The sequence below is a fragment of the Zingiber officinale genome, chromosome 4B, assembly GCF_018446385.1.
Source record: "Zingiber officinale cultivar Zhangliang chromosome 4B, Zo_v1.1, whole genome shotgun sequence".
NCBI lineage: Eukaryota > Viridiplantae > Streptophyta > Magnoliopsida > Zingiberales > Zingiberaceae > Zingiber > Zingiber officinale.
The window spans coordinates 125,718,882-125,790,970 of NC_055993.1; the positions used below are offsets into that span (position 1 = coordinate 125,718,882).

Below are 72,089 nucleotides of genomic sequence, written 5' to 3' on the forward strand. Positions count from 1 at the left end.
TCAAAATAAATAATAGAAAAAGAGGTGAAATTAATTAAATAATATAATTACATGAACTCTTTTCAACTCCATGGCGAAAAAAAGAGAGATAGGAGATAGAGAAGAGATAGAGATAGAGAGGGAGAGGGTGAAGAAATTAGGGCGAATCGTAACACTTTTAAGGATGAAAATGGACTACAAATAGAAGGTGATTATTTTAGTTTTCCTATAATTGACATGAAATTAACAAAAACTCGTTTAATTCCACTATATATGTGTAAATAATTTACACTTTTAGAAATTTAGGCAACTACATTCCGACTTAAATTTTTTTCATAAATGTAATCTTTTCTGAAATGTTATTGTAATAACTCAGGATAAAATATTGGATGTCGAAAATAGAATAATATCAAAGGAATATATATATATATATATATATATAAACACGTAATTAATAGGGTAAGGTAGTCTAAGTCCAAGACCCCTAGTCAATTTAACGATCGGCTATAAGTTTGATCCTGTGATTTATTTTTCTTTACATAATTTGAGGACGGATTGTGAGGGGTGTCTAAGATCAACTTAATCATCTTTTACTATAATCGGACAAAATATAAAAAATTTGAACTACTTTTAAAAAAAAACTTAAATGATTAATGATAGCAGTCAGGTTACTTCCTGAGCACCAGGGCTGAGTAGTCAGGTCAACTAGAGCAGGAATGATATCACTTGAGCAAGAAAGTTGGAATGCCTCATACTTAATCAGACTTCTTTTGATTACACTTCTCAATCTGACTTGAAGGAGGGTGATGATATCCAGATTACTTCCCAAGCATCGGGACTAAGTAGTTAGGGCTGTAACACCCATAGGGTCCTTAGCAAAATTCTAGAATATTCTATCATGAATAAAGAATAAAGAAAAATATATATGCTTTAGTTGAATTTTTGCTCCTAGCCAAACACTTAAATAAATAAAATAGGAATAAAAATACATAAGGTCTAGGACTTGAACTCTAGATCTCTCATTAGATACCTGAATAAGATAACCACTAAACTAAGAGAAATTATTGTAAGGAAAGAGAGGGAAACCATAATTAAATGTAAGAAGAAAAGGCTCTTCTCTTAGAAGGAGAAGTGAGAGTTGTCTTCTCCCTCTCTAATGAAGAGATGCTCTAGAATATTCCTTTCTTACTCACCAAGAAGGGATGTATCTAGACTTTTCTTAATGATGAAGAGAGTAAAAGAAAGGAGGAAGAAAAATATATTTTTCCTTCCTCCTCTCATGATGAATAAAAGGAAGAAATTAAAATGAGTTGGCATTTTTCTCATTCACTCTCTTACTCCTTCCTCCTTCACCGTGCCCCCTTCTTCACCCATTCTTCTTCTTGCCGAGACCAAGGAGCAAGGAAGCTTCCCCTCTCTAGGAAGGATCCACAACAAAAGGTTAAATCTCTAAGGAAAACAAGCACAAGGATGTGAGTATCCCCTCACTGCAGTACAAGTAGCTTCGGTTTTTAGAATGTTTTTCTCTTTCGAAACTCTAAAACTTTTCTTGAAAGAAGATGGTCAAGATAAATAATAGGTAGTTACTTAGGGTTAACAAGTGATAAGAGATGCTTCATGTTATAAAAAAAAAAAAAAAAGAAATTTAGAACTTGTTGCATGATTCGGCCAAGGATGGAAGAAAGGATCTAGAATAAGTTTTTCTTTGATCACATACTTAAATTTCTACTCTATGATATATGAATTTCATATGTTGTTAGTTTAGTCTTCATTCTTCATGTCGTGAAGAAAAAAAAAAAAAAAAAAAAGAGAAACCTAGCTATATGGTTCGGCCAAATTGATTATAAGGCCTTAGGTCAAGAATTTTAGTTAGAAACCATACTAGTTGTACCTTTTTGTGATGTATGAATTTTTACATGTTTATAACTAAGGTCTTTATGCTTCATATGGAATGAAATGGTGGTAAACCCTACTGATATGGTTGGCAAAAATTGAATAAATGGGTTAGGGTTTAAGTTTTTGAACTCAAATATGCTTAGAACATGAAGTACAATACCTTGTAGGCACTTAGATTAAATGGGCTTGTTATAAGTTTAAGTTTTATACTTCTTATGGAATAAAATGATATGGAACTCTACTGATATGATTCGGCCAAATGAAAATAAAAGAGTTAGGGTTAGAGTTTTGAACTCAAATAGGCTTATTCATGAAGTATGGTTCCTTGTAAGTACTTGTACAATATTCTATAGGTACTTAGATTAAATGTGCATGCTACATGTTTAAGTTTTATGCTTCCTAAGGGATAAAAAGACATGAAACCCTACTGATATGTTTCGGCCAAATGAAAATAAAAGGGTTAGGGTTAGAGTTTTGAACTCAAATAGGCTTATTCATGAAGTATGGTTCCTTGTAGGTACTTGTACTATGCTCTATAGGAACTTAGATTAAATGTGCATGTTACATGTTAAGACTTATGCTTCTTATGGAGTAGAATGATATGAAATCCTACTGATATGTTTCGGCCAAATTGAAATAAATGGGTTAGAGTTAGAGTTTTGAACTCAAACATGCTTATTCATGAAGTATATTGCCTTGTATGTGCTTAGATCAAGTTTACATGCTATGTGGATAAGTTTTATGCTTCATATGGAACCAAATGATATAAGAACCCTACTGATATGTTTTGTCCAAATTGAGATAAATGGGTTAAGGTTAGAGTTTTGAACTCAAACATGCTTATTCATGAAGTATATTACCTTGTATGTGCTTAGATTAAGTTTTACATGTTATGTGGGTAAGTTCTATGCTTAATATGGAATGAAATGAGGATGAAACCTACTGATATGGTTCGGCCAAGATGGATAAATTGGGTTAGGAAAGAGTTAAACCTAACCAAACATGCTTAGGCATTTTCATGATATGTAGTCTTTGATATATAAGTGAAGTAAGCTTTCATGCTTTATGATATGTTGCATTTCTATGTCTTATGATAAGATGTGCCATGCTTATGATATGACATGATAGACTTATGACATGATATGCCATGTTAATGATATGATATGCTAGACTCATGATATGATATGCCATGTTCATGATATGTATGTTAAGTTCATGAGATGATATGCCATGTTTGATGATATGAAAATGACATGTTATGCTTTATGTTATGATAAGAACATGTTATGTTTCATAATTCATGTATGAATGGCTTATGTAAGAAGAAAAGCCTAAAGAGTTGCTTTCCTTAAGCTGGGACCAAGAGCACTCTTCATGTTATGGAAAAGAGTTGCTTCCCTTAAGTTGGGATCAAGAGCACTCTTCATGCTATGGTAAAGAGATGCTTCCCTTAAGTTGGGATCAAGAGCTCTCTTAATGATATGACAAGAATTATGACATGTATGATATGATGAGATATGATATGCATGATATTTTACTTTGTATGGCTTGTACCAAGGGTGGGCTCCATAAGCGCCCCGCGGTCGACGGACTATGAACGGACCTCGTTAAGGGATGGGCTCCTCAGTACGCCCCTAGGTCGACGGACTATGAACGGACCTAGATCCCTAGTAGGTTCGGGGCTAGCTACCATGTCCTAGGGATTGCGCGCATTTATGTTTACATGTGGTACAAGCCAGGGCCCTTCTCATGATGATGATGATATGATATTCAAGTATGTATACTATATGTTTTGAAAGAAGCATGATGCATATGTGCATTCCATGATACATGTTTTAAAAATATACATATTGCATCTACATGCACATATTTATGAAATTATGTTTATGCACCCTTATGAACAGGTATGAGTTATGATACATGTTTACATGATATGATAGGCTTCATAATATGTGCTTAAAGAATGTGATATGAATCATGATATACCTTCACATGATAGACTTTGATATGTTATGCTCCTTATGTGATATGATATATTATGTTCTGCTTTCCCTCATGTGACGCTATGAGTTGTTATGGTTTTTTTTACATGATAAGATATGTTCTATGTTATGACTCTCCATGCTATGTTATGCTATGCTATGTTTTCTACATGTTATGTTATGTTATGTGTTTCTTCGGATTTATGGGTAGGCAAGGATCTCACTAAGCCTTTGGCTTATAGCTACACGTTTTCCTTGTACTGCATATAAAGGCAAGGAATGGATTGTTTAAGGGGAGCAGAGCAGGAAAGGCAAGGTAGATGTGTGTGGAAGTGCTGGTGGATAGATCTATTTAAGTTTCTTTGAATTATCTAAGTTATGCATGTGAACAATGTTGGACCTATGCTTATGCTAATGATTTCAGCTAGTATTTCATACACTTATGATATTTTACTCATGTTAGAATAATGATGATATGATGATAATGTTCAGTATGCTTTGATTCACATGCCATGATAAGTAAACTAAATGCATATGAATAAAAAAATTTAAATAAGTCTTCCGCTGCCATGAATCCATATGCATTAGTATAATTGATGTCTATGTTTCAGTGACGTCCGTCCCTCCGGGGTGGCCTTAGTTCTACCTGGAAGGGCGGGCGTTACAAGGGCAACTAAAGTAGGAAAGATAGCACATGGTTAGGAAAGTTGGAAAACCTAATACTTAGTTGACTTAATTCGATTATATTCCTCAATCTGACTTGAAGGAGAGACAATTAATGGCATTTGAGTTATTTCCCTAGCATCTAACCTCAATGCTAAGAATCAGCTTCCACCAAGCACCAGAACTTGCTTTCACTGAGCATCAAGAATAGCTTACACTTAGCACCAAAATTAGATTCCACCAAGCACCATAATTAGCTTCTACTGAGCATCGGAACTAGCTTTCATCGAGCATCGGAATTTGGTTCCACTAAGCACTGGAACTAGCTTTCATCAAGCACCAGAACTAGCTTCCATCGAGCCCGAAGTTTTGAAGCTTCTCCTTAGAAGTATGTAGCACCTTTTAAGTGGACGAAGGAGTAGTGGATGTTAGATTTGGTCCCCTAGATGTTTTTCTTTGAACACGCGGCATCTCAATGAATGAAGAAGCAAGTACACTACGGGAAAAAGTAGGATTACTAACCATTAGAAATGGCCGATAATACCTTTTTTCGTCGGTAATTGTTAGTATTAGCCCTACTACCAATTATGAGATGATTATAAAGGGCTCCTTTTGTATCATATTTTATTACTAATAAAGGCAAAGTTGATTATTATATTTACTTCAATTCAGTGTCGAATGAATAAGTATAATAATATCTTAGAGTAGGAGATTCTAATTTACAACATATCAATTGGTTGAATTGATAGTAAGATATTGTAGATATACATAGAACACTACTCTTAACTGTTGGTCCCTTTGGAGGCCGGTGATGTGCGTAGGTTATATACACTTTTATGCATGTCTTGACGCACATCTACTTGTATTTCATTGGCATAATCTATGTTTATTACACCCTATTTCATTGTAATGTCATACTTCCATTATAGTTTGTTCGGAGATCTTCTCTTTGCTTGTTTTGATTGATAGGACGTTATTTGGAGCAAAAATGGAGCTAAAACACACACAGGAGCAACTCCGGAAGAATTCATGCTTGGGTCGTGTATGTCACACAGCCGTGTGGCCATATTATGCCTTGGTCGTGCCAAATGGCACGGTCGTGCTCCAGCACCAAATGTAAAGAAGGCCACAGCCGTGTGTCCCACACGGCCGTGCTAAGCTTCCCGTGGCCAAGCAACACACGGTCGTGCCAAATGGCACAGTCGTGCCAAGTTTCCAGAGGAGAGAAAGGCCACGACCGTGTGAATCCACACGCCCGTGTGGCCTCGGCAGAGAAGAAAAAAGTCACGGCCGTGTGAGCCACATGGCCGTGTGACTCAACCAGAGAAGAAGACGTGTGAGGCCGTGTGACGAAGAATACGGGCCGTGTCATGCCAAAACAGAGCTGTGTTGAATTCTGGGCAGACTACAGACCGTTCGTAAAACGGCCATAACTTTGCGCTCGGTTGGAGTTTTTGGATGATCTTTATACCGAAACGTAGAAGACTTCAAGATCTACAACTTTGCTTCAGGTCCAACAGAGATGGAGACTTTTCTCCCCGTGCTAAATGGCACGGCCGTGCCTCCCAACCGTGGGTTCAACTGGACCTCCGCCAAGACTGCAGACCAAACTTTGAACCATCATAACTTTCGGCTCGGTTGGAGCCAGGGCTCGATCCAAGTATCAAATTGAAGATAATTTCAAGAGATACAACTTTGGTGCAGGGTGAATTATGAGAAAATCTGGTTTAATTGGTGAAAAATCCGGTTTACCGGACCCCTATTTTCCTAGTTTTCCTGGGCAGTTTGGAGGAGGTATATAAGAATCAAGATCCCCATTCTTTGACTCATCTTGGGAGATTTTGGATCTGGGACTTCGTCCCTCTCCTTGGAGGAAGGGTTCTCCCCTTAGGGGGAAACCCTAGTGCTCCATTCTCCTCCATCCCTTGGCGATCCATCCATCTCCGGAGCGAGGAAGCATCCCCAAGACATCGGAATCATCGGCAAGCATCTCTTCTTCCCCTTCTTTTCAAATCTAGGGTTGTAAGTATGCTTTTCTTTATGTTTTGGGGATGTTCTTCCTTTGCAATGGAGTAGATCTCTAGATCTAGGATGTAGGGAGTATTTGTGATGTGATGAATGATGTAAAACTATGTAGATTTTTGCCATGATTCTATTCAATGACTTGTTGATGCATTGTTCTTGTTTGATGTAATGTGATTGTATGCAAACTCTTGTGGATTTGTCAATTCCCTATTTCTATGATTTTGCTATATTTGTATCAATTAAATCTTGGATGTATTGTTGTGATTTGGACCTAATTCACATTCTTGATTGATTGTTTGAATGTCTTGTGGATCTTGTAGAGATTATCTCTCACTCGATTTTCCGAGGGAAACACGCGTAAGGTGCAAGTCCATGTAAGACCGTTTGAGGGATGAGCTTTAGGGGGGAAATAGGATAATTCAAGAGGGTAGGATAGATTTATGCATTAATCTTTATATCTTATGGGTTGAGAGGTAATGATTTCTATGTTGATTTTCCGAGGGATCTTCGTGACAGGAACATGCCCGTGTAAGGACAACATAGGCTCATATCTAATTGATCGCATTTAGGTATAGATTTCAGTCCTAAGTCGGTTGTCTATTGCAAGAGAGAACCGGCAACCTTCTACAAATGGTGGACAATTGAGAAATAAGATTTGGTAGATCATTTACATTGAATAACATCACAAAGAAACCGAAATCCTAGTATCTATACCCCTCCATTCACTATGCTCATTCTCTCCCTCTTTATATACTCTCTTTCTTTTCTCTTCTATTTCTTATCCTAACATTTGTAAACCACTTTTTGATTGTCTAGATAATTCGCCTTGCGAAGTTAACTAGTGCTTAATCAACAGTCCCTGTGGATACGATAATCTTTTATATTACTTGCGACATTTCCGTACACTTGCGGAGGTCAACAGCCGCAAGAGATGAGGGGTGAATTGCCCTGAAAAATTAAATCTAACCTTTCTCGGATTTTCAACTAATTAAGAAACACTTGTAATAATAAAAAGAAAAGACTAATTAAAGAAATCAGACACAAAGGGTTTACTTGGTTTGTAATCAGAGGATTGCTAATCCAAGGAAAGGATGTCACACTATCTAATGATCTCCTCTGTGCGGAAGAGCCTCTTACAGCGTTGACAGCACAAAAAGAAAGAATAAAATTGAAAGCACTAAATCACAAGTTGAGTAAATAATCTGTACAAATCAGTGTTATATTTATAGCACTGTTCGGGGCACCCCAAAGGGATCTGGGCACCCTGGGGGGGATAAAACTTTATCCCCCAACGTTCAGATCGAGTCAAACCTCGATCTGGTGAAAATCCACTTCCGGGCGCCTGGAATGGTTCCGGGCGCCCAGACGGTCCGGGCGCCCGGACGGTTCGGGCGCTCGGACCACTTAAGTCAACCCAGTTGACTTTTTGTGGTCCGATTCCACTGCTCCAGTTCAGCTCGTCTCGGTCCGGGTCTTCTGCTCCGGCTCCGCTAGCTTGGGTGATCTCGGCCATTCGGAATAGGGCTCACCCGAACCCAAGTTCCGGCCTTCTCCTCGAGCAGCCTTCCTTCCCGGTTTATCGTCCCTCAAACGTCGCGTACGTTCTTCTCGTCCACCGGTATACTCTTCCGCGGTCACCTCGTCCCTCGGACGCACCGAGCCTGTCGGCTCTCTCCCCGTGTCGTCCTTCTCATTAGCCGCGTCTTCCGCTTGACTTCCTGTGTTCCTAAGCTCTTGCACACTTAGACACAAGGGTTAGACAAAACAGGATCTAACCTAATTTGTTTGATCACATCAAAACTTCTTGGGGTTCCAACAATCTCCCCCTTTTTGATGTGAGCAACCCAAGTTAAGCTAGGGTAAACATATGCAATAAAAATAATTAATTTGCAAATAAGTCCAAAAGATTTTTCAATTTATAGAATGTATACCTCACCCTAGACTTACTTAACATTCTTTTCCCCCTTTGATCACATAAAAATGAGGTTTATTTTTAACAAGTCTAAGGTAAATTCTAAAAAAAAAATTTAAGTGTTAAAACTTTAAGTTAGAAAATTTCTAAGTAATCAAAAATTTTAAGTTTAAAAGAAAATTTTCATAAGTAAAAAAAATTCTAAGGAAAATTGCAATAGAGAAAATTTTTAAAGTTTATGAAAACATAATTTTTAAGTTTCAAATATTTCAAAAAAAAATTCTAAGAAAAAACTTAAAAATAATTTTTTATGCAATGAAAAACTTTCAAAATTTCTAAGTTAAAAACATAGGAATTTTTTTTCTAATTTCCAAAAATAATAATTTTCTATTTTTTTTTCAAACATGAATATTTTTGCAAATATTTTCTAAAACAAATTAAATAACTATTTTAAAACATTAAGTCATTTAAATTAATGCCTTTTCAGTTAGTCAATTAAACTTTTCATTTCGATACTTGGCTTCCAGGCAGTGGCGAAACACTAGGCCTTCTTGGTTATTGGAGCAACAACCACTTTCTAGACAAAGCCGCATAAAGAAATTACATGTTTAATTCTCTTGCTGAAAATGCCACATCTAATTTTAATTTTTAAGTTAAACAAGTTTTTGGAACCCAATAGAGATTCCTTCTTACAGGGTTAATCAAATATTTTCTAGGTATATAGGCTTTTGATATTTTTCTGATTTGATTTTGGTGAAACTTATAGTACCAGTTTAATCCTCTATAATTTTTAAAAGCAGAAATATTTGAACCGTTAGACTTTCTCAATCTTTCTATTTCTTCTTTTAATTTTTCATTTTCAAATTTTAATCTATCAAAATCTTCAATTAGACATGATTTTGCCAAAATTCTTTTTGTTTCTAAAATTTCATTTTTTAATTTGGTATTTTTATTTTCTAATTTATACATGGATTTTGTCATAGCCTTAATACTAAAGTAAAGCTGATCAGGAGGTAAGAGGCATACCTCAATTACCATATCAGACTTGAAGCATGATTCTCCCCCTGCTTCGCTGCATTCATCTGACATCCCTCCCCCTTCATCGATGCTGGGATCTGATGTACTTATCCCTTCATAGCTTTCCATCAGTGCTATCCCAGTATATTCTTGAATCTCGGACTCAGATGATGAACTATCGTCCCAAGTTGCTTTTAGATTCTTGTGCTTCTTGGGAATCTTGACTTTGTCCTTCTTTAGTTCTGGGCAGTCTTCTTTTAAGTGTCCTTCCTTCTGACACTGGTAGCAACGCATCATTCTTCTATTTCTTGGATTCTTTTTGTTCTGCATTTCTTTAAATTTATTAGATCTAAAAATCTTTTTAAAATTTCTTACCATATATGCTTCCTGATCCTCTTCTAAATCTGACTCGGGTTCATCCTTCTTGGTTGTGTTTAGTGCGATCATCTGGCTTGATTCCTTTGTTGTCCCTGCACACCTGGTTTCATGTAATTCTAGAGTAGAGAACAATTCTTCTAAAGTACTTACTTTCAGGTCTTTTGAAATATATTAGGCATCGACGATTGATGTCCATTCTGGAGTTTTGGGAAACGCATTGAGTGCGTAGCGTATGATGTCCTGGTTTATTACTATTTCATTGAGATTCTCGAGACCAATAATCAATTCCTTCACCTTCGCGTGTAGATCGGCTACCTTCTCACCTTTTTCCAGACGGATATTCGTCAGTCTGTTCCGAAGGATATCTCTTCTTGCTACCTTGGCTTCGGATGTTCCTTCGTGGAGTTCCAAGAACTTCTCCCAGAGTTCTTTAGCCGACGAGTAGCTTCCGATGCGATTGACTTTTTGAGGAGGCAACACGCTCAACAGGTGATATTCCGCACGGTTGTTCGCTATGAAATCACTCTGCTCCTTCTTTGTCCACTGGCTCTCTTCTTTTTCTTCTCCATTCTGATTCGTCGGAGCTACAAAGTCATACTTTATAATTAACCAAATTTCGAAATCAGTTTTCAGGAATACCTCCATACGACGCTTCCAGTGTGCGAAGTCCCCCTCAAATTTTGGTGGAACAATGCTTGGTCCGGCCATCTCGTTGCTTCGATCGGCGATTAGTCCTCCTGAAGCGCCTGGCTCTGATACCACTTGTTGGTCCCTTTGGAGGCCGGCAAGAGGGGAGGGGTGAATTGCCCTGAAAAATAAAACACCCTTTCTCGAATTTTTAACTAGATAACAAAACTTGTAATTAAAATAGAAGAGGCTAAATAAACATAATCTAAAACAGACGCAGAGGATTTACTTGGTTTGCAATCAGAGGATTGCTAATCCAAGGAAAAGATGGCGCACAATCTGATGATCTCCTCTGGGTGGAGTTGCCTCTTACAGCGTTGACAGCATAAAAGAATAGTAGAGCACAGAGAGAATGGATTACAAGTTTATTATTAAGACTATGCAAATCAGTGCTATATTTATAGCACTGTTCGGGGCACCCTGAAGGGTCCGAGCGCCCTAGGGGGGATAAAATTTTATCCCCCAACGTTCAGATCGAGTCAAACCTCGATCTGGTCAAAATCCACTTCCGGGCACCCGGACGGTCCGGGCGCCTGGAATGGATCCGAGCGCCCGGACCACTTAAGTCAACCTAGTTGACTTTTTGTGGTTCGGTTCCACTGCTCCGGTTCAGCTCGTCTCAGTCCGGGTTTTCTGTTCAGGCTCCGCTAGTTTGGGTGATCTGGGCCATCCGGAATAGGGCTCACCCGAACCCAAGTTTTGGCCTTCTCCTTGACAAGCCTTCCTTCCCGGTTTCTCGTCCCTCGAACGCCGCGTACGTTCTTCTCGTCCACTGGTGTACTCTTCCGTGGTCACCTCATCCCTCGGACGCACCGAGCCCGTCGACTCTCTCCCTGTGCCGTCCTTCTCGTTAGTCATGTCTTCCGCTCGACTTCCTGTGTTCCTAAGCTCCTGCACACTTATACATAAGGGTTAGACAAAACAGGACCTAACTTAACTTGTTTGATCACATCAAAACACCTTGGGGTTCCAATAATAACTTTTGTAATACTTGCGTGATTATAGTGATTACCCAAAGTAAACGCTCAACGAGTATGACCTTGGAGTAGGAGTCGCCCCAGACTCCAAACCAAGTAAAAACACTTGGTGTCCTTCAGTGTTGTGTTTTAATTTCCGCTGCATTTACTCGATAGTTTTTCGAATACGAAAAGTGAAAGCCACGAGCGCTATTCACCCCCCCCCCCCTCTAGCGCGTCTCGATTAAACAATTGGTATCAGAGCTACGCCTTTCATTTTTTTCCCTCCAAAACTATTTTTAAAAAATTCAATTTCATCTTTTCACCGTTGGTCGGTATTAACGAAATATCACATTTTCAAAAATGTGTAATAATATTTTTTTAATATATTTTTTATTTTTTAAATATTTTTTTTTAAAAAAATTAGTGAATTGTTAGTTTTCTCTTAATCCCGCACTGTTAATCCAAGATCAAGTCTTGGAACAAAGTTTCTTGTTTCTGTGTGTGCAAGATTGTCTTTCTAAAATGGCCCATCAAGAAGGCTACAACACAGCTCGCCCGCCTCTCTTCTCCGGTGAAGACTTCGGCTACTGGAAGCGCCGAATGGAGTCATACCTACAAACCTAATTCGAGATGTGGATGATCATCAAGACTGGGATCACTCTTCCACTCGACGACTCGGGAAAATCGGTACCATGCGAGAACTGGGATGCAGGTCAAATAAAGATGGTCAAGGCCAATGCCAAAGTGATGTATACTCTTCAATGTGGTCTAACAAAGGAGGAGCTGAACCGAGTCGGCCCATTCTCAACCGTGAAAGAGCTATGAGAGAAGTTGATTGAGCTACACGAAGGTACTTCCGATATGCAAGTAAGTAAGCATGATTTAATAGATGAATTATTTGAGTTATATGAGCAGACTAATACTACTCCGGTCGAGCAAGGTATTGCGTTGGCTGCAGGTACAAGCAAGACAAAGGAGGCTAGAAAAAGTAAGGTGTTGAAGGCAACATGGCCCGAGTCATCAGACGAATCTGAATCCGACGAAGAAGAACAAGCAAGCTTCCTCGCTCTACCAGTACAAGCAAACATTGTCGAAACTGAGTTGAGTTTGAGTCCGAAATCGAGAGCGAATCAGAAACCGAATCCGAGCGAAGCCACGGATCCGTATCCGTTTCTGAAGTACCCAAACCTACTGTAAGTTCTTTAATTTCTGGTATTAACATAAATAATCTAGAAAATTTAGTTCCTTATTTATTAAATAAATTGGCTAAATCCAACGTCCGGGTCAAATCACTCCAAAAGGAGGTAACAACTCTTAAGGAAGCGACTAACTCGAATCCTTTGACTGAGCCAGTTCACATTGGAAGTTCAACTCAAGTCCAACAACTTAAGGAAGAAAATTCCAATTTGAAAACTCATGTTAAAGAACTTAAGGACACGTTGGAACGATTCACGTTGGGTTCCAAGAATCTTAATCTGATTCTTGGAAAACAAAGAGTCATTTACAATAGATCTGGACTTGGATTTAAGCGTAAACAAGAATTATATTTGTCAATTATGAATAGATCAAACAGAAGCAAAGTCCAAGCATGGGTCCCCAAGTCAAACTTGGTTAATCAAGTTGGACTTGGATTATATTGGGTCCCCAAGGATCAGATACATTACCTTGATAGACCATATCGAGGCTATGATCCAAGGGAAGCCAATAGAAAAACCATCGTTATAAATAAATAGAATTGGTTGATGATTTCTTTGTTTCTTTTGCTTTTTATTAAATGCTTAGATTAGGATAGATTAAGGACTCAGGCATAATTTACACTGATTGGTTAGTCCTAGAAGTTTCAAAAAGAAAATTAAATATGTAATTTCTTTGAAAGGCTTTGTCTATAAGTGGTGGATGATCTCATACCCAAGAAGGCCTAGTGCCTCGCCACAGCCTGGAAGCTAATCTTTGAAATGTGTATTTAATTGACTAATTGGAAAACCTAAATCCAACTCAAATGTAAATTAATCCTTATACATAATCTAAATTAAAGTTAACAATCTCACAACAACATACAAGGTTCTTTGATTGACAACTTAGAATCGGGTGAGATAGACCTAGGATGAATTTAGTCGAATTTATTTAACCTAATTTAATTTAATCTAATTAATCAACCTTAATTCAATTTAATCTATTTAATAAATTTAACTTAATTAATTTTAATCTTAATTTCAAAATTATAACTCATTTTAAAATCATAATTAATTATTTTAAAAATCATAATTATTTTAAAAATCATAATTAATTTTAAAATCTTACTTAATTTTTATAATTAATTTTAAAATCATAATTAAATTTAAAATTACTTAATTCTATAAATATTTTCAAATTATTTTTTAAAATGATCATTACTTTCAAATCATTATAATTATCATAATTAATTTCAAAAAGTTAATTATCTTTAATTAATTTAAAATCTCAATCATAGTAAAAATTCAAAAATATTAATTATTATAATTATTTTTTAAAAATTATTAATTCTTAGACTTTCAAAAATCAAAATTAATTTTCAACTCATGCTTAAGATCATCATTTCAAAAAAAATTTAATATATTTTCAAAATCTTCAAAAATTTAAATGTTTACTCATTTTTTAAAAATTCAAACTCATTGAAAATTTAGACTTATATTTTAAATCTCAATATTTTTATTAAATATTTATAAAATTAAAATAAAGTTAACTCCGTCTCATACTCACTCATAAGCTGAACATACTTGATAACACAGAATGTATGAGATGAAAAATTAAGAAAATATAAAATAACTATTTTTTAATTACATGCTTGGACTCTAGAATCCTCAAAATTATTAAGGCATTAATCAAGGGGGAGTGAAGGGAGTCAAGCTAAGTTTAAAAAAAAAAAATCAAAATTTCAATTTATTTTTTAAAAAATGAAAAATGAATTATCTACAAAAACTAAGTATTTGCTCAAGTATTTTTACAAGAAAATGTTTTTTAAGTTAAGTTTTTAACTTTAAATCTAAGATTCTATCAAAATATTTTTTAAGCTAAAGTTTTTATCAAAATCTGTTTTAAGTTGAGTACTTTTAAGTAAGTCCTTCTTCAAAACCTTTACGTTTGAAGCTAAGTATTAAAATTCTCAAAGTCTTTTTAAAGCAAGTCTTTTTAAGGCTAAATACTTGACAAAACAATTATCTTCAAAAGTTTAGCTAAGACTTTGATAAAAGTGTTTTCAAAGCAAAAATTTAACTAAGTTTTTTTTTTTTAAACCTAAGTGTTTATTAAACTCCCTTTTAGCTAAGTTTTTAACTAAGTAATTTTCAAAACTAAACATTAAATTTAATTAAAATGTTTTCTAAACTTAGCTATTTAGTAAGGTGTTTTATCAACACAACCATTTTAAAGCTGAAAATTGAGTTAAGTTTGTTTTTCAAAAAAGATATAAAAGTTTCAAAACTTATGTTTATCTAAGTTTTTGTTGAAAAAATTAAATATTTTTCAAATAATTTCTAAATTAGCTAAGAATTTTCAAAGCTAAATTTAGTTAAGTGCTACTCATTCAGGGGGAGCTTAGAATTACATAGAATATTTTCCTAATTTTTTTTATCTCTACTCTTTCTTTTTGATTTATGTCGAAGGGGGAGAGAAAAGTCAAAATTAAGCAAATTAAGAATTTAAACAAAATGAAAGGGGAGCATAGCATAAGTTTCATTACATTCTAGCATAAGTTTCATTACATTCATGCTCATGTTTAAAATTTCTTTATTTATTGTTTGTTATATTTTTACTTAACTTTGAACTATGTTGCCAAAATAAAAAAGGGGGAGATTATTGGTGCGGGAAGCATCCGATGATCGAACCTATGTTTTGATTATGTCAAAGGGTTCAAACTTAAGTTGTCTTGTTATCTAAAATGTGTGAATGAGTTTGCAGGAAAGTCTTAAATTTACTTAGGTAAAAATCCTAGCTGCGGTTAGGTAGGTGAAACCCCTAGGGGGTGGTAACCCTAGGTCCTAGGAGGTGGTAATCCTAGGTGAAGAAAAATCCTAGCTGCGGTTAGGCAAAGGGAAAACCCTAGGGAGCGGTAACCCTAGGTCCTAGGGGGTAGTAACCCTAGGTAGAAAGGCTTGCCAGATTGAGGTCTCTTTGGGTAAAAGTCCTAGAGTTGAATACTCTAGGTGAAAAGTCCTTGTGTCGTGAACCAAGTGAAAGACTGGATGGGTCGTGGAGCGGACATCCAGCGGAAAAACTTGAAGACTCAGGCGCTGAGCAAAAGTTCAGTCGGTCTGGAGGACCGGTCTGGCAACAGGTATACTCTCCTGAGTGGAGTATGTGAGGACGCATTCCCCGAAGAGGGAACAGTAGGCGTCAGTTCGACCTAGGATTTTCGGTTGAAAATCTGAAGTCAAAACCGGACAGTCCGATGACTATCAAATATCTTTGTTTACCTTATTATTATGTGCTAACTTTGTGTTGCAGGGTATTTTTGGGACTAACATATCTTGCAGGGACAAAGGAGCAATCTTTGCCTCGGATGAACAGTACCCAAGGCGCTCTCCATGGAGCTTGGAGGCGCCTCGGGTGCAAAGGCTGAGGGGTGCACGCAGCAAAGCTGAAGGCACCCTCATGGAGTGTTGAGGCACCTCAGATGGCATTGAAGGCACCCTCCAGGAGATTGGAGGCGCCCTCAAGTGGATGAGCGATGAAGAAGTCATGCCTTATCCACGAGCGGATGCCCCGGTGATTGCAGGCGCTCTCAAGGGGCTTGAAGGTGCCCTCAACAATCTTTATAAGGCAGTCTCGACCAGCAGTTTGTATTAATCACATTTTGAGCCATCTTTCAGTTGCGCTCTGCCAACGAGACGATCCGGCTGAGCTACAACAAGACCCCGACGACCCGAAGCTGTGAAGTTTCATTTCTTTGTTGTCGGTATAGTTTTTCTATTACTATTATTGCAATAACTTTTGTAATACTTGTGTGATTATAGTGATTGCCCAAAGTAAACGCTCAACGAGCGTGGGCCTTGGAGTAGGAGTCGCCCCAGGCTCCGAACTAAGTAAAAACACTTGGTATCCTTCTGTGTTGTGTTTTAATTTCTGCTGCATTTACTCGATAGTTTTTCGAATACGAAAAGTGAAAGCCACGAGCGCTATTCACCCCCCTTCTAGCGCGTCTCGATCCAACACTTCATTCCCATAAACCCATTCAGTGGTGTTGTCATTGGCTGGAGCTTATTCTTGCCCATCTGAAGATGATGGTACACCTTTTTGAAAATGATGTTGACCCAGTGCCTGTGTCAATAAAAGTTCGATGAATAATACAGTTAGCGATCACAACTTTAATAATGAGGGAATCATCATTGGGTATCTCCACCCCTTCCAAGCCTTTAGGACCAAAACTAATCTCGGGTTCTTGTGTTTTCTCCTTTCTGCACCCGACTGCGTGAAATTTCAGTCTTCATGCATGTGATTTTTTGGCTCGGTTGGAAGCATCGTCGGTCGAGCCACCTGCTATCAAACCAATGTCCCCTTGGGCGGCATTGCCATGATTTTCCTCCTCCCGAGTCAGTTGGTGTGGCACATGTTCGAAAAATGCCCGTGTAGGTCTTTGGTTTTCCCTTTGTTGAGGCGATTGATGGTTTTGATCGGCTAGCGCATTATTTTGACCTGGGGGTTCATTCAGTCAATGATAACATTGGAGGTTGGGAGATGAAGATCACCAGCAGAATTCTTGATGCGTCGGTCGGCGCAGACCCTGGTTAAAGTGGTAGCGATATTTTGTGTCATGAGTCCTCAAGTGGTGGTAGGTATAAAACATTGGACTCCATGATCAAGATTCGGGGACTCGCAGCCGATCGACTTGCACATGATGGATTGTGTACGACCTTGACTCGTGCTGCTGTTGCGAAGGCCTCGGTCGAGGCCCTTTTTGAGCCAAATTGTTGTTGGCCGATCGACGCTCAGGAGCGGTGCCTTGCTCAAGAACTACTTTTTTCTGAGTGAACTGAGCTTTTTCAACATTGATATATTTGGTGGCTCGTCCGAGCAAATAGTCGAATTCCCTCGAAGGCTTCCTGATAAGGGATCAAAAAAAGTCATTATCTATAAGTCCCTAGGAGAAGGCACTTACGAAAATTTTTGGGGTGGCCAAGGGGACATCCATGGTGACTTGATTAAATTACTTAATGTAGGCCCTTAACGTTTCCTTGGGCTCCTGCTTGAGTGAGAATAGATTTACCATCGTCTTGTGGTAACGACGACTACTAACAAAATGATGAAAGAAGACTACTAGCAAAATGATGAAAGAAGACCGTTTGGAAGTCATTGAAACTACAGATGGACTCAGCAAGTAGTCATTTGAACTAGTGTTGTCAAAATCAAGAGTTTAGGTAAAATCGAGAGTTTATGTAAAATCGTTAGAGTAGTCATAAAATCGGATCGTAAATCGAATCATAAAATCTTAAGATTTTACATCATACTTTAAATCAATTTTAAAAGAACCCTGATATATTCTTTTTAATTGATCATTAAATATTTTAATCCAAATTATAACATAAATCTACATATAGAACATTTTAATTCATATAATTATAAACTACTCATAATTTTAAACTTTTAAGCAACCAGATACTTAACATGAAAATACAACATAAACATAAATTCAAGTCTAAAGCTTAAGTCTAAAGATAAATAAAACACAAGATAATAAATTAATATAAATCATTCATAGACAAGTAAAAATATAAAATTGTCCCAAAATGATAGCGTTTTGTCCAAAATGATTCTCTTTTATCAACGACACAAAATCGATAAAATTATCTCAAAAATCATGTTTTTACGAGTTTAAATGCAGTTTTATTATTTTGATCTGATTTTACAATTTTAATTTGATTTTACTTTAATACATGATTTTATCACGATTTCACTCGATTTTCATAAGTAAACTCATGATTTTGTATGAGTTTACGAGTCAACTCGCGAATTTGATAGCATTAGGTTGAACCATCTTTGTGCTGAATCCACCAAAGTAGTGAGGAACACTCAATATTTAACTCTATCTGTGTATTGGTGGAGTATAACAACGTTTTCAAATTTAGTAAATGGTCCTCAGGGTCGATTGCTCTTGCGTACTCTCCTATTGACAAGGATTGATAATGTTTCAGGAGTTTGTTCTTCAAAATCTATTTGGAGAACGACGTGCTGGCCCACTCGGGCGAGTCACTTGTCATGGTAGCCTTTCTCTTACGGATATCCCAGGCGGGGGCATTCTTGAAAGATGATCTCTGTGTCCTCTCTGCTCGACCCATGTCCTCTAGGGGTGTTCAAAATAATGCCCTATGATATCCAATTAGTGAAGGTGGCACCGGTGGCAGGCTGATCGACAGAACGAGTATTTGAGGAAAGGCTGCTAGAGGGGACTGGGTAAGTTGGAACTTGATCGGTCGTCCACTCGGGTTTCGTGTCTAGCATGCTAGCTGATTGCGGATATAGCAGGTCGTTTGGCAAATGACATTCGGTTGCTTCTTATGTTTGTTGCACCATTTTAGCTGCATGAGCTTCTATCAGCATCTGCAGTTCTTCTTGTGTCAAGGTTACTATGCTGAGTCATCCATTTTCGTCCATCTTCACGTTCCAGGCCAGTCAAAGTTCTCATAGACGACGCCAAATATGATCCCGTCCCAAAACTAGGAAGATATATGGTTGGCTGGAAACTCGGCTTTGTTGTTGACCAAACGAAGACTTCAAGTTGTCCTGCGTGCTACAAAGAGCATTAGCTGTAGGGCCAAGGAAGGGGTCCCAGCGTTGGCCCTCCGACGCTTAAGTCAGTAATCGATTTTTAGAGAGAAATCGTGAAAGAAACTATAGCAATGAGCGTGTAAAAATATATAGCATTGCATACCTCTGCCTATGGATGAAGACCCCCTTTTGTACTATCACTGTTGTGTCTATGCACGAATTACAAAGCACTTTCAAAAAAGGGCAAGTCGCAAAGTGACCCTGACAGCTTTTCTAAAATGAGCCCGTAAATCTCTGTGATTTGACAGACTGAAAGCTTCAAAAGTGCGATTTGCCTACAGAATATCTTCTGTTCTCCATGGCACAAAGGGCCAAAAAAGAGTAATAATTTATTAGTCTACGAGGCCCACAAGAGATTACTTTGACCAACCAATCAAATTATTGGTATAGTCCGACCGACCATGACTCCAGAGAAGTATCCGGTCAATGATTATGAGCGCAGTCGGTGACTCAACGTTCACTTGGCTTCTTTGTTTGAACTGTACGCAACTAGATGTCTAGTATGTCCGATCAGACCATATGTCCGATCGGTTGGAGCACTTAGTTTGGCTAATTGACACTTGGCTTTATACTTCATTAATGATTATGAGATCAGGTTTCGAGGCCAGACCAACTGGAGGGCTTGATCGGGCGAGACCCTGGCTTAACACTTTGTTCGTGCACAAAATCGGAACTCATGGTCCGTTTGTCTTGGAGGTTCGGTCGGACCTTCTCTTGTTCTAAATGATGTTAACCACTCTTTGATTTTGACTTTGACTCTCATGTCAACCGACCTACCAGATTTTAACCCATCCCAAAGGGCCCTACCTTAAACACTGTATCACTTACCAAATATATTTAACTAGTAAAAATTAAATATTACCTATCAAATCTAACTTTGGTTGGTAAAAAATTATAACTATCAGCCAAATCTAACTTTGGCTAGTAGAAAATTACACATTATCGGTCAAATAAATTTTGCTAGTATAAAAATTAAATATTATCGATCAAATCTAATTTTTGGTGAGTAAAAAATTAAATATTACTCATTAAATCTAACTTTGTTCGCTAAAAAATTACACAGTACCGATCAAAATTAAACTTTGATAATAAATTAAAATAATCTGCCAAAAAAATTTTGGCAGGTAATTAAAATTATTTACCGGCTAAAATTCATTTTGGCCGATAAATGTTTTGCTTACTGACCTTGATCAATTTGGAATAGCAATTTTCGTAAGTAAATCAAATTTTCCCCGTAGTGGTAATGAGTAATGACTATCAGATTTGGTCTCTTGGTTATCTTTTTCCAAATACAAGAGGATAAATGAATACAGAGATAGTTACCGATTGTCAGAAGAAATGAGGGAGTATGAGACATCTAAGGGAAATATTTTTCTGACAACTATATAAATACTAAAGAAGATAAATCATACAATGATGTTCTTATGCTTGCAAGTAGAGACAATTCCGCGTACTTATCTTTTGCCATCAAATAAAGACAACTCTTCTTCACTAAATTCTTCTTCTTCCTCCTTTTCTTCTAGCTTTCATATTCTCTGCAAACCTTAGATCTCTTCCACTATCAATGACTTAGCATCCGAATGGTCGTATTAATAGAGTTGGTCAAATCCTAACTCGTGTTATCTCTGAAGTGAACGGATCTCGTGAGTCAAGAAGGCGATATAGCTTTACGAAGAGAAGCCCGAAAACTAGCAAAAGATATCGTCAATTAAGATTATATGATTTCAATTGAGTTGGACATTATAGTTGGGTGCATTTCAATAAATCAATATATTAGGCACAATAATATAATTGCTTCAAGAGCTTTAGACCGTTGGATCCAACTCATTATAAGATTTGTACACACGCTTTTAACATTGTCTTTGAATATTTTTGACATTTTTTATTCTCATAGAGATTGACAAATTGATATTATCTTTCCGAACATATTATAGAGTTTGACATTAAAAATAAAGATATTTAAAATATAGTAAACACACATTAAAAATAAAGGAACTATTGTTGTGGAGGATGATTTCAGTTGGGCACTCTGCAGTTGGTGCGTATCTCTCCGTTGCCCCCGGTCAGTACGCCGATGCTGCCCATCCTCACCATCGCAGCCGCAAACCTGCTGGTGAAGACGCCCGAGTTGTGCGCGAACAGCTTCACCTGCGCCGCCACCGCCGGCTTCGACACCAGCGTCTGGTCCGATGCGAATAGCCCCCTTCTACTCAGGATGCCCTGGTAGTAGCTGTTGTCGAACCCTAGCTCGCTCGGCGGGTCCATCGGCACCTCGTTGTCGCTCCTCGCCGTCGGGCACTTCCGCCGCAGTTGCGCCGCGTACGCCGCGTCCAGCGTCGGGTCGGCTCCCGAGCTCGCGTTGAAGTTGCGGAGCCGGTGGGAGAAGGAGGAGCAGTGGGCGACGCCGATGGTGTGCGCTCCTAATCAATCGAACACACACACACACACATCAAATCATCAACAATTAACTAGACCTTCAATGGATTCTTCCAAACAAATCGAACGGCGATCGATTTATACCTGAAAGGGTGATCATCTCGGCTTGGGTCAACCCTTTCCCGGCGAAGAGTTTAGTGAGATGACCGAGTCGGAGATTGGGAGTAGGGAGCTCCGACGTGCTCTCGCTTGCCCTCGAAATCCTCCCGTCTCTTCTTCCAGCAGGAACATCGTAGAAACCTCCTCCATACTGCAATCGCACATTGATTACATTAATCCTTTACTATCCAAAATATATATACATTTAATTAAACATCAAGAGATTGTTTGAGCTAGTTAATTATCCCTTACGTGTGCAACGCTGTCTCGAGCAACGTAGGCGAGAATGTCGGCGCAGGAGACGACGCCCGGGCAGGCAGCTTCCAGCTTGGCCTTTGCATTATCGACGACTTGGAACGCTTCGTCTTCGAGGTTTCGGTTGATCTGTGCGTCCTTCTCTGCCTTATTCCCCTTCGTCGACGATATCAACACCGACCCATCGCAGCCCTGTATATACATTGAATCAATCAATCCAATTGCAATAATGTCATCAGCAAATTAATTATATATATATATATACTGACTCTGACAAAGCAGTCGTGGAAATGCATCCGGAGAAGGTCAGCGCCGATGTCGTCGGTCTGCTGGACAGCGTCATTGAAGGCTTCCCTGATGAGGGTTTCGGCTTTGGGGCAGGTGTAGGAGTAGAAGCCAACTCGGAGCTGATGATCAGCCGTGGCAGCAGCACTCATCAGGCAGAAGAGAGCCATGCAAGAACAAACTACTAATGTGGTGGTGGATCTCGTCAAAGCCATTAGCACAATCTAATTGTTAATTTGGTGTTTAGAATGGCTGGCAAATGAGTCAGTATTTATAGGAATCCGATTAACGTGGTGATGTGTGATGGACAACTGCCCCCAACTGCCCCATTAGATCGATTCAATCCTCTCGATCGAGCTTGATATGTGCGTGCATGGAGAGAATGGATCCAGTCGTCGTTTTACAGGGGCGTGCATCAACTAATCAAGAAAGGTAGGCTTAGTTAGTTGCTCGTGAATCTATCAACAAAATTAATGATTGATGGGGTTTTCGTAAGAAAGTAGGTTGAGATATTCGGGCAAAACTAAAGAATTTGGGGGATATTTCAAATATATTGCAAAAAAAATATTTAATTTAATTTTATTGCAATTCTTTTCTTTACTTAATGATGAAGTGGTTTATATAATTAACACATATCTAACCCCAATAAAACCTCCACTTTTCGTACCAAAAAACAAGTGGCCACTTTTAAGTTTTTCTGATTTGAGACGCAACACGTCAAAATAATTAGTATTGATTAAGCAGTTGAAGCTAGTGATGTGAACCGGGCAAGTCTACTTAGACTGACTTAGAATGATTTTATCAGTTTGAGTTTGTCTCCAACTCGACCTAAACATGAACAGGTCAATCTGACAAGTTGGATTGAGAGAGTTCGACCCACAAGCTCTAGGCAACTCAAGTAATTGTGTCTAGTTCAGCATGAAATGGAACTTAATTAACATATTGATCCTGTCTGAAAACTATAGAGATAACGCGCTGGACAAGGTGGACTAGTGATTGACTGGTAGAAAACCTCTCTATTCGAGAAGAAACTTTTCTTCGATCTTGTGCACGCAGAGACGAGTCAACAAAACGTCAGTGCCTAGAAACCAGGGGAGTCCTTGGCGAAGAAACCAGGGGGAGTCAAGTCAGTAAAAATTCGGACGGATGGAGAAGAATAGTAAAAACATGCATGCAAGAGTCAAGTTACAGATGTTCAGAGAAGTACCTTTGCTACGGAGAGGACTCCCTTTTTATATATCACCTCACTTAACCTTCATAATCATGAGGTGACAGAGTGTGTCAAAGTTTACTAGGTAAAGAAAAATATACAACCTAGGTGATGCGCAATAATCCTCTGAGGAATCTTTCCCTTACCCATATGTATACCTCTTTTATCATTATAACTTTTGGCTGATGAAGGAATATGCTGTTATAAATGGTCGGCTAACAGGGGACAAAAGGGTCCCTGAAGAAGGTTCCAGGGGAATATTATTTGACACATGGTTTGTTATTCTGATAGGCTGTTAGGATGTTGTTTGCTGAGTATATTTTGATTGGTCATTAAGTCGGCCGCCTTGTTAGGTTGTTGTTTGCTGAGTATATCTCAGTCGATCATTAAGTTGGCCACCTTGTTAGGCTGTCTCGGTATTAAGCCACTAAGTTCTATTCTGTACAGTTTTGAGACATTCATTTTGAGAATAATATAATGCCCTGGACACATTGAGAGTCTATTTGAGAAACAATTGAATAACTTGTGAGTGCTAGAAATTCGTCTGATGCGTAATATGAAGCTAAGCGTCTTAAGCGCCTTAAGCTCGGTCAGTATTTTGTCTGGACGAGCGTACAATGTGCCTCTAGAGAAATGTTGTGTTCTAAGAGATCCAGTTAATATCTCGAGCCAAAATATCTTAGGTCCGGTTGACCCTTTGTCTGGCCGTAAATATAGTAACTTATAAGTAAAGTGCACCAGATTGTCTGACCAAATTTATAAAGTTATCCCACTTATACATAGAAGAGATGGGTATGGAGTCATATGGATTAGGTCAATTATACTATTGAACAGATACCCATAGGGTCGACTGGTGATTAGATTGATCGGGCGTATAGAGAGATGCTTCTACATAGTAATAAGTTCAACCCTTCCTTTGACGAGGGATCAGTTATTCTGGCCGGCCTATAAGGATGACTATCCTTAAACTCGATTGGCTATTGAGTGACTAGGTATGTTTCTTTTTTAGTTCAAAGGTGAAGCACTAAAACCCTTATGTTCAACCAACTTAAGGGGTCAGTCAGCCTTTTTTCCACACGGCTTGGGATCCAACCAGGCTCATCTGACGGACGAGCCCTAACACCGGCTAGCCAATTAGAGCCAGATGGAGAGATGTTCTCCTCCGTTGACTTTGACTGCCACTTCACCTTGACTTTGACTGCCACATCATCTCTTGGATTCACTCATTATAACCCATATCACTAGCCTCTCCTTCAAGTCTAGTCGAAGGAGGTGTAGTCGACTGACTAGACCTAAGTCTTACCTTCACCCGTTCATTTCCTTTTACTACAGTCATGCCTAAAATTCGCACTTTCCTTCATGTCTTATGGACTTAGCGATTTTTTTTTTCAAAAACTGCTTGTCCATGTTTAGTTGTTCAAGAGAGATTACCGAGGATGCGCAGAGAGGTGTATGGACAGAGGAATGATTTAGTTGTCACCTCTATTATAAATGCCTATTTATGGGTTGATGTCACGTGTCCTTCATTTTTATTTTCTGAAACATCTTTTGACGCACGACTCCTCGTACAACTAAATAATCTCTCTCTTCATACAGATCAACGGTTTGTTGCATGCCATTTTAATCCAACGGCCACATTTGAATTATACTTTATAAAAACCCTAAACAACTCATACTCTCAACACTTTACCTTTCATTTTCTTCATTTTCTTCTCCGGCAACCTTTCACTTATAGTGCCCTCCTCTCCTTCTCCTTAAGCAACTAGTAAGTCCTTCGTCCTTTCCTTATTTCATGTTTTCTCATGCCTGAAGAATCCTTTACCCTTGGTACACCTTGACCTTTTAGGATTTTGATGTCATGATGTGCGTAAATTATATACACTTTTATGCATACTTTAACGCACATCAACTTATATTTTATTAGCATAATCTATGTTTATTGCACCCTATTCCATTATAATGTCGTACTTCCATTATATTCTATTCAGAGATCTTCTCTTTACTTGTTTTTGATTGATAGGACATGATTTGGAGTAAAAACGGAGCAAAAGACACACATTGGACCAACTTGTGAAAATCTAGCTCAGGCCATGTGAAACCACACGACCGTGTGGTCTTGCCTGTGCAAATCAAGCTCTAGTCGTGTGAACACACATGGCCATGCCATACTCTAAAAGAGAAGAAGCACACGACCGTGTGAATCTACACAATCATGTGGCCGGACCAGAGGAGGAGCAGCACACGACCATGTGATCCCACAGGAACATGCCATCCATCCAGAGACAAAGAGGAACACGGCCATGTGAAACCACACTGTCATGCCACCTGACTAGACGCCAAGAAGAACTTGGCCATGTGATCTCACACGACCGTGCAACTTTACCAGAGAAGGAGCAGGACGTGGCCGTGTGAATCCACATGGCTGTGTCAACCAGACCGAGACCAAGAAGGCTCCGACCGTGTGGATGCTACATGGTCGTGGCACGGGTCGTGTCGGGCCTGCGCCCTGCCCTATTTAAAGGGGTTTCTCCTCTTTTTAGGGGAGCTTTTGCTTGGGGTTCGCCCCTATTGCTTGGAGAAGGGTTCTCCCCCTTAGGGGAACCCTAGAATTCTCATCTTCGCTGATCCTTCATGTTTGTAGCTTGTTCTTAAAGGAAACTTTCTGAAGACATCGACAACACGTAGCTAAGCATCTCTTCTCCTCATCTCTTGTATTTAGGTTGTAAGAATGTTATCCTTCATATTTTTAGTTTCTTCTTCCTTTGCTATGGAGTAGATTCTCTAGATCTAGGATGTAAGAAGTAGTTATGCTGTGATTATGGATGTATGAACTATGCATTTGGATACTTTTTTATTCTATAAAGTGTTTATGTCATGCTCTATATGTGTTGTGCTTTATATGTGTTTGATGAAATGTGTGCGAGGTCAATTCACGTAGATGTAGGGTTTTGATCACCATGTAGATGAAGGACTTGGATTATAAGACCATGGGACCTTGTGACAGAAGGTATCCCTTACTTTCTATGGCGTTCCCTTAAAATGGGGATCAATTCTCTACTAGGTAAACTAATTAGAACTTAGAGGGTTCTCCCAAATTAATGTTAGGAAATAACTTATGTAATCTAGGAATGTATGATTGGGGAGCCCTATGATAGAGGGTAACCTTTTAACTGAACTTCCTAAGTTACCTCTTCTACTTAATTGCATTAATTTACCATTAGGAAGTAAATGGGTAACTCTAGGATTGTAGACTCAGTAACCCTAGTGATAGAAGTATCCCGTTAACGGACTTTCTAGAGCTACTTCTTTACTTAATGACGGTAGAACTTGGTAGACTCTCTGGTACAACCTATGCAGGGTTATGCTAAGCTGTAGTTAGGATCCCTACATAAGTGTAAGCATGAAATTAAGTAGATGAACAATGCATAGAGACATTAACTAGCATCATAACGAAACTGAAATCCTAGAATCTATTCACCTTTACTCACGTTCTTTCTCTCCCTCTCTACTCTCTACTCTCTCTTTCCTTCTCCCTCTCTTCTAGCATTTGTGAACCAACCTTCGATTGTCTAGATAATTCGTTGTGCGAAGTTAACTAGTGATTGATCAACAGTCCCTGTGGGTTTGATATCTTTTGTATTATTGACGACGTACACTATAAAAATGCCTGTAATTAACGACGGGTGTACCGACGGAATTTATATTCCGTCGGGGAATGCCGACTGAATTCAATTCTGTCAGCCTTTGCCGATTGAACTTAATTCCGTCGGTACCTTCCGATGGAATTAGTGTTCCGTCGGTGATTTCCGACAGAATTGCATTCAGTCGTAAAGCCGCGCGACCAGCCAACGGATTTACAAAGATCCGGGTTAGCGGGCTTCATACATTACTGACAGAATTAAACATCGATGGAAGTAGGTTTCTGTCGATTGGATTCCGCCCGCACCCGTTAGATTTTAAACCTGTTAAAATTTGCTCCCATTAACCGGAGGTATTTACCGACGGAATTAATAATTCCGTCGATAAGCACTGAAAGAATTAGGATTCCGTCGGTAAATACCGACGGAACCCTAATTTCGTCGGTAATGCACTTTAGAATTATAGGGCACAGATCGACTTTCCTCTCCGCGCGACCCTCTTTTTTCCTCTCTCTCGGCGATTTTCCAACGGCGATCTCTCCAGCAAACTCGTGCCCTCTCCTCCCGTTCACCGCGATCCGCAACCAGCGACTCAGGTATGGTCCTCTCCTCTCTCTCTCTGTTCGTTTTCACCCGGCCGGCGGCCGCCGCGGCTTGCTCGAAATTTTTTATTCAAATTTTTTAAGGGTTCTCCCTATTAACTAAGAAAATTTTTCTGAAAAGTTTTTGAGTTATTTATCTAAATATAATTTTTTTTTAAGAAGTTTTAAATTATAAATTTTTTAAATATATTTTCTTTTGTCAAAATTTATGCTCTATACATTTTTAAGAAAATATTTCAAGATTTTTAAAATTATTTTAAGGCTTTCAATTTCATTTTTTTCTCTTACACTTGTGTTTAAGATTCACCGAATTTTTTAAGTCATTTTAACCTTATAAATTCTGAATTTTATTTGTTAAACGACTTAAAATTCTTGACAAGTTGCCCTTAGACTTTTGAAGTACCCCCACTTTTTTATGTGATCAAAGAGGGAGAAGGGAAGATTAAGTCTAGGGGGGTTGTTTAAACTTTTTTAATTTTTGCACTATATTGTAAAATTTATTGCTTTTACTTTATATTGGTTTACCCTAATTTAACTTGGGTTGTTTACATCAAAAAAGAGGAGATTGTTGGTACCCCAAAGTAGTTTTGATATGATCAAACAAGTTAAGTTAGGTCCTGTTGTGTTTAACCCTATGTGTAAGTGTGTAGGAATTTAGGAGCACAAGATGTCGAGCAAAAGATGCAGCTAGCGAGAAAGATGACACGGGAGAGAGCCGATAGACTCGGTGTGTCTGAGGGACGAGGTGCTGTGGAAGAGTACATCAGCAGTCGAGAAGGGAACGTGCAGTGTTTCCGAGGGACGAGAAGCTAGAGCGGAAGATTACTCGAGGAGAAAAGATGCAGCTATCCGAGGGATGAAAAGCTGCGGAAGAGTATGCTGGCGGATGAGAAGGAAGCAGCGATTCCGATGGATGTGAAGCTGGAGCGGAAGTTTGCTTGAGAAGGCCGGAAGTTGGGTTCAGGTGAGCCCTATTCTAGATGGCCAAAATCATCCAATGAGAATCGTAGCTGGAGAGGAAGACCCTGTTAGGATCGTTCGTACTCGGCTAGAGAGGGGGGTGTGAATAGCCGCCCCAAATTCTCGCGTTCTTCCTACAGTTAGGGTTAGTCACAGCGGAAATACAAGGAAGAAACTAAGGAGAAGAAAAACAAATCGATGTAACGAGGTTCGGAGATGAACTCCTACTCCTCGGCGTGTCCGTAAGGTGGACGAGTCCAGTCAATCCGTCGGTGGATGAGTCCCCGGAGAACCGGCTAATACAATATACTCCTTCTGGGTGGAGAAAACTCGCCACAATGTTTCTTGCACAAGCAAGATAGGAGTACAACAGATACAAGAAAGCAAAAGACAATATGAAACACTTGCTTGCCTTTCTTGTTGACTGGAGTGATGAAGCAGCACAGCTGACGAGAATCCAATCGAGAAGCTCACGCGAAGCTTCACCGCGGGAGCTCAGCACGATAGCGGTAAGAGCGAAGCTCTAGAGCACAAGAACGAAGTTCTAAGGAGGAAGCGATTGTAGCAACGAAACCCTGTAGCGTCTTTTATACATGCGAAGAAAAACACGAAGGAATCTGCCGCTTGCGTCGCAACGCTAGTTCCCGATCGATCCACGCATCGATCAGAGTGTGCTGATCGGTCCACGCACCGATCAGCGCTTTCTCGAACTCCGCTAGCTCGATCGTGCTCGATCGGTCCGACCGATCGAGTATGGTCCGATCGGTCTGACCGATCGGGGCTTATTGAGTGCGGTTCCTCGCACTCCTCAAGATCGTTACGATCGGTCGGCGCACCGATCAGATATCTGATCGGTCCCGCACCGATCCGCAAGCTCCGTAATCGGCGTGCCTTTTTTGTTATCCGATCGGTCACCGGACCGATCAAATACACAAGCGTATCACTGGATCGGTCTGGTGACCGATCCAGAGCTTGGTTTTTGCCCAAACCAAGTCCCAAGTCTCCCAAACCAACATCCGGTCAACCTTGACCTGTTGGTACATCATGCTTAGCATCCGGTCACTCCCTTGACCTTCTCAACACCAGATGTCCGATCACCCTTGATCCATCTGGATTTTCCCTTGCCCGGCTTCACTCACCAGGACTTTCCCACTGCCTGGCTTCACTCACCAGGACTTTCCCTTTCACCTAGCTTCACTCACTAGGATTTTCACCTGGCTTCACTCACCAGGATTTCCAAACTGCCTAGCTTCACTCACTAGGTCTTTCCCCTACCTGGCTTCACTCACCAGGACTTTCTCCAACTGCCTGGCTTCACTTACCAGGACTTTCCCTCGCGCCAAACTCCCTGTTTGGACTTTCCCCGTGCCAAGTCTCCATACTTGGACTTTCCGCGTGCCAAGCTACCTGCTTGGACTTTTCCCCGTGCCAAGTCTCCGTACTTGGACTTTTCCAGTGCCAAGTCTCCATACTTGGACTTTTCGCGTGCCAAGCTCCCTGCTTGGACTTTTCCCGAATCAGGTCAACCTTGACCTAAGGTTGCACCTACAATCTCCCAAACACCTATTCTTGTCAAACATCAAGAATACAACTCTCTTCTCGTCAAACATCGTCAAACATCAAAACATAACTCGAGTCAGGTCAACTCGAGTCAGGTCAACCAAGTCAACCTTGACCTAAGGTTGCACCAACAGATCCGAACCGATGCGAGCGGAACAGGAGCAGGAGACCAGGACTAAAAATCAGCAAAAGCTAATTTTTGGTGCTCGAGGTGCCCAGACCAATCCAGGGCACCTGGACCAAGTCGAGGCACCTAGAACCCAGTGTTCATCTAAAGTTGATGTGGTGTGTACCGTTGTATTGGGGATACAATTCTATCATATTCCAGACACCTAGAACCCTTCCAGGAGTCCCGAGCAGGGCTATATAAGCAGTCCTACTCCCATAAGCTAACAAAAATAAGAATTACAAAGTAACAACACTTGTGCTTGAGTTTGTTTGAATTTAGCTTTGTTTTGTGAGCTTTGAATGTTGTAAGAGGCTTCTCCGCCCAGAGGAGATTTTTAGTGTACTTTTTCATCTGCCTTGGATTAACAACCCCCCCTCGTTGTAACCAAGTAAATCTGTTGAGCCTCATCTTTTTAGTTTATTATTATTTCTATATTTATGTAATATTTTAATTAAGTTATAAGTTCAAGAAAGGTTTTCATTTATTTAATTTGTGCAGGGGCTATCCACCCTCCCCCCCCTAGCCCACCACCAAGGGTCCTAACAACTACTATGTTGCATCGTCGACCCCCTTTTGAGGTCTTATTCCATCAACCTCCTAACTATGATTTTCTTCGCACTTTTGGTTGTTCTAGTTATCCTCTAATTCGGCCTTACAATCGTCATAAACTGAATTTCTGGTCGTCACAAAGGATGTTGATGTCTTTATCCACCTACAGGTTGAATTTTTATTTCTCGCCATGTTCACTTTGATGAGACCTCATTTCCGTTTGCTGCATCACAATCCTTGATGCCCTTTAACTCTATGCAATCAGCATCGATTGCATTGCTTCCTTCAGAAGTCTCTATTTGGTCTTCTACTACTCTTGAGGACTCTTCGCCTCCACCTTCTGATCTTTTGGCTACTTCACCTTAGTCTAATTTAGATACTACTGACTATCCATCCCCTACACCTCCATGTAGGTGCAGCGGAGGCCGGCAAGAGGGAGGGTGAATTGCTGAAAACAAAAAATAAACTATATCCTCATCGTGCTTTCAACTCAATTTGTGCAATAGTAAATAAAGCAGTAAACAGAAAAGAAATAGGAATTTAACCTGGTTACAACCAAAGAGGTTGTTAATCCAGGGCAATGAGAAGCGCACAAAAAAAATCTCCTTTACTGAAGGCGGAGAAGCCTTTTACACTTTGGAAGCTTAGAACTATTGCTAGGAATGGCTACACAATTGATTGCTTGAGTTCTATTGAATTCCTAGCTCCAGGGGCCTTTAAATATCCTCTGCAAATATGATCTCGAGGGTCCAAGGCGCCTCCAATAGGGGTCCAAGGCGCCTCCAAGGGGTGAGCGGATAAAACTTTATCCGCAGCTCGAAACAGTCAGTTTGACCTGTTGAATGCGCCTTCAACAAGGCTAAAGGCGCCTTCAAGCTGGAGGCGCCTCCAAGCCTGATGGAGACGCCTCCAAGCTGGCAGCTCAAATTCTAACTTGCTTTCTTCAGCTTTCGACGCTCTGTTCTTTTGGGTGATTTTGGCCAACCGGAATAGGGCTCACCCGAACCCAATTCCCGGCCTTCTCCTCGAGCAGTCTTCCTCCCCGGCTTAATGTCCCTCGAACGCCGCGCACATTCTTCTCAGCCACCGGTGTACTCTTCCGCAGCTCTCTCGTCCTTCGGACGCACCGAGCCCGTCAGCTCCCTTCCCGTGCCGTCCTTCTCGCTAGCTGCGTCTTCCGCTCGACTTCCTACGCTTCTAAGCTCCTGCACACTCAGACACAGGGATCAAATACAGCAGGACCTAACCAACTTGGTTGATCACATCAAAACACCCACGGGGACCAACAATCTCCCATTTTTTGATGTGCATCAACCCAAGTTCAAGTTAGGGTAAAAATAGACAGAAAAGTAATTTCAAAAGAAAATTACTAAACTCACATATTAAGCATTAGTTTGCAATAAAGAAATTGCAACACAATTTAGAAAAATATTAAAATTTTAACCTTTCTTTTGTAATAAATAAAATTGCAACACAATTTAGAAAAATATTAAAATTTTAAACTTTCTAACTCCCCCTTAACTTGTAACCTTTCTCTCCCCCTTTGATCACAGCAAAAACGGGGTGATAACTAAAAAAATATTTTAAATTTTTTTTTTTAACTTTAGATAAAATTTCTAAGTAAGAATGAGATTTTTGAAAAAAAAAAATTCTAAGTAAAAAAAATTTTAAAAATTTTCCAAAAATTTTCCAATGAAAAGTTAATTTTAAAAATAATTCTTAGTAAAAAGAAAATTCTAAGAAAAAATTTATGACTTTTTCACAATAATTTCTAAGTCAAAATCAAAAAAAAAATTGGAATTTTTCAAAAATGTTTGAAAAACTTTCAAAACATTATTTAATTCTCGTTTAATGTTTTTGTCAGAAAGTTAATTAAACATTTTCTTTTAATATTTTAGCTTCCAGATCGTGGCGAGGCACTAGGCCTTTTTGGTTATTAGAGCAACAACCACTTCCTTAGACAAAGTTTCTATAAAGAATTTCAATGTTTAATTTTCTCACTGTAAGCTTTTAACTAAAACAGAAATTTAAACTAGCAGAGATTTTGGAACCTAATAAAGGTTCCTTCCTATAGGGTTGGTCAAAAACTTAGGGGGTACATGATTTTTGGGCACTTTTCTAAGTTGACCCTGGTGTTTTCTTATGTACCAATTTAATTTTTCATAAATTCTTAATTTTGATTTAGGAAATTTATTTAAGCATGCATCATGATATTTCAATTTCTCAATTTCAACTTTTAATTTTTCATTTTCTAACTTTAAATTATCATACATTTCTACTGGACATGCTTTTGCAAGGATCAATTTCAATTCACTATTTTCTTTTTCTAATTGATCTAATTCTTTGGACAGAGACTTGATAAATTTAAAAGACTGAGTCGGGGTTAGATTGCGTACCTTACTTACCTGATCTGGTGACGCTCCCCCTTCACTGTTGCTTTCTTCTTCTGAGGTTCCTCCCCCTTCATCGATGCTCATCTCTGAGCTAGACGTTTCTTCTAGCTGATGGTTGGCCATCAGTGCTATCCCCGAAAATTCTTCGACTTCTGATTCGAAGGACGACGAATCATCCCACGTGGCCTTTAGGTTGTGTTTGGGTCGAGCTGGATTCTTGCTCCTTTCCTTATCCTTCTATTTGCTCTTCAATTTTGGGCAGTCCTCCTTGATATGCCCTTCTTCGTTGCAGTTGTAGCAACGAATTGTTCTTTTCTTTCGTTGATGCCTCTGCGATCTAAACTTATTAGTATTAAAAAATTTATTGAAGCGTTTTACCAGTAGTGCCGCTTCGGATTCGTCGACCGAGGCTTCTGAGTCAGAACCGTTTATTTTTGCCTTTAAGGCAATGTTCTGACTAGTCTTTTCCACTCCATTGGGCTCTGCAACTCGAGAATCGTGAAGTTCAAAAGTAGAAAATAATTGTTCTAAAGTACTTACCTCGAAGTCCTTAGAGATGTAGTACGCATCTACTAAAAAGGCCCAATCGGAAGTTCTCTGAAAAGCGTTGAGCGTGTACCAGATTGAGTCCCGGTTCGTTACTTATTCTCCAAGGTTGTTGAGTTGAGTTATCAGCTCTTTGATCCTCGCTTGGAGTTGCGCTACCTTCTCGCCTTGATTCATCCGGAGGTTCGTCAACTGGGTCCGGAGGATGTCGCGCCTCGCTAGCTTTGCTTCGGAGGTACCTTCGTGAAGCTCCAGGAATTTTTCCCAGAGATCTTTCACGGAGTCGTAGCTTCCGATCCGATTTACCTCCTGAGGTAGCAGAACGCTGAGTAGGTGAAACTCAGCCTTCCCGTTGGCGATGAAATCTGCTTGTTCCTTTTTCGTCCAGGTGTTTTCCTCCTTATCTTTCGGAACTTCATAGCCATATTTCATTATTAAAAGAATGTCAAATTCAGTTTTAAAAAATACCTCCATTTTGCGCTTCCATGTGGCGAAGTCTCCGTCGAACTTCGGAGGATAGATGTTCGCTCCGGCCATCGTCTTGATCGTAGTGCTTCAGTTGGCGATTAGTCCTTCTGAGGCGATCAGGCTCTGATACCAATTGTAGGTGCAGCGGAGGCCGGCAAGAGGGGTGTGAATTGCTGAAAACAAAAAATAAACTATACCCTCCTCGTGCTTTCAACTCAATTTGTGCAATAGTAAATAAAGCAGTAAAGTAATTAAAGCAGTAAACAAAAAAGAAACAGGAATTTAACCTGGTTACAACCAAGGAGGTTGTTAATCCAGGACAATGAGAAGCGCACAAAAAAAATCTCCTTTACAGAAGGCGGAGAAGCCTTTTACACTTTGGAAGCTTAGAACTATTGCTAGCAATGGCTACACAATTGATTGCTTGAGTTCTATTGAATTCCTAGCTCTAGGGGCCTTTAAATAGCCTCTAGAAATCTGATCTCGAGGGTCCAAGGTGCCTCCAATAGGGGTCCAAGGTGCCTCCAAGGGTGAGCGGATAAAACTTTATCCGCAGCTCGAAACGGTCAGTTTGACCTGTTGAAGGCGCCTTCAACAAGGCTAAAGGGGCCTTCAAGATGGAGGCGCCTTCAACAAGGCTGAAGGTGTTAGGATCTCTTCGTACGCGGCTAGAGAGGGGGGGTGTGAATAGCCGCCCCAAATTCTCGCGTTCTTCCTACAATTAGGGTTAGTGCAGCGGAAACTAAATGCAGAAAGAAAACAGGAGAAGAAATCAAACCTCTACGCAAGGATGTAACGAGGTTCGGAGATGAAACTCCTACTCCTCGGCGTGTCCGTAAGGTGGACGAAGCCTATCAATCCGTCGGTGGATGAGTCCCCGGAAAATCGGCTAAATCAAACTCCTTGTGGGTGGAGAAACCTCGCCACAATCACTTGCAACAGCAAGCTAAGAGTACAAGAGAATAGCAAGAACAAAATACAACAGGAATGTAAACACAGCAGCTTGCCTTCTCGTCGACTGGGGTCCCGGATGAAGTAGCAACTTCACGGACAGATGCAACAAGCAACTCAGCAGCAGCTGATCCAGTCGTGGAATGAAGCTCACGCGAAGCTTCGACAAGGAGGAGCTCAACAAAGCTCAACCACAACAGCACTTCGCAACAGGAAGGAAGAAGAAGTAGTTTCATCGCAGCAGCAGTCCTCGACCCCTTTATACCTGCGAAGAAGACACAGCAGAAACTAGCCGTTGCTACGCAACGGCTAGAACCTGGATCGATCAGGCTTCAGCCTGATCGGTCTGGGGCTTGCCTGATCGGTCGCGGGGACCGATCAGGCCCTGTGCTGATCGGTCCCCAGACCGATCAGAAGGCTTCACAGAGAGTCTCTGCGTGCCAGCTGACCTGATCGGTCCCCGGACCGATCAGACTCTTCCGGGCGTACGAATGAACCTGATCGGTCCCTGGACCGATCAGATTACACACATAGGTTGGATAGATCGGTCCGTAGACCGATCAGTGTCTGATACTTAAATTTCTCCATCCAGAGCTTGGTTTTTGCCCAAACCAAGTCCCAAACCTTCCAAACCAATATCCGGTCAACCTTGACCTATTGGTACTTCATCCCTAGCATCTGGTCACTCCCTTGACCTGCTAGAATTCCTCTCCAATTGTCCGGTCAATCCCTTTGACCTACTTGGACTTTCCTCAACACCAGATGTCCGATCATCCTTGATCTATCTGGATTTTTCACTTGCCCGGCTTCACTCACCAGGACTTTTCACCTGGCTTCACTCACCAGGATTTCCACACTGCCTAACATCCCAGTTAGGACTTTCTCACTGCCTGGCTTCACTCACCAGGACTTTCCAACTGCCTAACATCCCAGTTAGGACTTTCCCACTGCCTGGCTTCACTCACCAGGACTTTTCCACACTGCCTAACATCCCAGTTAGGACTTTCCCTCGTGCCAAGCTTCCTGCTTGGACTTCTCCGTGCCAAGTCTCCATACTTGGACTTTTCCAGTGCCAAGTCTCCATACTTGGACTTTTCCCGTGCCAAATCTCCACACTTGGACTTCTCGCGTGCCAAGCTCCCTGCTTGGACTTTTCCAGTGCCAAGTCTCCATACTTGGACTTTTCGCGTGCCAAGCTCCCTGCTTGGACTTTTCCCGAATCAGGTCAACCAGGTCAACCTTGACCTAAGGTTGCACCTACAATCTCCCAAACACCTATTCTTGTCAAACATCAAGAATAGAACTCTCTCACGAGTGTCAAACATCAACATGCAACTCAACTTGGTCAACCTTGACCTAAGGTTGCACCGACAATCTTCCCAAATCAAACATCAAAATACAACTCGAGTCAAGTCACCTCGAGTCGGGTCAACCAGGTCAACCTTGACCTAAGGTTGCACCAACAATCTCCCCCTTTTTGATGTTTGACAAAACCCATAATCAAGTTAGGTTAACCCGATAACCTAACTTAGGTTTTCCAACCATCTTCCAATGTCCAATGTTCTTTCCTTGAACATTCTCTGGACATTCTCCCCTTAGGTTAACCCGATAACCTAACTTGGGTTCTCCAATAATTCTCCCCCTTTTTGACACACATCAAAAAGAATTCTAATGTTCTTCCTCAAGCATTCCTTGACATTCTTTCCCTAGCTTGGGTTCTCCAATTATTCTCTAATGAACACTCTCCCCTTTTTGACACACATCAAAAAGAAAAAGGAGGGTATCAAGGTCAAGAGTTTCTTCCTAATGAAAGTCTCATACCTTTCATTGAAACTCTTAATTTCCCCCTTGACACTCAACAATCAACTTAGTGATAGTCCCATATCACTAATCCTCAAAAGTCTTAAGGAGTAAAAACTCCCCCTAAAAGTCAACTCCCCCTTGACTAATAGGTAAAACTCCCCCTAAAGGTTAACTCCCCCTTTACCATTGCACCAATAATGTCTTGGTGAGTTTCAACCCTTTAGAAATCCAAAACACCAACTCCCAGCTGAAATTTCAGACAAAACAGTCGAAAAATCAGCATTTGGCACGCCCTGATCGGTCACCAGACCGATCAGGGATTCCCTGGATCGGTCACAGTGACCGATCAGGCAACCTCCTGATCGGTCCACAAGTCTGATATCAGATTTCTGATTTCTTCTCCCGAAATTCAGAAACCTCTAGAAAATCACAGAAAATTTCAAAAATTGTAAAATTTTGAGGATACATTCCTCATAACATACACTATCAAGGAAAAATAGTTTTCTATGAAAATAGTTTCCATTTTTCAATCTTGATACAAAGTTCAAAAACTTTGAAATAGTTCAAGTTTAACTCAACTTTGTATCACAATGTTCAATGATGAATGCTATCACTAGGAAAACTTCATCAAGGTTTTTCAAATCAATTTTAAAATGCTTTTAAAACCATTTGAATTTAGGACCATAATCTTAGGGCTAAATGTACATGACTTGTACACAAGCTTTCCCTATGATCCTCCATTTCTTGAATTAGGCTCATCTAGGTAGAAGAACTATGCACCTTGATCCTAATTCATGATCCTAATATCTCACACACATCTAAAGTGTATCAAACACATCCATGGCAATTTTGATGTGAGATATGGGTTTAAGTATCTTAGACTAAGGTCTCATGCATTTTCTAAACACAAATTTGATCTCAATATCAAAATGTGTTTTTCATCCTTAAATCAATTCAATTGATTATTAATGCAAGAGATGATGACATGGCATATAATGATATCATAAGTAAAAACATGTGCCAATGTCATGATGTCATGGCATAAAGTTTGAAAACTTAAATAAAGCATGACATATAAACTAGCCTAAGCATTATCATGACATTTCAAATGATAATAAAACTAAACATGATGTCATGACATGTGAGGGCAATCAATCATGGCAAGATTTAGCATAAATAAATATACCTAGATTACCTATCTAAGTATCCTTAACCACTTTGCTAACCTAAAATTTAACCCTTGATTGCCCTAAAATGTCAAAATCCTAATTTTGACACTTCTTGAACTCTAGATTAATTCATGCCACTTAAAGATCAAATTTATCCTCAAAACTTGGCATGTTTCATTTTTCCTCGAGAGTTCTCTAGATTTTCCCAAATTGTGCCAATTAAAATCATTCTTTTCCATAATGGCACATTTTACTCTTCCAAGGAGTAAATGATAATTCCATTTCATTTTCAAAGGTTCACAAAACCTTGAAAATGCTCCTTGAGTGTCAATTTCCTCAAAGTTGGGTTAAGTACCCTTCTTATTGGAGTTGACACTCTCTAACCCATTTATGGGGTAGAGAAGATGCTCCTAGGAACCCAATATCTATGTGAGCTCATTGGGTTCACTAAATATTCACTAGGGATGACTTCCCTAGCAACCCTCCTAATGACCCTCCTAGGCTTTGAAGCCTTGGTCATTTGGGACTCATCAAGATCAACTCTAGGGGTGACTCCCCTTGTAACCTTGGTAATGGTCTTCCTAGCCCTAGGTTTTGTTCCATAATCGAATGGAACATTATGGTAAGTGGGCTTGACCACTTGGGACTTAGATTTGTGACCCAAACCTTTCTTGTCCTGGGACTTTTGACCCTTAGGCCCTAGAGTTGACTTCTCTAAATTTTTAAGGGCCTTTTCTAGGGTATCAAGCCTTGATCTCAAGACTTGATTCTCCTTTTCTAATACCTCAAGTTTTGATTTGTCATTCTTTCTTGAGGTGTTCCTAGGCATGTGTCTAGTTGATTTAGGGTTTCTACCTAGGTTTTCCTTAACCTTAGAAGTGTTAATCCTAGGGTTAGCATTCCTAGTAGTATCCCTATCTAGGTTGACATGTTTAGCACCTAAGCACATGTATTGATTTCTAGTGTTAACATGCTTATCATTATTGACTAATGCAATAAAATTACTAGCATGTATCCTACTAGAATTGCACGAATGAGCCTTAAAAGATACCTTAGGGTTTGCCTTAGCTCCCCCTATCGATGTGCATCCCTTGTCCTTGTGAGGTTTCCTCCCCTTCGGACATTGGCTCCTATAGTGTCCCCGTTGCTTGCATTGAAAGCACACCACGTGCTTCTTGCCTTTGCGTGTTGGGACGCCGGCTTCCTTGACCTTTGGTGCCGGTGGAGTCTTTCTAACCCTCTTTAGACACTTGCTCTTGTAGTGCCCAAACTCCCTACACTCGAAGCACATTATGTGTAATTTGCTAGAAATTAAAGTGTTTGAGTTACCTAGGTTTGTGGATGGAGATGAGCTTTCTTCTTCATCCCTTCCGGAGGTAGAATCTTCTTCTTGCTCCGATCTTGAACAAGAGGAACTCTCCTCCTCTTCTTCCTTGGATGTTGAGTAGCCCTCAACTCCCAATTCGCTCCCTCCATGATGTGAGCTACTTGGCTCACTAGGCTCCTCTTCATGGCTTGAAGTGGAGCTCTCCTCATGGTACTTGGCCAAGTTATCCCATAATTCCTTGGCATTGTTGTAACCTATCTTACACAAGATGTTAGTAGGCAATGAAAATTCAATTATTCTCGTTACCTCTTCGTTGATTTCGGATTTGTGAATTTGTTCTCTTGTCCACTCCTTCTTCTCAAGTGGTTTTCCTTCCTTATCCACCGGAGGAATAAAACCTTCTTATACACAAAACCAATTCATTATGTTAGTCATAAGAAAGTACTTCATCCTTACCTTCCAATACGCGAAGTCACCGCATTCGTAGAAGGGTGGAATGGTGACATCTTCTCCGAGTAGATCCATCCTCTAGCACGTGCTCCCCGGGTGTTAATCCGATGAAGAGCAAACCTTTGCTCTGATACCACTTGTTAGGATCTCTTCGTACGCAGCTAGAGAGGGGGGGTGTGAATAGCCGCCCCAAATTCTCGCGTTCTTCCTACAATTAGGGTTAGTGCAGCGGAAACTAAATGCAGAAAGAAAACAGGAGAAGAAATCAAACCTCTACGCAAGGATGTAACGAGGTTCGGAGATGAAACTCCTACTCCTCGGCGTGTCCGTAAGGTGGACGAAGCCTATCAATCCGTCGGTGGATGAGTCCCCGGAAAACCGGCTAAATCAAACTCCTTGTGGGTGGAGAAACCTCGCCACAATCACTTGCAACAGCAAGCTAAGAGTACAAGAGAATAGCAAGAACAAAATACAACAGGAATGTAAACACAGCAGCTTGCCTTCTCGTCGACTGGGGTCCCGGATGAAGTAGCAACTTCACGGACAGATGCAACAAGCAACTCAGCAGCAGCTGATCCAGTCGTGGAATGAAGCTCACGCGAAGCTTCGACAAGGAGGAGCTCAACAAAGCTCAAGCACAACAGCACTTCGCAACAGGAAGGAAGAAGAAGTAGTCATCGCAGCAGCAGCCCTCGACCCCTTTATACCTGCGAAGAAGACACAGCAGAAACTAGCCGTTGCTACGCAACGGCTAGAACCTGGACCGATCAGGCTTCAGCCTGATCGGTCTGGGGCTTGCCTGATCGGTCGCGGGGACCGATCAGGCCCTGTGCTGATCGGTCCCCAGACCGATCAGAAGGCTTCACAGAGAGTTGCCCAACTCTCTGTGTGGAATCTGATCGGTCCCCGGACCGATCCCAGCGTCCCTGATCGGTCCCGGGGACCGATCAGGCTCCATGCTGATCGGTCCCCAGACCGATCAGTAAGCCCACAGCCTTCTGTTTGTTATCTGATAGGTCACCAGACCGATCAGATACACAAACGTATCACTGGATCGGTCTGCAGACCGATCCAGAGCTTGGTTTTTGCCCAAACCAAGTCCCAAACCTTCCAAACCAATATCCGGTCAACCTTGACCTATTGGTACTTCATCCCTAGCATCTGGTCACTCCCTTGACCTGCTAGAATTCCTCGCCAATTGTCCGGTCAATCCCTTTGACCTACTTGGACTTTCCTCAACACCAGATGTCCGATCATCCTTGATCTATCTGGATTTTTCCCTTGCCCGGCTTCACTCACCAGGACTTTTCACCTGGCTTCACTCACCAGGATTTCCACACTGCCTAACATCCCAGTTAGGACTTTCTCACTGCCTGACTTCACTCACCAGGACTTTCCAACTGCCTAACATCCCAGTTAGGACTTTCCCACTGCCTGGCTTCACTCACCAGGACTTTTCCACACTGCCTAACATCCCAGTTAGGACTTTCCCTCGTGCCAAGCTTCCTGCTTGGACTTCTCCGTGCCAAGTCTCCATACTTGGACTTTTCCAGTGCCAAGTCTCCATACTTGGACTTTTCCCGTGCCAAGTCTCCATACTTGGACTTTTCGCGTGCCAAGCTCCCTGCTTGGACTTTTCCAGTGCCAAGTCTCCATACTTGGACTTTTCGCGTGCCAAGCTCCCTGCTTGGACTTTTCCCGAATCAGGTCAACCAGGTCAACCTTGACCTAAGGTTGCACCTACAATCTCCCAAACACCTATTCTTGTCAAACATCAAGAATAAAACTCTCTCACGAGTGTCAAACATCAACATGCAACTCAACTAGGTCAACCTTGACCTAAGGTTGCACCGACAATCTTCCCAAATCAAACATCAAAATACAACTCGAGTCAAGTCACCTCGAGTCGGGTCAACCAGGTCAACCTTGACCTAAGGTTGCACCAACAGAAGGCGCCTTCAAGCTGGAGGTGCCTCCAAGCCTGATGGAGGAGCCTCCAAGCTGGCAGCTCAAATTTCAGCTTGCTTTCTTCAGCTTTCGACGCTCCGTTCTTTTGGGTGATTTCGGCCAACCGGAATAGGGCTCACCCGAACCCAATTCCCGGCCTTCTCCTCGAGTAGTCTTCCTCCCCGGCTTAACGTCCCTCGAACGCCGCGCACGTTCTTCTCAGCCACCGGTGTACTCTTCCGCAGCTCTCTCGTCCTTCAGACGAACTGAGCCCGTCGGCTCCCTTCCCGTGCCGTCCTTCTCGCTAGTTGCGTCTTCTGCTCGACTTCCTGCGCTCCTAAGTTCCTGCACACTCAGACACAGGGATCAAATACAGCATGACCTAACCAACTTGGTTGATCACATCAAAACACCCACGGGGACCAACACTCCATCTGCTGCACCTACCAGTGGACCTCTCAAAGCACCAGCTTGTTCCTTGCATCTTATGGTTACTCGTGCCAAATCAAAAGTTGTTGCACATATTGTCACTACGGAGTATTGTGAACCAACCTTCTTTACCAGCACCAACAAAGATTCTGCCTAGCGGGACTCTATGACTTCTAAATTCAATGCCCTCATTTAGAATGACACTTGGTCACTTATTCCCCGTTCATCTATTCAGAATATTGTTGGTTGCAAGTGGAATTTCAAACTCAAGCATCGATCTGATGGCACCATCGAGCGCCACAAAGTTCGTCTTATTGGCAAAGGTTTTCACCCACAGCCTGGTATTGACTATGTTGAGACTTTTAGTCCTGTCATTAAACCCACCACATTATTTATAGTTATTGCTCTTGTTGTCACTCAAGGTTGGCCCATCCATCAACTTGATGTTAGTAATGCATTTCTCCATGAGACTCTTCGTGAGGAGATTTATATGTCTCAACCACCTAGCTTCATATATCCTGACTTTCCTAATCATATATGTAAACTTCGCAAGGCTATCTATGGTCTCAAACAGGCTCCTCGGGAATGTCATGGCACACTATGAGAATCTCTCCTCTCCTTGGATTTTAAGGAATCAAGGTCTGACTCCTCACTATTCCTCTATCACTAAGCTCAGATAACTTTCTATTTGTTGGTTTATGTTGATGATATTATATTCACTGGCAATTCCTCGTCTCATATCTCTACTACGCTTGTTCAACTGTATGAGAGGTTTCCTTTGAAAAACCTAGGCCAACTTCACTATTTCCTCAGCATTGAAGCTACTCATACCCCTTAAGGGCTTTTTCTCTGTCAGTCCAAGTATATAGCAAATCTTCTATCTCAGGCTCATATGGACCATGCCAAACCCTTACATACCCAAATTGCCTCTAGCTTCTCTCTCTTTCGACATGATGGTGATCCTTTGCCTGAGCCTTACATGTATTGGAGCATTGTTGGTTCCCTGCAGTGCCTCACCCTCACTCGCCCTAAGATTGCCTTTGTGGTTAATCGAACATGTCAGTTTATGTAGTCTCCTACTTCTTCTCATTGGGTGGCAGTCAAACGCATTCTCCGATATCTTCGGCACACTCCATACCATGGCCTTCTGATTCGACCATCTACATCTCTTGGTCTGATAGCATTCTCTGATGCTGATTGGGTCGGTTGTATCAATGATCATCGCTCAACTACCGGCTATTGCATCTTGCTTAGTGATAATCTTATTTCATGGAATTCCAAGAAACAACATGTTGTCGCTCATTCTAGTACTGAGTCTGAATACAGGGCCCTGGATCATGCTACTGTTAAGTACAGTCACTTTTAACAGAACTCCGAGTTCCTTTACTGGACCCACCAATCCTTTGGTGTGACAATATTGGTGCGACATTCGTAACTGCTAATCCGGTGTTTCACACACGAACCAAACATATTGAGATTGATTTCCACTTTGTTCGTAAACGAGTCGCTCGCAAGCTACTTTGGATACACTTTATTTCTACCCAAGACCAAGATGTTGATATCTTCACAAAGGGCCTCTCATCGCATCGATTTGCTCTTCTCAGAGACAAGCTCATGGTGTGTGCCTCCCCATTTTACTTGAGAGGGGATATTAGACGTAATAATTCAATGCTCCAAGATCGATTACAATCACAATTAGATCAGGAGAATCATGTTAGAGATAATAATTCAATGCTCCAAGATCAACTACAATCACAATTAGATCAGGAGAATCACATCAGCTCCACAAAATTAATCAAGCATTAATATTTGATTGTGATTCTATAAATACGTGATTATTCTCTAATTTTAGTATAGTTTCCTAAATACTCAATTAGTATAGCCTTATGTATAAATAGAGGTTGTAATCTACACAAATGATATAGTGAAAATCCTACAAAGTTCTTCTCCTCAATAATTATTTTTCTTTAATTGTAACTTATCTTGGAAAATGATTACCGTGTTTTGTGAGCACCGTGTGCGGGGCAAATTCGTCTTAAAGAGATAGAGTTTAATTCTAGCCTCGACTTTGCCAAAGCGGTGTTATACTGTCATTCTGCTCATACTCAAATTGGACCACAACTACATACCAACAGAAGTTACTTTGGGTTATGGTGCAGTGAAAGAGCATTAAATTATTACTCAGATATCTACAGTTCAATCTCCAGCTATGGTGAATTTGTAAGGATATATATTTCCTTCGAATGAGGCACACAACCACATGATACTGACTTTTGGGCTGCTTATCACAAACGCTTACCAATTTATCCTGACAACTGGTAGAAAACTTCTATGGGATCGAACCTACCTAATTCATTATTTTTTTTAGAATTGTAGAAGTTAGTAGGGCGTAGGGTCCATTTCTAGTGGATAAATGCCTCAAGAAAATAAATTTTTATTATTCTTTAACTACCTAATTATAAATTGATTTTATAATTTATCTCTCTTCGTAGATTACAAGGAAGGCTAATTTCAGACGAACATAATGATCGTTTGTTATACTAGAACAGTAGAAATGACTCGTTATCTTTCTTTTTTAAAAAAAATATTAAATAAATATAGGTCCAATGGGCTTGGGCGTGCAGGCTCGTATCCTATGACAATGATCCCCTTTGAATTCAGCATGTTCAGACTATGTGATCGGCTCCAATACAATTACGTATTGTAATTGGATATGACTCGCACACGATCCACAATCCGCAAGATCTAATAATCCATTCTAATTTGGGACAAAAGCCTCTGTGACTACTAAACTTAATGGTATGGTAATCTAATATCTATCATCTAGTAATCAAGGACCCAATCGGGAATCCCTTCTATTCGTCCCCATTTTTATACTCCTACGCTTTTGCATTAACAAATTGATTGATAGAATACAACTCTAGTTAATCCTAAGAGCCAAATATATCTTGAGTTGACTAGGGTCGTGCCCAAGATGGGTATTAGGCAGAAATTTGCTAGAGGGTGGTGTGATGTGATAAAATTTTCTCCCGTGCATAAATTAACATGCGTCTTACGATGTCAAGAGTTATCTTGATAAATATCTTTTGCACATATTTATTATAATGAAATATAAATTAATTCTCAATGGATATGTATTCTTGAGATTTTTTTTTTATTTTTTAGTTATTCGACGGTTGACTATAAATTAATTCTATAATTTAACTCTATTTTATAGAATTTAAGGATGGATTATAAAAGACGTCAGAACATAATCACATCTTACCATCATTGCTAAGGATATCTTTGATGCTTAAATTAATAAAAATGTCATATATATATATATATATATATATATAACTCTCATAGTTCCGGGTATTCTAATTCTCAAAATTAAATCGAAGCATCCGGGGGTGCACCCGGGTGCCCAAAGTCGTGAAAGTCGTCCAAGAATATGCACCGAATGAGTGTGCATTGAACGGATGTGCAAGTTAATATGCCCCTCTTTCTATCTAAATATATAAGATATTTTTATTCTGTACATATTTATCCGGTATAATCATGGACGACTAAATATGATTTCGGATGCCCAGAGGTCCATATGAGCATCCCAATCCATAAAATACTCAATTATCTATCAAGATGTAGTACGTGAACGGCATCCATATAGTCTTAGAAGACGGAAATGGAATGTATCCCTGAAATCACGCGACAAGACTCCGATAATTGGGAGACAGTTCAACAGTGTGCATGGCCAAACGAATAAGAAAATTATAGCAAGGTCAAAGCCTGCCAAATAATAATAGGACTGTAAATGTATTACTTATTTATTTTCATGGAATACATGCTAGATGCTGATGCTAGATTAAATGAATAAATTTAAATAATTTTAAATAAAAGAAATAAATTTAGACATATATATTCACTTTATTAATATTTATAAATATATTTATAAACTGTATTTATGAACATATTTTCTGAACATTATTTATAAACATGTTTATCATGTTAAAATAAAAAAATAATAAATTTTAAAAATGAATAAATGAGTATGCATTATCAGCTCAATAAAATAAATTTTAAATAATCAAATAAATTTGAATTGAGATATTGATAACATTTAAATGAATCAAACTCAAATTAAACTTGAACTAAGTTTAAACTCATAAAAAAATGAATAAAACTACACTTGAACAATCATTCAATAAATTGATTTATTTTGGACTTAGCTTTGCTTGTCTCAATTACTTTATGAAACAAATTTAAATATCACAAAATTCGATTTGACTTTGCTCGGCTCGACTCGACTCGACTCGACTCGGCTCTTTACCGTCCTAAATAATAATGATATTTTAAAGTTATTGTTTTATAATTTACTTAAAGGTAGTGTCGCTAACTTAAAATTAATAATATATATTTTTAATTACATATAATCACTACCAATAGATCATCTAGAAAACAACCATTTTTATAATTAACCTTAAAAAACAATTACAATGACGGTCAACGAGGATATATATATATATATATATATGGTGTCCAGATCATAGACAGGGATGTTGATCATAGAAACGTGAAACGTCATTCGTTAAAAAAAAAAAATCTAGAAAGCCAATTTTATTAATTGTTGTTAAAGTTGCTATCGTAACATGCTTAATATATCACAATCAGCTATCCAAACAATATGCATGCACGCCAATGGGGTTGTTTACATAAGTTTTAAGACAGTAATTATATTTAATTATAATTAGTTTTTAAATATTAATTTTGTAAATACTATACAATTATAATATAAATATATTATTAAAATTCTTGAGCCGACATTTATGACTGAGATATTCAATTTGTCAACTATCCTTCCTAATCATGCGCATCGTTTGCCTTTTAGCATGTGGTTGGATTGAGCCTGCCTTCTTTGACTAGTTAGTGACCAAAAATAGCAAACGACGAGTTGAAGGCATGCACAATCCCCAACACCGACACCAATTAGTCAGGAGGAGAAGCATGACAATACAGGTATCCACTATATCCAAAAACCGAGAATATAGACAAAATCCAACATAATATCCAATGCAACCACTAGTTAATTTTAGATTTAATAAAAATAAAATAAAATAAAATAAAATCTAAATTCTAATTCCTCTAGAACCACTATTGCACTAACAAATTAACTACCTATTTAAGAAAATTAATATTTCACTGTTCATCCTAATAGCAATAACATTTTTTACAATAGGTGATAATTTTTTTTTTTTTGGACTGAACTAGAGCTCAGGACAATCCTTATTTTTTTTAAATAATTTTTTATAGATTTTTTATTTTTTTGAATTCTTTTGCTTCCGCCATTCACACCTTAAATTTGAAGAGTTGTGTCCGAGCACAAGTCATGAGTCAACGCAATATGGCTGGCAGTTGTCCATCACCCATCGCCGCCTTAATTTCTATATCCTTCAATGGAGAGCTGGAGAGCAAAGCTAATCAGTGCACGCCCCGATTCCTATAAATAGGGGCTCGCTTCCTTCCGCCTCGCCACCCATTCCAATATCGAGCAATATCAGAGAAGCAACAATGGCTTCGTGTGGGAGATCAACAATGGCGGCGTTTGCGTCCGTAGCTGTTTATTCTTGCATGGCTCTTTGCCTGATGAGCACTGCAGTAGCAGCGCAGCTCCGCGTTGGCTTCTACTCCTACACATGCCCTACCGCCGAAACCCTCATCAGGCAAACCTTCAATGACTCTGTCCAGCAGACTGACGACATCGGCGCTGACCTTCTCCGGATGCATTTCCATGACTGCTTTGTCAGAGTCAGTATATTGATTGGCATATCTGAATGTTAAAGTACTCAAGTTACTGATCATATTCAATTGACGGAGCAGGGGTGCGACGGATCGGTTCTCATCGCTTCCGCGAACGGGAACACGGCGGAGAAGGACGCGGAGATCAACCAAACCATCGAAGAAGAAGCATTCCAAGTCGTCGATAATGCAAAGGCCAAGCTGGAAGCTGCCTGCCCCGGCGTTGTCTCCTGCGCCGACATTCTCGCTTTCATTGCCCGAGACAGCATTGCACACGTAACTACATATAATTAAAGCATTTACTAGATCGATCAATCCCTTGATGCTTAAATGTATATATATTTTGGAGAGTAAAGGAGTAATGTTATGTCCGATTGCAGTATGGAGGAGGTTTCTACAATGTTCCTGCTGGAAGAAGAGACGGGAGGATTTCGATAGCAAGCGACACGTCGGAGCTCCCTGGTTCCGATCTCCGACTCGGTCAACTCACTCAAAACTTTGCCAGGAAAGGGTTGACACAAGCCGACATGATAACCCTCTCAGGTATTGAATTAGTCACTAATAATTGTATAATTTGACGAAGTAATATTATATTGTTTGAGTTAATTTTGTATATGTTCAATTGGTCAGGAGCACACACCATTGGCATCGCTCACTGCTCTGCCTTCGCCAGCAGGCTGTATAACTCCAGCAGCAGCTCGGGAGTCGACCCGACGCTGGACGCGGCGTACGCTGCTCAGCTGAAACAACAATGCCCGACGGCGGGGAGCGACACCGAGGTGCAGATGGACCCGCCGAGCGAGCTCGGGTTCGACAACAGCTACTACCAGGGCATCTTGAGGCACAAGGGGCTGTTCACGTCGGACCAGACTCTGGTGTCGACGCCGGCGGCGGCGGCGCAGGTGAACTTGTTCGCGCGCAACTCAGCCATCTTCACGAGGAGATTTGCGGCGGCGATGGTGAGGATGGGCAGCATCGGCGTGCTGACCGGGAGCAACGGAGAGATACGCACCAACTGCAGAGTGCCCAACTGAATCGAGTTGACTTAGATTTATTTAACTGTGTTTTATCTTTCTTTATATGACTAAAAGTGTCAAACTCGCGTCTTAATTCGACGAGAGCTGTCTCCATTATCTTCATGTGAACAAAAATGTCAAAGTCGTGTGTCTTAATTCGACGATCGAGAGCTTGCTGTCTCCATTATCTTCAAATATATGAATAAAAATGTCAAAGTTACAACATGCAGTAAACACCAATCGATGGCTTAAAAGGATTGTATGACTTAGTTCTCAATCTTCCATTACAAAGCACTTAGTATTGAGCAACTGGTGCACCTAAAAGAAAACCTAATATTAATTGAAGAAATAATACGTCTAAAATGATGCTTTTAATATGACATACCGAAGCGTTTGGACTCTGGTATTGAAAAACAAGTGCACTAAAACACCCCTCATCATGAGTGTTCACAGAATTAGATAACATCAAATTACAGAGGAAATTAATAATCATATTCTTCCACAAATGTGCCCTTACAAATTGCGTACATAGAAACTGATATCGAAAATGGAAATTTCCTATGTTAGCATGATCTCCACCCATAACCAGATGGAATTTGCAAGGATTGCTCACCCACGGCTAGAAACTCAATTGTGGCAACTCAATTGTTAGTAAAGATAATGAATCCAAAATGTGACACTTGATATATGAGCATCTCAATATCAAAGTAATACAACTTTTAAGTCAAAAAGGTATGATCTTAGGATTACTGCAATTAGATCTCATCGTTTATGTGAAAGATGTGTTTATGAAAAACAAACAATAAAACCTTTTTCAAGTGGGCAATCATGGAAAGCTCCATAATATATTGAGTTAATTCATGCTGATTTATATGGACATATGAAAACTCCATTACTTGATGGGAGTAAATATTTTTTGATGTTACTAATGATTTTAGTCGAATGCGTTTAGTTTATTTTCTAACAGACAAGTCAAAAAATTTTAAAAATTTCAAAAAAAAAATCCAAGGTTGTTGTGGAAAATCAAAAGAGTACTTTAATAAAGACTCTCTATATAGATCGAGGAGGTGAGTTCTAGTAAGTATCTCGAGTTAATTTTGATATGATTAATTAAGTTAAGATAGACACTGTGTATCTGATGCCTTGTGTCTGAGTGTGCAAGGACTTAGTCGAATGAAAGCAGAAGTTCGAGAAGAATGACATGGGAAACAAGTTGACATGCTCGGTGTATCCGGAGGATGAAAAATTGTGGAAGACTACATTGGTGGATGAGAAGGACGTGGACAAAGCGTTCAAGGGACGAGAAGTTGAGAAGAAAACTTGCTTGAGGAGAAGACTGAAGTTGGGCTTGAGTGAGCTCAACTCTAGACAACTGGAGCATCACCCAAGCAAGCAGAGCGAATAATGATTAACAATGGGAATTAACCATTCTCGAATGAATAGTACTCGAGGCATCTTAGATTAAACTGGAAGCGCCTAAGATGAACAGTACTGAAGGCGCTTTTGATGGACTGAAGGCACCTCGAATGAAAAGTAGCTTAGGCACCTCAAATCACATTAGTGGTGCCTCCAACATGACAAAGCCGTTGAAGAATCGTTGCAATGTGGATAAAAGTTTATCACCTTAAGGATGCCTTGGATGACATTGAAGGCGCCTTCGAGCCACGTCAACGTAGCAGTAACCTTTCCCAGAATGCTATAAATAGCATCTTGGAGCTAGGAATTCAACAACAATCTGTGTATTCATTTTTTGATTTGTTTTTTTAGCTTCTAAAGTCTGTAAGAAACTACTCCGCCTTCACGAAGATCTTTTAGTGAGCTTTTCATTGTCTTGAATTAGTACCCTTCCAGTTGTAAACCAAGTAAAAATTCTTTGCCTCTTACTTTATTTCTTTTATCAAGAGATCTTCTAACTTGTATTTCAGGGTTATTCACCCTTTTTAGCCAGCCCACCATGGTCCAACAGTTCTTATCTAAAGAATTAAATAATTTTGGTATCCACTGGAAGTTAACAACACCTTATATATTGGAGGAAAATGGTGTAGCTGAACGAAAGAATCAAACAGTTGTAAAAATGACTAAAAGTTTGCTGAATATCAGAGGACTTCCAAATCTTTTCTGGGCTGAAACAGTGGCTACATAAGTTTACTTGCTGAATATTTCTCCAACAAGGGTGGTCTTGAATCAAACACTTTATGAAACATGGTGAAGTAGAAAACTATTGGTAAACCACTTGAGAATGTTTTATTGTATTGCATATGCTTTGATAAATTCTCAATTTCATCAAAAACTTCAGAAGAAATATGAAAAATACATTTTTGATGGAATTGCAATCCATCCAAAGCATATTAACTATATAATCCTCTTAGTGGCAAATTGATATGGAGAGATGTGGTGCTCCCACTGGTTGATGCAGATGATTCATATAGTGGTGTTACCATAGATTATAAGGAGAAATATAAATTTTGATGAATATTCGAGCTGAAATTGGAATACACAAGGTGAAGAGACTCAAGTTTCCATCCCAATAGAGAACAGAACTCTAACAACTGAAGATGTTGAATCATCTCCTTTGGTGTCACCATCTTCTTTACCATCAAATTCAAGCAGTGGCTCATCTTTCTTACAAGAATCTTTTGATAAAACACCTCCAACAAAGGTTAGATCCTTGAGAGAAATTAATGAATCAGGTCAATTTACTCTCTTTGCTACAAATCCAACAACCTTTGAAGAAGCAGTAACAAAAGAAGAATGGTGAAAGAAGAGCTAATAACAATCAATAATAATGAAACATGGGAGATGGTGGATCTACTTAAGGAAAGAATGTAATTAGTCTTAAGTAGGTGTTCAAAACAAAATATCATGTCTGATCCTGTCCAGAATTTGAGTTAGACCAAGGCCAGTTGAGATGACATCGGTGTTGACGGAGAGGAGACTTGGACACACTTAGCGTATATGCACTGGAAAGGCAGACTCCCACGTGGAGCTCAAGGACAGTGGTGACGAGACCAGCGGTACTCAGGCTCTGTACACACTCAAACAAGCACAAGGAACGTTAGAGATCATAAATCAGGGAAAAAGTCCCCTGCGTAGGCCCTTCAACGCTCAAATTAGGTCCTTTATTTCCAGAAGAACAGTGTACAAAAGAAAAAAAAAACTGTAGAAGACGAATGTGAATGTGCCCGTACCTGCTCAAGGGAGAGGACCTCCCTTTTATATGACAATGCATACCTCTGGAGGCTGACCGATGTCAGAGAATGTAGGGTGTCAAGGCCTGTAGGATGATGGAGGACACCTGGTGCCCTCTCATTAATTGAAAGAAGGTTCCATTCTCAGGGAATGACCAACCACTAGAATATTCCCTAGCTAATGACAGTTATTCTCTGATAGGTGGTTACGATTCCCTGACATTGTTTGTCGCTTAACGCTTTCTTTTAGCTACCGACAGCTCGAGATGATCGTTCGGGTGTGCCACCTGACTCAAGTCTTGATGAGGGAGATGAGCTGTGGCGAGGACTCCATCTTTCACGTTTGGATCGCTAAAGGGCTAACCGAGAATTGTCTTATTGAAAGTACTAGGCCTGGCTATGCTGCCCGAGATGAGGAAACCCGACCAGTCGGGGCAGGTTAGACATTACTCCAGGCTGCATCTTATGCCTCAGATCTGGAACCCTGATCTATCTGTACCCGACCAGAAATTATACGGTTGATGACGTTAAGCAGTCTAACTCCTTCTTTCCCCTCCTAACTGCGAACTGTCACGTCTCTTTGACTTCTAACTGCTACATCCCCTTGACTTTGGAATGTCCTTGACTTTGGAATGTCCTTGACTTTCACGTCCCCTTAACTTCTGACTGTCACGTCCCCTTGACTTTGGATTGTCCTTGACTGTCACATCCCCTTGACTTTGGACTGTCCTTGACTGTCATGTCCCCTTGACTTCTAACTGCCTAGCCTTATTAGGCCCCACTTTTATGCACAGTATCACAAGTTTCGCCTCCAAGTCAAATCGAAGGAGGCTCAAGTCCGACTGACTAGACCCAAACTTGAGTTTCATTTACTTCGCTATTATAACTATAAATGCTACTTCTTTTCCTAGACCATTGGTATTGTAACCTGTTTAATTGCTCAATCAACCTCGGGAGAAGGGCCACTATAATCTCTACAGAAGTTGACTTCTCCCCTCTTTCTCTTTAAAAGGGGGCTGACCTCCACCCACAGATACATACTTTCCTTTAACTAACGTCCCCTAATCATGGAATTGAACTCCTAGTTTGATGAACTACAACACTTTCATCAGCAACTGGCTCAAAAATAACCCAACTACTTGCCCAACAGGATACGACCTTAGCCAAGATGACGCAGGAGAGGGATCTTCAGTCTTCCCTGTGTAGGGAAATTAAAGAACTCTAGCTAGTTGCTAAGTCACGGGTCTGTGCTGAGGTAGCACTGAAACAGAAAGTCTACTCAGACCTGAAGATCCAAACTCAATTCATGATCTATTTAAAAGAAAAACACGCCTCTTCCATGTCCCTTTTACAGAAAGAAGCAAAGATTAAAGATGAAAAAATTGCTCAACAACGACACATCCTTTAGTTGACTCAAGCTAAGCTAGAACATGCTCGAATCCATCTTGAGAAAGCAGGTCAAGGAGAATGCTTTTGCTCGAGGTGCCGACTCACAGCTGGCACCGGAAGAGAATTCTAAGCACTTAGATGACCTCTATGTCTTTATAGATTTAAAAATAAGATTTTGAGGGGCTCTCCCCTGTAATTTATCAATTAAATGTAGATCTGATCAGGTTTTAGTCTTTATTCCTATCTCTTTACTCCTTTCCCACCGGAACTCCCTTGCTTCATGCAAACATCTTTAACAGAAAGGGCACTTTTGAATATCCATGAATTACGTGATGATAGAGACACTAATTGCCCCAAGAAAAACTACTTCTTTAAGCTATGGAAAGGGTCCTGCCCCTCTATCACCCCTGATGTGGTGAGTTTAAAATACTGACCGAGAGGTAGTTGGCGACCAAGAGGAAGTTGGTGAAGGCCTTGCTTGCTTATAACTTGCACGGAGGAGAGAATATAGAATACCAACCGAAAGGTCGTTGGGGTGCGAGACCATGCTCGCTTATAACTCGCGCTGGGGCGAGATTCTGGGACATGACTGAGAGGTCGTTGGTCATGAGAGCATGTTCACTTATAACTCGCATTGGGATGAAAGCCTGGAGTGCTGACCGGAAGGTCGGTCGTGAGAGCATGCTCACTTATAACTCGCGTCGGGGCGAGAGTCTAGAACGCTGACCGAGAGGTCGTTGGGGCGCGAGAGCATGCTCGCTTATAACTCGCGCTGGGACGAGAGCTTGGGACATAGATCGAGAGACCGTTGGTCATGAGAGCATGCTCACTTATAACTCGTGGTAGGGAGAGAGTCTAGAACGCCGACCGAGAGGTCGTTGGTCGTGAGAGCATGCTCACTTATAAATCACGCTAGGGCAAGAGCCTGGAGTGCCGACCAGGAGATTGTTGGTTGTGAGATCATGCTCACTTATAACTCGCACTTGGGCGAGAGTCTGGAACACCGACCAAGAGGTCGTTGGGGAGCGAGAGCATGCTTGCCTATAACTCACGCTGGTGTAAGAGTTTGGGGCACTGACCAAGAGGTCGTTGGTCATGAGAGTATACTCACTTATAACTCGCGCTGGGGCAAGAGCCTAGAGTGCTGACCGGGAGGTCATTGGTCGTGAGAGCATGCTCACTTATAACTTGTGCTGGGACAAGAGTCTGGAACATCGATCAAGAGGTCATTGGGGTGCGAGAGCATGCTCGCTTATAAGTCGTGATGGGGCGAGAGTTTGAGACACAGACCGAGAGATCGTTGGGGCACAAAAGCATGCTCGCTTATAACTCACATTGGGGTGAGAGTCTGGAGTGCCAACCGAGAGGTTGTTGGTCATGAGAGAATGCTCACTTATAACTTGTGGACGAGAGTCTGGGACACCGACCAAGTGGTCGTTGGTTGTGAGAACATACTCATTTATAACATGCGCTAGGGCGAGAGCCTGGAGTGCTAATCAAGAGGTCATTGGCCGTGAGAGCATTCTCACTTATAACTCACGTTGGGGAGAGAGTCTAGAATGACGACCGAGAGGTCGTTGGGATACGAGAGCATGTTCGCTTATAAGTCGCGTCAGGGCAAGAGTCTGAGATACCGACCAAGAGGAGCATGCTCGCTTATAACTCGCTCTAGAGTACCGATCAAGAGGTTGTTGGTCGTGAGAGAATGCTCACTTATAACTCATGCTAGGGCGAGAGTCTAGAACGCCGATCGAGAGGCCATTGGTTATGAGAGCATGCTCACTTATAACTCACACTGGGGTGAGAGTTTGGGGCGCCGACCGATAGGTCGTTGGGGGTATGAGAGCATGCTCGTTGTTAACTCGCACTGAGGTGAGAGACTGGGACACTAACCAGAGGTCGTTGAGGCGCGAGAGCATACTCGCTTATAACTCACACTAGGGCGAGAGTCTGGAGTGTCGACCGAGTGGTCGTTGGTCGTGAGAGCATACTCACTTATAACTCATGCTGGGGCAAGAGGCTAGAATATCGACTGAGAGGTCATTGGTCGTGAGAGCATGCTCACTTATAACTCACGCTAGGGCGAGAGTCTGGGACACCGACTGAGAGATCGTTGGTCGTGAGTGTTAGGATGTATACTAAAAGCCTAGTATTTTATATGAACATTTATTTTGAAATGAGAATTACATTGGTCAAATGTCTGTATTTAGTTAAATGCAGTTGTCTATTTAATTTATATTATAGATAACGTGGTGTGTGGTGTCATACAGAAGATAATGTTATCAGTTTCTTATAAATTATAAATAGTAGCTCACAACCAAGATGGATTGGGACAAACTATTAGAACGGTTGTTGTGTAATTTGGTATTAGTTTATCTTGACTATAAAATTACACTAGTACACTATGTGTGTATTGAGTAGGACCATTTGAGGTTGTTTCTTTTTATACTGACTGCATAAAAGAATAAAATCTCTGTTATTATGGATGTACATACTCTTAATCCCGATATAATAACAAACACATATACTTAGTATTTATTTCTTTAATTTATCAAAGGGTGAGATTTATTCAGTTAAATCAATAGGCCTGATAAGTTGGAAAATAATATTATTTATATGATGTGTTGTTGATTATAAAAGGAAACTATGTCCTAGTAATTTAGGTTGATGATGTCCCCTTGAGGAGCTCATAAGGATTATCATGTAAACTCTGCAGGTGGACTTAGTCCGACATGATAATAAGGTTGAGTGATACTACTCTTGGAGCTAGATGTTAATTAAGTGAGTTGTCAGTAACTCATTTAATTAACAGACTTACGATATCTTAAACACAGGGAGACTAACGTACTCATGATAAGAAGGAGCTCATATTGTAATATGAGATTGGTGTGGTAATTCAATAATAACTCTTTTAGTGGTATGAGTTATTATTGATGAACTTGAGTTGGGTGTGTTGGATCATGAAACGTCGATAGAGGGGGGGTGAATATCGATTCGAAAAACAATGAGTATAAACGCAGCGGAATAAGAAAATTGAACACAGTGGATTTACTTCGTTCGGAGCCTGTGACGACTCCTACTCGAAGGCCCGTACTCCGTGAGTACTTTCGTTGGGCAATTCACTAGCAATTCGAAATAGCCTGCATACTCGATCAAAGCATTTAGATAACGACAAACCTAACTTAACCTATTTATCATTTATCAAAACATGGGTTAAATCGTTAGTGCTAACCACACCAACAGGGTGTTCGGGTCGAACATAGGAAGCTCAAGTTCATCAGGAGGGCAAAACCAATTCCTCCTCTCGGTCCCTATTGTAGCCTCTATAAAGTCTCGCATTCACCTGTTTTGGTTTTGCTTCCTACCCAAGAAAGGGGTCGGCCACATCCTTACTTGGTGCCCAAGCAAGGAGCTGGCCAAGCCTTGCTTCCTACCCAAGAAAGGGGTCAGCCAATCCTTGCGTGGTGCCCAAGCAAGGGGACGGCCAAACCAAAAGGAGAAGAAAAAAAAGAAAAAAAGGGGAGATTTTTTCTCAATAGAATTAGAGATTTTTCTAAAAGGAATTACGTTGATTCTTTCTTAGAAATTTTCAAAAAAGAATTATATTAATTCTTTCTTAAGAAATTTTTCTAAAAAGAATTATGTTAATTTTTTTTCTAAAGATTTTTCTAAAAAGAATTATGTTGATTCTTTCTTATAAATTTTCTAAAAAGAATTATACTAATTCTTTCTTAAGAAATTTTTCTAAAAAGAATTATGTTAATTCTTTTCTAGAAATTTTTTTCTAAACAAAAATCTATTACTTTTTCTCCTTTTTTATCTAGGGCAAAGGGTTATAAAAGGAGAGGAGGTTGTGCCACAACAATCAACAATTCAATTAAGAATTGATAAGTTTCTCTCCACAACTAAAAACTCTCTTATTTCCCTTAAGGCCGACGCCCCATTCTTTCTTTTCTTTCCTCTAGGGTCGGCACCCCACTTCTTTTCTTCTTCCCTTTTCTTCCCTTTAGGGCCAGCGCCCCATCTTCTCTTGGTGGCCGGAGCTTGGAGGAAAAGAAAACGAAGAGACGAAGCACCTTGGTGGCCGGCGGTTTGGAAGAGAAGAAGAATGAGGCATTCTTTTCTTTGCATCTTTTGGTGGTAGGCGGCTTGGAAACAAAAAAGGTTTCAGGTGTTTTTTGTCTTGGTAGATCATCGCCCACACGACGTCCAAGAAGAGGAGAGGAATACGACAGAAGATCAAGAGATCTTTGTCTACAAAGAAATGTACAACTAGTTATTTATTCCGCAGCACAACTAGTTTTGCTTTCTTTGTATGGATCCTGAAATACCAACACAAGAGGCTAGCGATTTCGTGTTTTCATTTTTGTGCTTCGATTTATGTTTCGATCTTGTGCTTTGATTGAGGTCTCTGTAGTTATACCTAAGGTTACTGTGAGAAGTTTAAATATTTAATTTCTTTGAAAGGCTTTGTCTAGGAAGTGGTGGATGATCCCATAACCAAGAAGGCCTAGTGCCTCGCCTTCGACCTGGAAGTCGATCCTTGAAATAAATATTTAATCAACTTCGGTAATATGGTTTAACTTCAGAAGAACACAAGGATTGAACTTGGAGTAAAAATGTTAAGTTTCGTTTCCAATCCAGATTTAACTTTGAAGAACAAACTTGGAGTAAAAATGTTAAGTTTCATTTCCTATCCAAGTTTAACTTCTGAAGAGCACATGGGTTGTTAGGAAAAGTTCTATGGTTGTATAAATTTTTTTTGTACAGGGGAAACAGAATGGTATTTCAAGTAGCACCCAGCAGTGAAAGCATGCTCACTTATTGTTAGGATCCTTCGTACGGAGGCTAGAGAGGGGGGGTGTGAATAGCCGATCCCAAATCGTCGTTTCTTTCTACAAAATGTGTTAGCGCAGCGGAAAATAAACACAAAAACGAAAGGGAAAGAAGACAAACCTCAAACAAACCGATGTAACGAGGTTCGGAGATAAACTCCTACTCCTCGGCGTGTCCGTAAGGTGGACGAAGCCTATCAATCCGTCGGTGGATGAGTCCCCGGAGAACCGGCTAATAAATCCTCCTTGTGGGTGGAGAAACCTCGCCACAATACTTGTAACAACAAGAAAGGAGTACAAGGAAAGCAAGAAGCAAATACAAACAACAATATGAATGCAACACTCGCTTGCCTTCTCTATCGACCGGAGGCGATGAAGCAGCAACTTCACAACCCAACTGCAGCAGCTGATCGACGACTGGAAGCTCACGCGAAGCTTCGGAAGCGAGCTCAACAAAGCTCAGAACCTTAGAGCACAGAAGCAGAAGCTTCAATCCAAGAAAGAAGAAGTAGAGGAAGAAGAGAGAGACAGCCCTGTAGCCCTCGACCATCTTTATATTACCTGTGCCTGCGAAGAACCTGCAACGAAGACAGAAGACGCAGAACCTAGCCGTTGTTACTCACAACGGCTATATCCAGACCGATCAGGCTTCACCCTGATCGGTGCGAGCTTACTGATCGGTCGTGGGGACCGATCGGGCCTGTCTGATCGGTCCCCAGATCGAGGAACTCCACAGTATGCTACTCAGTGGAATCTGATCGGTCCTGGACCGATCTCACCTCAGTGGTAGCGTCCTGATCGGTCCGGGGCCGTCGGGCTCCATCTGATCGGTCCCAGGCCGATCGGTAAGCCCAGAACCATGATCGCCTTACATTTGTTATCGATTGGTCACGGGATCAGGATACACAATATCAACTGGATCGGTCTGCAGACCAATCCAGAGCTTGGTTTTTGCCCAAACCAAGTCCCAAGTCTCCCAAACTAACATCCGGTTAACCTTGACCTGTTGGTACATCATGCTTAGCATCCGGTCACTCCCTTGACCTGCTAAGACTCCCCACCAAGTGTCCGGTCAATCCCTTTGACCCACTTGGACTTTTCTCTTCGTGTCAAGTATCCGGTCACTCCCTTGACCTACTTGACCTTCTCAACACCAGATGTCCGATCACCCTTGATCCATCTGGATTTTCCCTTGCCCGGCTTCACTCACCAGGACTTCCCAACTGCCTGGCTTCACTCACCAGGACTTTCCCTTGCCTGGCTTCACTCACCAGGACTTTCACCAACTGCCTGGCTTCACTCACCAGGACTTTCACCTAGCTTCACTCACTAGGGTTTTCACCTGGCTTCACTCACCAGGATTTCCAATCTGCCCGGCTTCACTCACCAGGACTTTTCAACTGCCTGGCTTCACTCACCAGGACTTTCCCACTGCCTGGCTTCACTCACCAGGACTTTCACACTGCCTGGCTTCACTCACCAGGACTTCCCGACTGCCTGGCTTCACTCACCAGGACTTTCCGAACTGCCTAACATCCCAGTTAGGACTTCCCAGTCAAGTATCCGGTCAACCTTGACCTTACTTGACTCTTCTTCATTCAACCTGATCAGACCCTGATCAGTATCTCTCCGCATGGACAACTGCACATGCATTGTCCATGTCTACACGTCTTCCTGTATTGTCAAACATCGAAACCATGACCAAGGTTTACTCTTGGTCAACTAGGTCAATCTTGACCTATTGGAAATTGCACCAACAATCTCCCCCTTTTTGATGTTTGACAATACCTTTAAGTTAGGCTAATCCAATAGCCTCAACTTTTCTCATGCCACTAGGTAATGAAACATAAGTTACAACCTTACATTCTCCTTCTAAGAAGGCAACCTCCTTCTTAGATAATGAAGGCCTAACTTAAACCCTTCATTCTCCCCCTATTGGCACACATCAACAAACTCTCCCCCTGAAGAGTAAGTTATCGTTGTTCACGACTTCACTCGTCGTGATCAACAAACTCTCCCACTAACTCCAATGTTCTTCCTTGAACATTCTCTAGACATTCTTCTCCTTTTTGACACACATCAAAAAGAGTGAATCAAGGTCAAGAGTTTCTTCCTAATGAAAGTCTCATACCTTTCATTGAAACCCTTAATTTCCCCCTTGATACTAAATTCAACAATCAACTTAGTGATAATCTCATATCACTCAAGTCTTTAGGAGTAAAAACTCCCCCTAAAAGTCAACTCCCCCTTGACTAATAGGTAAAACTCCCCCTAAAGGTAACTCCCCCTTGACCATTGCACCAACAATGTCTTGGTGAGTTTCAAACCTTTAGAAACCTAAAACACCACTTCCCGAGCTGAAATTTTAGACAACCAGTCGAATTTCAGCAAGTTGGCACGCGCTGATCGGTCACCAGACTGATCAGGCTCCATCTGGATCGGTCCAGTGACCGATCCACACAGACCTGGACCGATCAGGGAACCTCCTGATCGGTCCACAACTCTTATTTCTGATTTCTGAATTTTTCCTCTCCCGAAATTCAGAAACCTCTAGAAAATCATAGAAAATTTGAAAAGTTATGAAATTTTGAGGATACATCCCTCATAACATATACTATCATGGAAAAATAGTTTTCTATGAAAATAACTTCCATTTTTCAATCTTGATACAAAGTTCAAAAGTCTTTGAAATAGCTCAAAGTTAACTTATCTTTGTATCAACTTGTTCAATGATGAAGGCTATCACTAGAAAAGCTTCATCAAGGTTTTTCAAATCAATTTTGAAATGATTTTAAACCATTTAATTTAGGACCACAATCTTTGGGCTAAATGTACATGACTTGTACATAAGCTTTCCCTATGATCCCCAATTTCGAATTAGGCTCATCTAGGTACAAGAACTATGCACCTTGTTCCTAACTCATCATCCTAATATCTCACACACATCTAAGGTGTATCAAACACATCCAAGTCAATTTTGATGTGAGATATGGGTTTAGGTTAGCTTAATCTAAGTTCTCATGCATTTTTCTAAACATGAATTTGATCTCCATATCAAATTGTGTTTTTAACCTTAAATCAATTTCATTGATTACAAATGCAAGAAATGATGACATGGCATAAAATGATATCATACATAATAACATGTGCCAATGTCATGATGTCATGGCATAAAGTATGAAACTTAAATAAAGCATGACATTTAACTAACCTAAGCATTATCATGACATTTTAAATGATCATAAAATAAATATGATGTCATGACATGGCATATGGCAAACAATACATGGCACATAACATATAAAGGTATAGAAAATACCTAATTCTAGCCTTAGTTGCCATTTTTGATAATTTTGATCATTTTGTCATAATTTCTATATTCCTAAGTGTGATAGACCTAAAATCATATCCTCAAGACTTTTAGATCATTATGTGCCAATTAGATTGACTCTAGAAAACTCCTCAAATTTGATTGGCACATTCTAATCACCTTAGGAATAGTTGTTAATTTCATTTTCAAGGCTTGATTACCCCTTGAAAATTCCTCAAATGCCACCTTTTGCTATGAATAGATTAACTATCTATCCAAGTAAGGTTGGCACACCCTAACTCATCTAGCGTGATGGAATCACGCTCCTAGGAACCCAATACCTATTGGAGCTCATTGGGTTCACTAAGTATTCACTAGGGATGACTTCCCTAGAAACCCTCCTAATGACCCTCTTAGGCTTTAAAGTCTTGGTCATTTGGGACTCATCAAGATCAACTCTAGGGGTGACTCCCCTTGTGACCTTGGTATGGTCTTCCTAGCCCTAGATTTTGTTCCATAATCGAATGGAACATTGTGATAAGTGGGCTTGACCACTTGGGACTTAGGTTTGTGACCCAAACCTTTCTTGTCCTTGGACATTGGTTTTTGACCCTTAAACCCTAGAGATGACTTCTCCAAGTTCTTAAGAGTCTTTTCCAAAATATCAAGTCTTGACCTCAAGACTTGATTCTCCTTCTCTAATACCTCAATTTTTAATTTTTCATTTTTCTTTGAGGTATTCCTAGGCATGTGTCTAATTGATTTGGGATTCCTACCTAGGTTTTTCTTAGCCTTAGATGGGTTAATTCTAGGGTTGGCTTTCCTAGTGTTATCCTTATCTAGGCTCACATGTTTGGCACCTAAGCATGTGTATCGATTTCTAATGTTATCATGCTTATCATTATTAGCAATTGCAATAAAACTACTAGCATGTGTCTTATTAGAATTGCAATAATGAGCCTTAAAGGTTACCTTAGGGTTTGCCTTAGCTCCCCCTATCGATGTGCTCGGTTTCTTGTCCTTGTGAGGTTGCCTCCCCCTCGGACATTGGCTCCTATAGTGTCCCCTTCGCTTGCATTGGAAGCACACCACGTGCTCCTTGCCCTTGCGTGTTGGGACTCCGACTTCCTTGACCTTTGGCGCCGGTGGAGTCTTTCTAACCCTCTTTGGACACTTACTCTTGTAATGTCCATACTCCCTACACTCAAAGCATAATATATGCAATTTATTTGAAATTGAAATGCTTGAGTTACCTAGGGTTGAGGATGGATGAAAACTTTCTTCTTCATCCCTTCCGGAGGTAGACGCTTCTTCCTCTTGCTCCATTCTTGAAGAAGAACTCTCCTCCTCTTCTTCCTTAGATGTTGAGTAGCCCTCAACTTCTAATTCTTCTCCTCCATGATGTGAGCTACTTGGCTCACTTGACTCCTCTTCATGACTTGAAGTGGAGCTTCCCTCATGGAACTTGGCCAAGTTGTTCCACAACTCCTTGGCATTGTTATATCCACCTACCTTACACAAAATGTCATTAGGTAATGAAAATTCAAGAATTTTCGTTACCTCATCGTTGATTGTTGATTGGTGGATTTGCTCCTTGGTCCACTCCTTCTCTAGGGTTTCTCCTTTCTTGTCCATCGGAGACTTGAAACCTAATTGAACACAACTCCAATTTTCAAGGTTAGTCATAAGAAAATACCTCATTCTTACCTTCCAATACGCGAAGTCGCAGCACTCGTAGAATGGTGGAAACGTGATGTCTTCTCCGAGTCGATCCATTCTCTAGCTTGTGCTCCCCCGGGTGTTAATCCGACGAAGAGCAACCTTGCTCTGATACCACTTGTTAGGATCCTTCGTACGGAGGCTAGAGAGGGGGGTGTGAATAGCCGACCCCAAATCGTCGTTTCTTTCTACAAAACATGTTAGCGCAGCGGAAAATAAACACAGAAACGAAAGGGAAAGAAGACAAACCTCAAACAAACCGATGTAACGAGGTTCGGAGATAAACTCCTACTCCTCGGCGTGTCCATAAGGTGGACGAAGCCTATCAATCCGTCGGTGGATGAGTCCCCGGAGAATCGGCTAATAAATGCTCCTTGTGGGTGGAGAAACCTCGCCACAATACTTGTAACAACAAGAAAGGAGTACAAGGAAAGCAAGAAGCAAATACAAACAACAATATGAATGCAACACTCGCTTGCCTTCTCTATCGACCGGAGGCGATGAAGCAGCAACTTCACAACCCAACTGCAGCAGCTGATCGACGACTGAAGCGAGCTCAACAAAGCTCAGAACCTCAGAGCACAGAAGCAGAAGCTTCAATCCAAGAAAGAAGAAGTAGAGGAAGAAGAGAGAGACAGCCCTGTAGCCCTCGACCTCTTTATATTACCTGTGCCTGCGAAGAACCTGCAACGAAGACGAGAACTAGCCGTTGTTACTCACAGCGGCTATATCGCACCGATCAGGCTTCACCGATCGGTCCGGGCTTACTGATCGGTCGTGGGGACCGATCAGGCCTTCTTGATCGGTCCCCGGACCGATCGGAAAACTTCAGAGTTGCCCAACTCTGCATGTGGAATCTGATCGGTCCTGGGTGATCTCACCTCAGTGGTAGCGTCCGATCGGTCCGGGGCCGTCGGGCTCCATCTTGATCGGTCCCCGGGCCGTCGGTAAGCCTGAGAACCATGATCGCCTTACATTTGTTATCGATTGGTCACGGACCGATCGGATACACAACGTATCAACTGATCGGTCTGCGGACCGATCCGGGCTTTTTGCCCAAACCAAGTCCCAAGTCTCCCAAACCAACATCCGGTCAACCTTGACTGTTAGTACATCATGCTTAGCATCCGGTCACTCCTTGACTGCTAAGACTCCCACCAAGTGTCCGGTCAATCCTTTGACCCACTTGGACTTTTCTCTTCGTGTCAAGTATCCGGTCACTCCTTGACCTACTTGACCTTCTCAACACCAGATGTCCGATCACCCTTGATCCATCTTTCCTGCCCGGCTTCACTCACGGGACTTCCAATTCTGGCTTCACTCACAGGACTTTCCCTTGCGCTTCACTCACCGGGACTTTCACCAACTGCTTGGCTTCACTCACGGGACTTTCACCTAGCTTCACTCACTAGGGTTTTCACAGCCCGGCTTCACTCACCTGCTTGGCTTCACTCACGGGACTTTCCAACCTGGCTTCACTCACTGGGACTTTCACTCCTGGCTTCACTCACCAGGACTTCCCGACTGCCTGGCTTCACTCACCGGGACTTTCCGAACTGCCTAACATCCCAGTTAGGACTTCCCAGTCAAGTATCCGGTCAACCTTGACCTTACTTGACTCTTCTTCATTCAACCTGATTAGACCCTGATCAGTATCTCTCCGCATGGACAACTGCACCTGCATTGTCCATGTCTACACGTCTTCCTGTATTGTCAAACATCGAAACCATGACCAAGGTTTACTCTTGGTCAACTAGGTCAACCTTGACCTATTAGAAATTACACCAACACTTATAACTCACGCTAAGGCGAGAGCCTGGAGTGCCAACCGAGAGGTCGTTGGTCACAAGAGCATGCTCACTTATAACTCATGTTGGGTGAGAGCCTGAAGTACTGATCGAGAGGTCGTTAGTCGTGAGAGCATGCTCACTTATAACTCGCGCTAGGATGAGAGTCTGGAATGTCAACTGAGAGGTCGTTGGTCGTGAGAGCATTCTCACTTATAACTCGCGCTGGGGCAAGAGTCTGGAATCCCGACCGAGAGACCGTTAGGAATTCAAGGAAATGCACCCGTGGACTTAGCCCAATCCACTTGTGATCATGAAGAGTATTACACAAGATATTAGTTAAACTTGAATCCTACTCTGATTCCGAGGTTAGGATGAGGCGTCAAATTTTGATCAACGCTTCTCGCCGCCTCCTACTCCATTTTCCAAGGTAGCCAAATAGAATTTTTTATCCTTGAGGCAAGGTCTCAGTGAGGCATAGTGCCACTGTTCACATATCAACTCCATGATTTCCTTATCGTTTCCATTATAAATGCCACTTCATATGAAGCTGACACATGTCCCACGAACTTCCCTTGATATAATGCTTGATGCACGCTTTCTGCACGCGGCCCGATAGCGCTTCTCTCCCTTGATCTGACGGCTATCGTGCACCCCGCTATTTCGATTATCCGACTCAAATCCCCATGCTCCATAAGGGTTTTGGTTTAAAAACCCTAAAGTCCTCCGATATCTATTTATCAACGCTTCATCTTCCTTCGACCTTTCCTTCTCTGCTTGTTCACTTTCCCCTTCGTGCATCTCTTTTGTAAGTGCTTCTCCTCCCTCATCTTCTGCTCCTTCACTTTTCGATTTGATAATGGCCGGAGAAACGGTAGTACTATGGTATGCGTATTTTCCTTCTGATTTTGATAGAAGTGACCTCAAGTCGGTACAATCTAGCTTGCAACTTTCTGAAGCATACAAACTTCGCCTTCTGGGACCCAACGACCATCCTTGTCCTCCTCCCACCGGCTTCATAACCTTTCTCAAAGACCAGTTTCTCAGCAGTCTCCGCTTTCCTATCCCTTCATTCTTTTCCTCCTTGAGTTAGTATTTTGGTATCCCCTTATTCCAGTGTGCCCCCAATGTCTTCCGTGTCATGTGTGGAATGATAATTCTGTGTCGCCTATATGAGATTTCTTTGACTTCTCAACTTTTTCACCATTTCTATTCTCTTAAGTGATCGGAGACGGATGTCTTCATAGTACAATCCAGGACCGGGTATAAATTTTTCGAGGGCATGCCTACTTCCAATAAGGGTTGGAAGTCTCATTTCTTCCATGTCCAGTTGCCTGAGTCCTTGACTTAGCCTGTTGAATGGCATCCCGATCTCCCCCCTCCTTTTGAGTTGAGTGATCATCAGCACCGGCCTACTTATTTCACTGCTTCTGAGAAATTAGATGGAGTGCAACTTCAACTCTCTTCTTTTTTATGGGAGAGAGTTTTGTACACTTTCAGGCTGAGCCCCATGCATACACCTTTGTGCGCAGCTTTTGGTAAGATTACCCTACTCTCCTTTCATATCTTCACTAACTAAGGTATTTTCTTTTTCCTGCAGAAGTCGTCATATTCCGAGCCTTCGCCCTCAACTCCTCTGCGATGCCCAGTGCAATCCTACGGAAGCAAGGCAGAGAGATTATGTCTGGCCAGGAGGTTCCCCAAGCCAACACCTCAGCAGGGGCCTCCTCTCAACAGTCAGGGGACCCTAAGGTTGTTAGTGCGAGAAGCATCTGATGATTAAACCTATGTTTTGATTATGTCAGAGGGTCCAAAGTTAAATTGTCTTGTTATCTAACAAGGTTCATTGAGCTTACAGGAAAATCCTAAGTTGTCTTAGGCAAAAGTCCTAGTGGATTCTAGGTAGGTGGAAAATCCTTGGGGGTGGTAACCTTAGGTCATAGGGGGTGGTAACCCTAGGTGGTGGAAAGTTCTAGCTACGGTTAGGAAGGTGGAAAATCCTAGGGGTGGTAATCCTAGATCCTAGGAGGTGGTAACTCTAGGCTAAAGAAAACCCTAGGGGTGATAACCGTAAGTCCTAGAGGGTGGTAACCCTAGGCTAAGAAAAATCCTACGGGGTGGTAACCCTATGTAGAAAGTCCAGTCGGTCTGGAGGATCGATCTGGCAACAAGTAAACTCTCCTAAGAGGAGTAGGCGTCGGTTCAACCTAGAGTGTCGACAAAACTCAAAGTCAAAACCGGATAATCAGAGGTTGTCATAATTTCATATTATATTTATATTATTTTTACCTGTATTAACTTTGTTTTGCAGAAAATAAGGGCTAGAAAAAGTTGGTCCGGGCTCTCAACACTTAATAGCGTCGTTGTATTGATGCAACAACACAGCGTTCCGAAACTTGTGAAGATGATCCTCCGGATCCTTACTACCATCGTACTCTCCAATGGCTAGGGGCTTGTACCCCTTTGGTAGCTTCTCCTCTAGTACCCACGGAGAGAAGGGCACTTGCTAATCGGGTCCCCTTAGGGCTCCTCCCTGAGGACTATAGCTTAATTTCCTCTTCTTTGAGTCCCTGGGTGGGGAGCTTTCCACCATAAAGGCCTGAGGTTGCTCTTTCTTATTATAGCAGTCCGAGCCCTTATGGTAATAGTTTGGGATCAGTTCTCGATAGAAGATCGGGGGGAACTCCTCGGGCTATTTCTATTGGTGCAATCGACTTCCAAGGTTTTAATGTCCGACAAATATGTTTAAGTAAGTTTAATGGAGCTTAATCATGGGAAGTCCTAGTCGTGGCTAGGTAAGGGTGGAAAGTCAATCGAGTGACTAGTCCTAACTGCGGCTAGGCAAGGGAAGTCCTAGTTGTAGGCTAGGCAAGGGAAATCTCGGTAGATCGTGGAAGCCAGGTGGATCAATAGGTTTCGAGGATATGATCCCTGGGTAGCCGAATACTGAGCCCTAGTTGTAGACTAGGGAAGGGAAATCTCGATAGATCGTGGAAGCCATGTGGATAGGTCTGAAGGACCTGATCCCTGGGTAGCTGAATATTGAGTCTTGGTAAGTGAAGCCAGGTAGAGAAAACCCTAGGGGGTGGTAACCTTAGGTTCTGGTGAGTGAAGCTAGATGGAGAAAATCCTAGGGGGAGATAACCTTAGATAACGAAAAGTCTTGGAGGAGTAAACTCTAAGCAAGGTTGATCGGATGGTTTCCGGTCGACCGCGAGCGGTCGACCGAACCAGCAGATCTTGGTGATTCTAAGTTTAATTTTACCATAGCATTCTATATTACTATTATTGTTGCTGGCTAATGTAGTATTGCAGAAAAGACCTTAGTGGATCAGGTGATCAGACACTGAGCAAAGAAAGTCCAAACAAGTCTGGAGGACCAATGTTTGGTAGGTAAGTTGAGGTAAATAACTGGAGGAGCGACAGTAAGGTCGTGTTCCTAAAAGGAACAACTTAAGGTGTCTAATCCAACTGAAGAAACCAGGAAGGTTTCTAAGTTGAGATCATGACAATTGAACTATCTATTATTATTACTCATGCATTTATTATTACTATGCTAATATATGTTTTGCAGGATTATTTTCTAACACTGGTTTGCAGGTTCGGTCTGATCGGTCAACTGACCCAGATGATCGGTCGATCGAACAAGGCTAACTCAGAGCAGATATTTATTCAGACCAAAACAGAGCAAGGTTCGATCAAAGATTGATCAGTCAACCGAACCCTGATGACTCAACACAGTTCAGATCGAGCAAAAACAAAGAATGAATGCTTGTTGATCGGTCGACCGAACACATGGATCGGTCGACCGAACGATCATCACATTAAAGGCGCAATAGTGCGAATCTCGGCAAATCTCGACGAATAGGGAAGGATCCTGTTCGGTCAACCGAAAAGAAGGATCGGTCGACCGAACTCTTAATGGTCATTAAATGTCGAAGATCGAATCTGCATCAGATCTTAGTGAAGATGGAAGAGAGCTGGTTCGGTCGACCGAACCTGGGGATCGGTCGACCGAATATCGACGATTCTTATAAAAGAGAGCTTGACGTCCGAGGCTAGGTAACACAATCTGATCGGTTCGAAGTTCATCTCTGCGCAAGCTACTCGTGCTACAAGTCTTCTACACATCTTCAAGCAAACTACTCATCCGACCGACCGAGCTTCATTTTCTACTCTTGTCGGTATAATTATTTAAAGCTTGCATTGTACTTGATTTAAAAGAAGATAGTAATCTGTTACTATTTTCTATTTGCATTTGTATGATCTTCTTCTTTCCGAGGATTTCAGAAAGAAAGGTTTTAGTGGATTGCCTATCGGTGCGGTCAAGGATCGCGGACCTTGGAGTAGGAGTCGACCTAGGCTTCGAACCAAGTATCCTAACTGCGTCTTTTACTTTCTGCTGCATATTCTGATTGTCTTTAAAATACAAAAAGAATTTTTTTTTTTTTAAGAGTGCGATATTCACCTCCCGTCTTTGTCACACTTGTTCAATCCTATAGTTTCCTCTTAGACCCTCTATTAGAAACATGAGTCGGGTTCTTGGAAACTACAGGCATCTTAAATGGTCGTGAAGCAGTGGTCTGTTTTTCAGAAGCCGCTCGCCTCTTGGCCTTCTTGAACAGTTCGTACTCCCCTGTCGTCATAGTCACATTGATTCGTCCAGTGTCCTCCATCTTCACACTCCAAAATAGGTGAAGAAAGTTCCCACAGACGGCGCCAAATTGATCCTGTCTAGAATCTGAGTCAGATGAAAGCCGGATGAGCTATTGTCGATGTTGACGGAGGGGCGACTGAGACACCGTTCTCGTATGCACCTTCAAGAATGGACCCCCACGTGGTGCTGACGGACGACGATGATTACACCGGTGGTACTTGAACTCTGCGCACACTCAGACAAGCACACGGGACGTTAGAGGCCAAAAACCAGGAAAAAAGTCCTCGGAGCAGGTCCTCCGATGCTCAAGTCAAATACTTTTTGCCCAGAAAAATAGTGTACGAAGGAGAAAGAAAAGTAGAAGACAAGTGCGAATGTGCGATAGAGCGTACCTGCGCAAAAGAGAGGACCTCCCTTTTTATATGACAGTGCGTACCTCTGGAAGCTGACTGATGTCAAAAAATGTCCGGTGTCAGGACCTGTCGGGTGATGGAGGACACATGACATCTTCCCGTGGACTGAAGGAAGGTTTCATTCACAGGTGACCGTCGACCGTTGGAATATTCCCTGACAATCAACAGTTATTCTCTGACATGCGGTTATGATTCCTTGCCCCTATTGTCATGTAGCACCTTTTGTCCTGATCGAGTATGAATAGGGTAGCTCAAGATAATCTGTCGAGTATAATACTAGGCCTAAACCTTGATGGACCGGGAGCTATGGTAAGATCGTCCAAGAGCCGATCGGGAGTTGGTTGATCGAGAGTTAACTTGCTGAGTGAACCAAGCCTGAACATAACCGATTTGTGAGAACCCGACTAGTCACATCCGGGTAAGATATTACCCCGACTGCCTCCCATGTCTTAGACTCAGACTTTTCAGATCTGGGATCTGGTCTGTGAGAACCCGACCGGAAATCAGGTTGTTGACGTCGTCACACGATCCTTCTTCATTTTTCCCTAATTGTTGACTGTCACATCCCTTTGACTTCTGACTGTCACATCCCTTGACTATTGACTGTCATACTCATTTGACTTTTGACTCCCACATTCTCTTGACTTCTGACTGGAGTGCTGAAACCTATTGTTGTTGTTTGCTGAAAAGAGCGAGTGAAGGCTACTGATGTAGGGAGATCGAGGAATACAACTTGCCATGGGATATAAGAAGATCTCAAAAATATTATTCTGAACTTCTGGCTGACCCCAGAAGACATGGAACTTCAAGCTTAAAACAGAATGGAAACACGAATGGGTAACTGTCTGATATAGAAAATGCAGCCATGGTCATAGTCCATGATATTATTTCCAAGTCAATAATAGTTCAGTTCAGGGCACATTCAAGTCCTATTTCTGCATTAGCAGAATGTTACTGGTGGCAACTTCTATCCATGGTCACAACATCAACATTTTTGGTATACGATCTCTATGCTTGACAGTTCTGCAGGATCCAATGCTAAAGGCTCTTACATTCATCTCTATAGGTTGCATTGTTGCAGTGTGGCATTACCAATGCAGTTATATAGGATATCAATTTTAGTGATGACAGCAAATGGATCATGACAAGTTGCTTATGAGGAACCAGTCATTTATTTGAACTTTCTCCTTCTGGTATAGAACTTCAGTCTAGGGAGGTTAAATTTACAAACAACTCGTATGCTGTAAATACGCAGGTTGCTGACGTGAACGATTAGAAGATTGAAGCTGATGAAGCAATCAACATGGTTGATTGAAATATAGTCGGCTGATGGAATTGATGCATCGAAATTAATTTTTAGCTTCTCAAGTTTGGAAATAAAAATTCCATCTGGATCATCGAGATTCCGAAAGTCCAACGGTTATTAATAGATTTTACTGGTTTAATGTCAGATGAT

General features: G+C 41.0%; 2 protein-coding genes across 2 annotated transcripts; one reads left to right on the forward strand and one right to left on the reverse strand.

Annotated features, from left to right (window-relative positions):
* Nucleotides 1-21,207: 21,207 nt before the first annotated feature.
* On the reverse strand, nucleotides 21,208-22,602 carry LOC121977927 (peroxidase 5-like). The gene is made up of 4 exons (XM_042530328.1): nucleotides 22,358-22,602; nucleotides 22,086-22,280; nucleotides 21,819-21,984; nucleotides 21,208-21,718 (listed from the first exon to the last, which is right to left on the reverse strand). The coding sequence occupies exons 1-4, from the start codon at nucleotides 22,586-22,588 to the stop codon at nucleotides 21,315-21,317; spliced, it is 996 nt and encodes a 331-aa protein (XP_042386262.1). The 5' UTR covers nucleotides 22,589-22,602; the 3' UTR covers nucleotides 21,208-21,314.
* A 25,440-nt stretch (nucleotides 22,603-48,042) lies between these two features.
* On the forward strand, nucleotides 48,043-49,560 carry LOC121976498 (peroxidase 5-like). The gene is made up of 4 exons (XM_042528677.1): nucleotides 48,043-48,328; nucleotides 48,401-48,595; nucleotides 48,700-48,862; nucleotides 48,950-49,560. The coding sequence occupies exons 1-4, from the start codon at nucleotides 48,092-48,094 to the stop codon at nucleotides 49,351-49,353; spliced, it is 999 nt and encodes a 332-aa protein (XP_042384611.1). The 5' UTR covers nucleotides 48,043-48,091; the 3' UTR covers nucleotides 49,354-49,560.
* The last annotated feature ends 22,529 nt before the right edge of the window (nucleotides 49,561-72,089 follow it).

Coding starts and splice junctions, on each gene's coding strand:
- LOC121977927 (XM_042530328.1), bottom strand. CDS start 22,588: ATGGCTTTGACGAGATCCACCACCACATTAGTAGTTTGTTCTTGCATG. Junction 22,281..22,357: donor TCCACGACTGCTTTGTCAGA/GTCAGTATATAT, acceptor ATGTATATACAG/GGCTGCGATGGGTCGGTGTT. Junction 21,719..21,818: donor CGAGATGATCACCCTTTCAG/GTATAAATCGAT, acceptor TCGATTGATTAG/GAGCGCACACCATCGGCGTC.
- LOC121976498 (XM_042528677.1), top strand. CDS start 48,092: ATGGCTTCGTGTGGGAGATCAACAATGGCGGCGTTTGCGTCCGTAGCT. Junction 48,596..48,699: donor CCCGAGACAGCATTGCACAC/GTAACTACATAT, acceptor GTCCGATTGCAG/TATGGAGGAGGTTTCTACAA. Junction 48,863..48,949: donor CGACATGATAACCCTCTCAG/GTATTGAATTAG, acceptor TCAATTGGTCAG/GAGCACACACCATTGGCATC.